The 72,089-nt window shown below is 39.8% G+C and overlaps 5 protein-coding genes and 1 long non-coding RNA gene across 8 annotated transcripts; 3 read left to right on the top strand and 3 right to left on the bottom strand.

Annotated features, from left to right (window-relative positions):
- The first annotated feature begins 4,181 nt into the window (after positions 1–4,181).
- LOC128319864 (sialidase-3-like) lies at positions 4,182–6,798 on the top strand. Its single transcript, XM_053239279.1, has 3 exons — positions 4,182–4,278; positions 5,082–5,321; positions 5,444–6,798. The coding sequence occupies exons 2-3, from the start codon at positions 5,103–5,105 to the stop codon at positions 6,353–6,355; spliced, it is 1,131 nt and encodes a 376-aa protein (XP_053095254.1). The 5' UTR covers positions 4,182–4,278; positions 5,082–5,102; the 3' UTR covers positions 6,356–6,798.
- An 11,509-nt stretch (positions 6,799–18,307) lies between these two features.
- Positions 18,308–20,642, top strand: LOC128319865 (sialidase-3-like). The gene is made up of 3 exons (XM_053239280.1): positions 18,308–18,399; positions 19,203–19,442; positions 19,565–20,642. The coding sequence occupies exons 2-3, from the start codon at positions 19,224–19,226 to the stop codon at positions 20,444–20,446; spliced, it is 1,101 nt and encodes a 366-aa protein (XP_053095255.1). The 5' UTR covers positions 18,308–18,399; positions 19,203–19,223; the 3' UTR covers positions 20,447–20,642.
- Positions 20,643–26,604: 5,962 nt separating this feature from the next.
- On the bottom strand, positions 26,605–38,917 carry bcl2l12 (BCL2 like 12). Of its 3 annotated transcripts, none has more exons than XM_034309743.2 (9): positions 38,561–38,917; positions 32,496–32,602; positions 29,858–30,026; positions 29,461–29,716; positions 29,171–29,363; positions 28,868–28,975; positions 28,641–28,714; positions 27,140–27,400; positions 26,605–26,827 (listed from the first exon to the last, which is right to left on the bottom strand). In XM_034309743.2, exons 2-9 carry the CDS (start codon positions 32,515–32,517, stop codon positions 26,789–26,791), a joined length of 1,122 nt encoding a protein of 373 aa, XP_034165634.1. In that variant the 5' UTR covers positions 32,518–32,602; positions 38,561–38,917; the 3' UTR covers positions 26,605–26,788. The 3 variants fall into 3 exon arrangements, with proteins under 3 accessions (XP_034165634.1, XP_034165633.1, XP_026767232.1); XM_034309742.2 differs by having other exon boundaries at positions 32,496–32,599; XM_026911431.3 differs by lacking the exon at positions 32,496–32,602 and having other exon boundaries at positions 38,561–38,916.
- An 8,354-nt stretch (positions 38,918–47,271) lies between these two features.
- On the top strand, positions 47,272–61,340 carry LOC117598763 (uncharacterized). The gene is made up of 3 exons (XR_004579336.2): positions 47,272–47,485; positions 60,961–61,009; positions 61,218–61,340. It is a non-coding gene; the product is annotated as an uncharacterized LOC117598763 (long non-coding RNA).
- LOC113524995 (perforin-1) lies at positions 49,349–57,445 on the bottom strand. Its single transcript, XM_053239271.1, has 5 exons — positions 57,252–57,445; positions 51,229–51,784; positions 50,977–51,115; positions 50,616–50,833; positions 49,349–50,435 (listed from the first exon to the last, which is right to left on the bottom strand). Exons 2-5 carry the CDS (start codon positions 51,756–51,758, stop codon positions 49,529–49,531), a joined length of 1,794 nt encoding a protein of 597 aa, XP_053095246.1. The 5' UTR covers positions 51,759–51,784; positions 57,252–57,445; the 3' UTR covers positions 49,349–49,528.
- Positions 61,341–63,861: 2,521 nt separating the features above from the next.
- On the bottom strand, positions 63,862–69,316 carry pax10 (paired box 10). The gene is made up of 6 exons (XM_053239277.1): positions 69,147–69,316; positions 67,899–68,078; positions 67,716–67,798; positions 67,381–67,537; positions 66,360–66,430; positions 63,862–64,139 (listed from the first exon to the last, which is right to left on the bottom strand). The coding sequence occupies exons 1-6, from the start codon at positions 69,229–69,231 to the stop codon at positions 63,939–63,941; spliced, it is 777 nt and encodes a 258-aa protein (XP_053095252.1). The 5' UTR covers positions 69,232–69,316; the 3' UTR covers positions 63,862–63,938.
- Positions 69,317–72,089: the final 2,773 nt, after the last annotated feature.

The raw sequence follows: 72,089 nt of genomic DNA, 5'->3' as shown, positions 1-72,089 counted from the left end.
ATTAGCAGTTATCAAGCCCCTGATTAAAAAACCTGACCTCAATCCCTGTCAACTGTCCAACTACAGGCCAATATCAAACCTCCCCTTTATTTCCAAGGTCCTTGAAAAGGTTGTAGCACAGCAGCTATGCTCATACTTACATAGGAATAACATTCATGAAATGTATCAGTCAGGATTTAGGCCTCATCATAGCACAGAGACAGCACTGGTAAAAGTTGTAAATGACTTACTACTGGCCTCTGATCAGGGTTGTGTCTCCTTGCTGGTGCTGCTTGACCTTAGTGCAGCTTTTGATACCATTGATCATGCTATTCTCCTCAATAGACTAGAAAATGTAGTAGGCATTAAGGGAACAGCCCTTTCCTGGCTCAGGTCTTATTTGACTGATCGTTATCAGTTTGTAAACGTAAATGGTGACTTCTCATGCTAAGGTAAAGTTTGGTGTTCCGCAAGGCTCTGTTTTAGGCCCACTGCTCTTTTCTTTATATATGCTACCTCTGGGCAAAATTATTCGTAAGCATGGTATTAGCTTCCACTGTTACGCTGATGACACACAGTTGTATGTTTCAGCAAAGCCAGATGACAGACACCAGCTTAATAAAGTTGAGGAATGTGTAAAAGACATTAGAAACTGGATGCTTATTAACTTTCTCTTACTTAATTCTGACAAGACAGAAGTACTTGTACTAGGACCACATGCAGCTAGAAGTAAGCTTTCTGATTACATAATAACTCTGGATGACCTTTCTGTTTCATCATGTGCAGCAGTAAAAGACCTTGGTGTGATTATCGACTCTAGTCTTTCTTTTGAAGCTCATGTAGATAATATAACTAGGATTGCTTTCTTTCATCTCAGAAATATTGCTAAAATAAGAAATATATTGTCACTACACGATGCAGAAAAATTAGTTCATGCTTTTGTTACCTCTAGGTTGGATTATTGTAATGCCTTACTGTCTGGATGTTCCAGTAGATGCATAAACAAGCTCCAGTTAGTCCAGAATGCAGCAACGAGAATCCTTACTAGAACCAGAAGATATGACCACATCACCCCTATCTTATCCACACTGCATTGGCTCCCAATCAAATTTCGTATTGATTATAAAATACTACTATTGACCTATAAAGCACTAAATGGTCTCGCGCCACAGTACCTGAGCGAACTTTTGGTCTTTTATGATCCGTCACGCCTACTCAGATCAAAAGATGCAGGCTATTTGTTGGTACCTCGAATAATGCGGGCTACAGCTGGGGGTAGAGCTTTCTCATACAAAGCCCCACAGTTATGGAACAGCCTTCCACTTAGTGTTCGGGGCTCAGACACAGTCTCAGTGTTTAAGTCTAGGCTGAAAACATATTTGTTTAGTCAAGCCTTTTGTGAATAGTTTTCTTAGGTACAGGGGCAGGTCTGGAGGGTTTCACAGGCATAGAGTGTTGTGGTGAAATGGGATGTTTGGATGCTGTCGCCCCCCCACTCTCACACGTTCACTCAGGTTTGTCGACGGTGGAGTGGCTGGCTGCCTTATGTCCCAGGGTGCCCTCATGTCTGTGTTAGCTTCTGGCTCTCCCTTTCAGTTATGCTGTCATAGCTAGTCTTGCCGGAGTCCCTGCTTGCACTCTGCATGCAAAGTACATCATGCTTAACCATTAGAGGACAAAAGCTCACCTAACAATCTCTTCCTTTCTCTCCATCTCTCTCTCTCCCTCACTCTCTGTCGAGCTACACATGCTACTTCTGAGATGCCAGTGATGCCAGTGATCCTGACCCCTTCTGCTCCTCCTCGCTGCCTGACCCATCCTGATGCCCTACTTCTGGTTGGAGTTCTCATCGGTTGAGTTCGCTCGCTGCTGCTGGGGGTGGCCCCATATGGACTGCCTGAAGAACTGTTTGGATTGCTGGGGATTGTGCCACCTGGGGGCTGTGGAGATGGCTTGGGGATCACATATGGGGAGCTGTACTGTAATGGCTTGGGACTGCGATTGCTGTAGTGGCTTTGGGGCTGCAGTTGCCACGAGCAGCTTCGTACTCAGGACTCCATCAGTGGACAGTGGATAGATTTTAACCAGCCGGACCTCTTGCAAATACTGTGATGAATTTATTGGTTGCACAATTGCACTATTTGTCCATATAGTACACAATAGAAGGGATTTATTTATAATTGCACTATCCGTTGCACCCAGATGAGGATGGGTTCCCTTTTGAGCCTGGTTCCTCTCAAGGTTTCTTCCTCATATCATCTCGGGGAGTTTTTCCTTGCCACCGTCGCCACTGGCTCGCTCATTAGGGATAAATTCACAGTGATAAATTTAAATATTTACAATATATTTTTGTGAATCCATTTATTTCTGTAAAGCTGCTTTGTGACAGTGTCCATTGTTAAAAGCGCTATACAAATAAAATTGAATTGAATTGAATTGAATATCCTCTATACCCTCTCTCACTGAGGTCATATCCTCTATACCCTCAGTCTCTCACTGAGGTCATATCCTCTATACCCTCTCTCTCACTGAGGTCATATCCTCTATACCCTCTCTCTCACTGAGGTCATATCCTCTATACCCTCTCTCTCACTGAGGTCATATCCTCTATACCCGCTCTCTCACTGAGGTCATATCCTCTATACCCTCTCTCTCACTGAGGTCATATCCTCTATACCCTCTCTCTCACTGAGGTCATATCCTCTATACCCTCTCTCACTGAGGTCATATCCTCTATACCCTCTCTCACTGAGGTCATATCCTCTATACCCTCTCTCACTGAGATCATATCCTCTATACTCTCTCTCTCACTGAGGTCATATCCTCTATACCCTCTCTCACTGAGGTCATATCCTCTATACCCTCAGTCTCTCACTGAGGTCATATCCTCTATACCCTCTCTCTCACTGAGGTCATATCCTCTATACTCTCTCTCTCACTGAGGTCATATCCTCTATACTCTCTCTCACTGAGGTCATATCCTCTATACCCTCTCTCTCACTGAGGTCATATCCTCTTTACTCTCTCTCTCACTGAGGTCATATCCTCTATACCCTCTCTCTCACTGAGGTCATATCCTCTATACCCTCTCTCTCACCGAGGTCATATCCTCTATACCCTCTCTCTCACCGAGGTCATATCCTCTATACCCTCTCTCTCACCGAGGTCATATCCTCTATACCCTCTCTCTCACCGAGGTCATATCCTCTATACCCTCTCTCTCACTGAGGTCATATCCTCTATACCCTCTCTCACTGAGGTCATATCCTCTATACCCTCTCTCTCACTGAGGTCATATCCTCTATACCCTCTCTCTAACTGACGTTATATCCTCTATACCCTCTCTCTCACTGAGGTCATATCCTCTATATCCTCTCTCTCACTGAGGTCATATCCTCTATACTTGCTCTCTCACTGAGGTCATATCCTCTATACCCTCTCTCTCAGTGAGGTCATATCCTCTATACCCTCTCTCTCAATGAGGTCATATCCTCTATACCCTCTCTCTTTCACTGAGGTCATATCCTCTATACCCTCTCTCTCACTGAGGTCATATCCTCTATACCCTCTCTCTCACTGAGGTCATATCCTCTATACCCTCTCTCTCACTGAGGTCATATCCTCTATACCCTCTCTCTCTCACTGAGGTCATATCCTCTATACCCTCTCTCTGACTGAGGTCATATCCTCTATACCCTCTCTCTCACTGAGGTCATATCCTCTATACCCTCTTTCTCATATCCTCTATACCCTCTATCTCACTGAGGTCATATCCTCTATACCGGCACTCTCTGATTGTGGTCATATCCTCTATCCAGGATGGTGGTGAAGAAAAATTCCCTGAGATGATATGAGGAAGAAACCTTGAGAGGAATCATGCTCAAAAGGAACCCATCCTCATCTGGGTGACACCGGATAGTGAGATTATAAATAATTCCCGTCTATAAATGTGTACTACATGGACAAATAGTGCAATTGTGTAATCAGGAAATTTATCACAGTTTTCACAGAAGTTTGGTTTGTGCAAGACTGCTGAACACCCCTTTTTTCTGGTGACAGTAATGAATATGTATATTTACAGATTTTGTTATCCAATTAACTGGGTTCTTTGTTTGGTTCCTTATGAGTATTCAATATTATGCAAATAGACAACACCCATTTTTGAGTATATATTTTCCCTGAAAAGATCTTTCCCGAGTACAGATTGGACCCTGACTGTTCATCCATGCACCAGATCTGGGGCTATTCAAGATCATCAACAGACCAAAACACTGGTGCAGAGAGAACATAGAATAAGAGGTGAGTAAAATCTACCTTTTATTCTCTAGCGGACGATGATTTGGACTGTAGGAAAATCCTGGCCAGGTTTAAGGGAATTTCGCAACATAAATACGTCGAGTACATGAAAACTCAGCGCAGACAGTAACGCCAGCTCAGGATTAAACCGGGACGCCTCTAGCTGTGAGGAAGCAACGCTACTCGCTGCATCACTGTAGTATATTTATTAGGAAGAAAATGGTCTGTACAACCAAAATCAAGCAAAAGTGTATTTATTATTGATCCAAATGCAAAAGAAATGTTCAGACAGCCAGTTTTTCATCTAAAAGAAGCATTTCAAACAGCGAGGTCAAGCCCATCATGGAGTGTGTGTATATACAGGGTTTTACTGTAACCACCAGGCCTTTTGGGAAAAACTTCCACTTGTCTGATTTAGTTAAGATGTTGGCAAAAGAAAGGTTTACATGCACACGTTCTTATTAATTCTTGTACGTAGAATAGGAAGAATGAAATTAAACATTTCTACTCCATGGAAAATTCTCTCTGTCTTAACTAAAACAGATGAGTAGCAGCTTCATCCTCTCCTCCTCCGCCTGGTGGTTAAACCCTGCATATACACATAGTCCAGCTTCTAACTTAGACAAGTGATTTGTGAAAGGACTCGATGGAAAATGCCCTGATCCCCTCCTAACCCCCTGCACCTAAGGGCTGTGTAATTATTAGATTTATCATTTTAGCAGAATGTGTTTTTCTGAATATAAAAATGAGATGCATCTGCAGTACAGAAGTCACTACGTCTGATTCTGTTTCTTTTCTATTTCCAGATAAAGAAAAAGTTTGGAGAAATGGGAAACCGCACATCGTCAGACTCCTCCTACACACTCAATCCAGCATCACCAAAAACACCTTTGTTCACAAATACAATATACAGAATCCCATCTCTACTCTACATTAAAGATGACCAAACCTTTCTTGCTTTTGCTGAGAAACGAACCTCACCAGCTGATGTTGACGCCACTGTGCTGGTCATGAGGAGGGGAACAAAGCAGAATGGGGCCATTCAGGTGAAAATGCTAATACAGTCACGGCTTCTTTTAATTTAAAAATGTTAAAATCTAAATTTTACTTTCATTTGGCAAAATGGTCACAGATGTGCTAATTTTTCTTTTCAGTGGTTCCTGTTGAGGAGCTTACAACAGCAAGTTTGGAGGGATATCGCACCATGAACCCGTGTCCAGTCTATGAGAAAAACTCTAAGACTGTCTTTCTGTTCTTTAACTGTGTGTTTGATAAGGTCACTGAGCAAGAGCAGATTCACAACCGTAAGAACAGGGCTCGGTTATGTTACGTTACTAGCCAGGACAGCGGGAAGAGTTGGAGCATCACAACAGACTTGACGGAAAGCGTGATTGGAAAGGAGATTAAAAAGTGGGCCACATTCAGTGTCGGACCTGGGCACGGCATTCAAATGTGTAATGGCAGACTTATCATTCCTGCGTATGTTTATTATATTGTTAGTTGTTGTACTTGTTGTTGTATTTGTTCTAGTTGTTGTTGCTCTGTAAAACCCTACGCTTTTGCGTTCTACAGTGACGATCAGGGGGTAACGTGGCACTTTGGACAAAGAGTAAGTGTTGAGTCTGCCGAGTGTGAGATGGCAGAGATCACTGACAGCAATGGCAAAAGTTACTTATACTGCAATGCCAGAAGCTCTAAGAAATCTAGAGTTGAGGCTAGGAGTCAGAACGGTGGAGAGGATTTTAGTGTAAACAGTACAGGGAAACTGGTAGAAACCCCTGGTGGCTGTCAGGGTAGTGTGGTGAGCTTTGCACATGACGAGAAGACTTGGCTCCTTTTTTCCCATATAACTGACAAAAACGAGAGAAAGGATCTTGGGGTTTATTTGAATAAGTCTCCTTTTAGTGCCAATGGTTGGAATAAACCGAGCATCATCAATCCTGGCGTCAGCGGATACTCAGATATGACTCAGTGCGACAGCAATGATCGCTTTGCTTGCCTTATGGAACGTGGGACAAACAAACTTGAAGAAATAGCATTTACGGAGTTTTCTCTCAATGATATCATGAAAGATCAGTAGATATATTTACGTGCATGATAATAACCTGAATAAAAAAATTCAAATATTCACCTAATACAGAATAGAAATGACTTGCTTTTCGTTTCTCCTGCCTGGATTTTGAAACCGCAGTCCAATAAACTTTCATGTTTTATAATTTCGAATTTCTGTTTCTGACACGAAAATAGAACGAATAAAAAGCATCGTAAAGTGGAGATTTAAACATTCTGCATTTAAACATCTTACCTGACTTATCTTAGTTTCATTTTCTTTTACATCACAAAAACCTGCAATTTTAACAGGAGTGTGTGGACTTTTTACATCCACTGTATATCTCAGTGTTCGCTTTATATATCTGTGTTCACTTTATATCTCAGTGTTCGCTTTATATCTCAGTGTTCACTTTATATATCTGTGTTCACTTTATATATCTCAGTGTTCATTTTATATATCTCTGTGTTCACTTTATATATCTCAGTGTTCACTTTATATATCTCAGTGTTCACTTTATATATCTCAGTGTTCGCTTTATATATCTCTGTGTTCACTTTATATATCTCAGTGTTCACTTTATATATCTCAGTGTTCACTTTATATATCTCTGTGTTCACTTTATATATCTCAGTGTTCACTTTATATATCTCAGTGTTCACTTTATATATCTGTGTTCACTTTATATCTCAGTGTTCGCTTTATATCTCAGTGTTCACTTTATATATCTGTGTTCACTTTATATATCTCAGTGTTCATTTTATATATCTCAGTGTTCACTTTATATATCTCAGTGTTCACTTTATATATCTCAGTGTTCACTTTATATATCTGTGTTCACTTTATATATCTCAGTGTTCGCTTTATATATCTGTGTTCACTTTATATATCTGTGTTCACTTTATATCTCAGTGTTCACTTTATATATCTGTGTTCACTTTATATATCTCAGTGTTCATTTTATATATCTCTGTGTTCACTTTATATATCTCAGTGTTCACTTTATATATCTCAGTGTTCACTTTATATATCTCTGTGTTCACTTTATATCTCAGTGTTCATTTTATATCTCAGTGTTCATTTTATATCTCAGTGTTCGCTTTATATCTCAGTGTTCACTTTATATATTTCAGTGTTCATTTTATATATCTCTGTGTTCACTTTATATATCTCAGTGTTCACTTTATATATCTCAGTGTTCATTTTATATATCTCTGTGTTCACTTTATATATCTCAGTGTTCACTTTATATATCTCAGTGTTCGCTTTATATATCTCAGTGTTCATTTTATATATCTCTGTGTTCACTTTATATATCTCAGTGTTCACTTTATATATATCTCAGTGTTCATTTTATATATCTCTGTGTTCACTTTATATATCTCAGTGTTCGCTTTATATATCTCAGTGTTCATTTTATATATATCTGTGTTCACTTTATATATCTCAGTGTTCATTTTATATATATCTGTGTTCACTTTATATATCTCAGTGTTCATTTTATATATCTCAGTGTTCGCTTTATATATCTCAGTGTTCATTTTATATATATCTGTGTTCACTTTATATATCTCAGTGTTCATTTTATATATATCTGTGTTCACTTTATATATCTGTGTTCACTTTATATATCTCAGTGTTCATTTTATATCTCAGTGTTCAATACATATTTCCTGTTTCATATGTAATTCTAAACAATTTACATAAAATTCTTCTTTTTAAATGACTTTTTAGTCCTTGTTCTGGTTTAAGTTTTATGTTTAGTGAAAGTCAGAGCCATTTACTGAACTACTGACTATGTAAAATATTTAACAACAATTAAAAATCTCTATTACATAAATATAAATAAATGATCATATAATGAACTTAATCATGATGCACTGACAGAGATCAACTGCACTAAAAGTTCTCTTAGAAAATATCTGAATATCTATTTATATCTGAATTTTTTATATCTGTGTGTGAGTATAAATATACAGTCAGGTCCATAAATATTGGGACATCGACACAATTCTAACATTTTTGGCTCTATACACCACCACAATGGATTTCAAATGAAACGAACAAGATGTGCTTTAACTGCAGACTGTCAGCTTTAATTTCAGGCTATTTACATCCAAATCAGGTGAACGGTGTAGGAATTACAACAGTTTGCATATGTGCCTCCCACTTGTTAAGGGACCAAAAGTAATGGGACAGAATAATAATCATAAATCAAACTTTCACTTTTTAATACTTGGTTGCAAATCCTTTGCAGTCAATTACAGCCCGAAGTCTGGAACGCATAGACATCACCAGATGCTGGGTTTCATCCCTGGTGACGCTCTGCCAGGCCTCTACTGCAACTGTCTTCAGTTCCTGCTTGTTCTTGGGGCATTTTCCCTTCAGTTTTGTCTTCAGCAAGTGAAATGCATGCTCAATCGGATTCAGGTCAGGTGATTGACTTGGCCATTGCATAACAGTCCACTTCTTTCCCTTCAAAAACTCTTTGGTTGCTTTTGCGGTATGCTTTGGGTCATTGTCCATCTGCACTGTGAAGCGCCGTCCAATGAGTTCTGAAGCATTTGGCTGAATATGAGCAGATAATATTGCCCGAAACACTTCAGAATTCATCCTGCTGCTTTTGTCAGCAGTCACATCATCAATAAATACAAGAGAACCAGTTCCATTGGCAGCCATACACGCCCACGCCATGACACTACCACCACCATGCTTCACTGATGAGGTGGTATGCTTAGGATCATGAGCAGTTCCGTTCCTTCTCCATACTCTTCTCTTCCCATCACTCTAGTACAAGTTGCTCTTGGTCTCATCTGTCCATAGGATGTTGTTCCAGAACTGTGAAGGCTTTTTTAGATGTCGTTTGGCAAACTCTAATCTGGCCTTCCTGTTTTTGAGGCTCACCAATGGTTTACATCTTGTGGTGAACCCTCTGTATTCACTCTGGTGAAGTCTTCTCTTGATTGTTGACCCCGAGGATGGGGTCCCTTTTGAGCCTGGTTCCTCTCAAGGTTTCTTCCTCATATTGTCTCAGGGAGTTTTTCCTCACCACCGTCACCTCTGGCTCGCTCATTAGGGATAAATTCACATATTTACAATATATTTTTTGTGAATCCATTTATTTCTGTAAAGCTGCTTTGTGACAATGTCCATTGTTAAAAGTGCTATACAAATAAAATTGAATTGAATTGAAAAGGGGGACCAACACAATATTAGGCAGGTGGTCATAATGTTATGGCTGATCGGTGTGTATATATATATATATATATATATATATATATATATATAATCATATTTTGGTATAAAAAGGTACATTTTAAAAATCCCAGCCCATTTAAAAAAAAACATCACATTTTAAAAAACATAAATAGATATATGTATACAAGAGAGGTGCGTGATAAATAGTGCAGCTCGGTGTGTGTTCACAGCTCACACACACACACACACACAAACTTAGGTTATATCCTCTATACTCTCTCTCTCAATGAGGTCATATCCTCTATACCCTCTCTCTCACTGAGGTCATATCCTCTATACCCTCTCTCTGACTGAGGTCATATCCTCTATACCCTCAGTCTCTCACTGAGGTCATATCCTCTATACCCTCTCTCTCTCACTGAGGTCATATCCTCTATACCCTCAGTCTCTCACTGAGGTCATATCCTCTATACCCTCTCTCTCACTGAGGTCATATCCTCTATACCCTCTCTCTCACTGAGGTCATATCCTCTATACCCTCTCTCACTGAGGTCATATCCTCTATACTCTCTCTCTCACTGAGGTCATATCCTCTATACCCTCTCTCACTGAGGTCATATCCTCTATACCCTCAGTCTCTCACTGAGGTCATATCCTCTATACCCTCTCTCTCACTGAGGTCATATCCTCTATACCCTCTCTCTCACTGAGGTCATATCCTCTATACCCTCTCTCTCACTGAGGTCATATCCTCTATACCCGCTCTCTCACTGAGGTCATATTCTCTATACCCTCTCTCTCACTGAGGTCATATCCTCTATACCCACTCTCTCTCACCGAGGTCATATCCTCTATACTCTCTCTCTCTCACTGAGGTCATATCCTCTATACCCTCTCTCTCACCGAGGTCATATCCTCTATACTCGATCTCTCACTGAGGTCATATCCTCTATACCCTCTCTCTCACTAAGGTCATATCCTCTATACCCTCTCTCTCACCGAGGTCATATCCTCTATACCCTCTCTCTCACTGAGGTCATATCCTCTATACCCTCTCTCTCACTGAGGTCATATCCTCTATACCCTCTCTCACTGAGGTCATATCCTCTATACCCTCTCTCTCACTGAGGTCATATCCTCTATACCCTCTCTCACTGAGGTCATATCCTCTATACCCTCTCTCACTGAGGTCATATCCTCTATACCCTCTCTCACTGAGGTCATATCCTCTATACTCTCTCTCTCACTGAGGTCATATCCTCTATACCCTCTCTCACTGAGGTCATATCCTCTATACTCTCTCTCTCACTGAGGTCATATCCTCTATACCCTCTCTCACTGAGGTCATATCCTCTATACCCTCTCTCACTGAGGTCATACCCTCTATACCCTCTCTCTCAGTGAGGTCATATCCTCTATACTCTCTCTCTCACTGAGGTCATATCCTCTATACCCTCTCTCTCACTGAGGTCATATCCTCTATACCCGCTCTCTCACTGAGGTCATATTCTCTATACCCTCTCTCTCACTGAGGTCATATCCTCTATACCCACTCTCTCTCACCGAGGTCATATCCTCTATACTCTCTCTCTCTCACTGAGGTCATATCCTCTATACCCTCTCTCTCACCGAGGTCATATCCTCTATACTCGATCTCTCACTGAGGTCATATCCTCTATACCCTCTCTCTCACTAAGGTCATATCCTCTATACCCTCTCTCTCACCGAGGTCATATCCTCTATACCCTCTCTCTCACTGAGGTCATATCCTCTATACCCTCTCTCTCACTGAGGTCATATCCTCTATACCCTCTCTCACTGAGGTCATATCCTCTATACCCTCTCTCTCACTGAGGTCATATCCTCTATACCCTCTCTCACTGAGGTCATATCCTCTATACCCTCTCTCACTGAGATCATATCCTCTATACCCTCTCTCACTGAGGTCATATCCTCTATACTCTCTCTCTCACTGAGGTCATATCTTCGACTAAGGTGCGTTAAACAACATGTCTAACATTCAGCTTGTTCAGTGTGTTGAGTGCAGGATGTTTAGTCACTCTTCCTCCGTCGTTAGTATTAACTTTATTTGTGATAAATGCATGTTAGTTAGCTCTCTGACGGAGAAGATTGCTGCATTAGAGGTGCGCATCCAGTCTCTAGAGAGGGTTAGTGAGAGTGAGAGCAGCGTAGTTTCTGTAGGGGAAAGTCTGGATGCCTTAGGCGGAGTTAGCAATCCCCCAACTCCGGCATTAGAGCCTTCACAGCGGGGCGAATGGGTGACGACTCGGCGGCATAATCGCAAAGCCAAAGCTAACGCTAAGGCTCGCCCACAGGAGCACCACTCCTCTCCGCTTCACGTGTCCAACAGGTTTGCTCTCCTCAGTGAAGCACCCGCTGAGAAACCTGAAAGAGCTCTGGTTATAGGTGACTCTATCTTGCGGCACGTGAAATTAGCTAGGCCTTTAGGGGCACCAGCAGCTTTAGTTAGGTGTATACCGGGAGCCAGGGCGCCGGACATAGCAGGTAATCTTAGGGTCTTAGGCAAGCACAGGTTCTCAAAGATAGTTATTCATGTAGGAGCTAATGATATACGCCTTCATCAGTCTGAGGTTACTAAGATTAACTTGGTAGAGGTGTGTAAATTAGCGAAGGCGATGTCCGATGCTGTAGTATGCTCTGGCCCCATCCCAATGCGGCATGGCGATGTAGCTTACAGCAGGTTATGGTCGCTGAACTGCTGGATGTCCAGGTGGTGCTCCGAAAACAATGTGGGCTTTATAGATAATTGGACTAACTTTGAGGGCAAGGCTGGCCTGTTAGGGCGGGACGGTGTCCATCCCACTCGGGAAGGTGCTGCTCTCATTTCTTGCAGCATAGCACATAGTCTCAGAACAGGCCTAGTTAATCGGTGACAATCCAGGGCCAAGGCCAGGGAGCAGACAAGCAGGCTAAACCGACCGTCTGCTAGCTGCACTGAGTCGTCACTTAGGTTCCACCGTATTGAGACTGTGTCTGTTCCCCGAGCTAAACAAAATTATAGACATACTCAGACAGTTTGTTTTAGTAATCTAATTAACATAAAATTAAACCATACCGAATGCATAGCCAGCACCGTTGATCTGAAGCTAGGACTGTTGAATATTAGATCTCTTACGTCTAAAGCGCTTATTGTTAATGAAACCATTACTGATCAGGAGTTTGATGTACTGTGTTTAACAGAAACGTGGATTAAACCAAACGAGTTTGTAGCATTAAATGAAGCTAGTCCTCCCGGGTACAGTTACATACATCAGCCCCGTCTAACTGGCAAAGGAGGAGGCGTCGCAGTCATTTATAATGATAATCTAGCCGTCACACAAAAACCTAGTCATAAATTCAACGCATTTGAAGTTCTTTATTCTAACATAACATACGTAGCCACTAAAAATAAGTCTACCCAGGTGATTCCAGTAATTATTATTTACAGACCCCCAGGGCCATATTCTGAATTCCTGTGTGAATTTGCGGATTTCATCTCTAACCTGGTTGTTTCTTTAGACAAGGCATTAATTGTTGGAGACTTTAATATTCATTTTGATAATCCAGATGACCCTCTGAGAACAGCAGTTGTGTCCATTCTAGATTCTGTAGGGGTTAATCAGAATGTAATAGGACCCACCCATAGTGGTGGTCACACTCTTGATTTAATACTAACATTCGGATTAAATATAGAAAATATAGTCTCATGTCCACAGTCTGAAGCTATCTCAGATCATTACCTCATCTCATTTAAAATGTGTATTAATCATAGTATATGCACCTTGTCACGTCACCGTGTCAAACGTACGTTCACGTCAACAACTGCACAGAGTTTTATCAGTAATCTCCCAGATTTATCAACCATGATTGGATCACCGTCTGATCCCGAAGAACTTGACCAGGCAACTGAATGTTTAGAATCAACGTTCTGCAACTCACTAGATAAGGTAGCTCCACTTAAAAGAAAAATAATTAGGGAGAAAAAGCTAGCACCCTGGTATAGCGATCACACACGAACTTTAAAACAGACCACTCGAAAACTAGAACGTAAATGGCGTCAAACTAACTTGGTAGTATTTCGAATAGCATGGAAGGAGAGCCTATTGAGCTATAAGAAAGCTCTTAGTGCTGCTAGATCAATGTATCTCTCCACCCTAATTGAAGATAACAGAAATAATCCTAGATTCTTATTTAATACTGTAGCAAAATTAACTAGGAATAAGACCACAATAGAAACACGCACACAATCATTATATAGCAGCGATGACTTCATGAATTTTTTCAATGGTAAAATTGAAAATATCAGGCTAGAAATTCAGACTATTAATTTAAAACCGGACAGTTCTATAACTAACCCTGTAGATGATAATATGATAATATTAGATAAACAACTACAACGCTTTAGTCCCCTTGAAGAGACTGAACTAATTTCACTAATTTCATCATCAAAATCATCAACCTGTATGCTAGATCCTTTACCTACTTGTTTCCTCAAACAGATAATTCCTGAAACAATCAAACCTCTTTTAAAGATAATCAATTCTTCCCTTAGCATTGGCTATGTACCTAAATCTTTTAAATTAGCAGTTATCAAGCCCCTGATTAAAAAACCTGACCTCAATCCCTGTCAACTGTCCAACTACAGGCCAATATCAAACCTCCCCTTTATTTCCAAGGTCCTTGAAAAGGTTGTAGCACAGCAGCTATGCTCATACTTACATAGGAATAACATTCATGAAATGTATCAGTCAGGATTTAGGCCTCATCATAGCACAGAGACAGCACTGGTAAAAGTTGTAAATGACTTACTACTGGCCTCTGATCAGGGTTGTGTCTCCTTGCTGGTGCTGCTTGACCTTAGTGCAGCTTTTGATACCATTGATCATGCTATTCTCCTCAATAGACTAGAAAATGTAGTAGGCATTAAGGGAACAGCCCTTTCCTGGCTCAGGTCTTATTTGACTGATCGTTATCAGTTTGTAAACGTAAATGGTGACTTCTCATGCTAAGGTAAAGTTTGGTGTTCCGCAAGGCTCTGTTTTAGGCCCACTGCTCTTTTCTTTATATATGCTACCTCTGGGCAAAATTATTCGTAAGCATGGTATTAGCTTCCACTGTTACGCTGATGACACACAGTTGTATGTTTCAGCAAAGCCAGATGACAGACACCAGCTTAATAAAGTTGAGGAATGTGTAAAAGACATTAGAAACTGGATGCTTATTAACTTTCTCTTACTTAATTCTGACAAGACAGAAGTACTTGTACTAGGACCACATGCAGCTAGAAGTAAGCTTTCTGATTACATAATAACTCTGGATGACCTTTCTGTTTCATCATGTGCAGCAGTAAAAGACCTTGGTGTGATTATCGACTCTAGTCTTTCTTTTGAAGCTCATGTAGATAATATAACTAGGATTGCTTTCTTTCATCTCAGAAATATTGCTAAAATAAGAAATATATTGTCACTACACGATGCAGAAAAATTAGTTCATGCTTTTGTTACCTCTAGGTTGGATTATTGTAATGCCTTACTGTCTGGATGTTCCAGTAGATGCATAAACAAGCTCCAGTTAGTCCAGAATGCAGCAACGAGAATCCTTACTAGAACCAGAAGATATGACCACATCACCCCTATCTTATCCACACTGCATTGGCTCCCAATCAAATTTCGTATTGATTATAAAATACTACTATTGACCTATAAAGCACTAAATGGTCTCGCGCCACAGTACCTGAGCGAACTTTTGGTCTTTTATGATCCGTCACGCCTACTCAGATCAAAAGATGCAGGCTATTTGTTGGTACCTCGAATAATGCGGGCTACAGCTGGGGGTAGAGCTTTCTCATACAAAGCCCCACAGTTATGGAACAGCCTTCCACTTAGTGTTCGGGGCTCAGACACAGTCTCAGTGTTTAAGTCTAGGCTGAAAACATATTTGTTTAGTCAAGCCTTTTGTGAATAGTTTTCTTAGGTACAGGGGCAGGTCTGGAGGGTTTCACAGGCATAGAGTGTTGTGGTGAAATGGGATGTTTGGATGCTGTCGCCCCCCCACTCTCACACGTTCACTCAGGTTTGTCGACGGTGGAGTGGCTGGCTGCCTTATGTCCCAGGGTGCCCTCATGTCTGTGTTAGCTTCTGGCTCTCCCTTTCAGTTATGCTGTCATAGCTAGTCTTGCCGGAGTCCCTGCTTGCACTCTGCATGCAAAGTACATCATGCTTAACCATTAGAGGACAAAAGCTCACCTAACAATCTCTTCCTTTCTCTCCATCTCTCTCTCTCCCTCACTCTCTGTCGAGCTACACATGCTACTTCTGAGATGCCAGTGATGCCAGTGATCCTGACCCCTTCTGCTCCTCCTCGCTGCCTGACCCATCCTGATGCCCTACTTCTGGTTGGAGTTCTCATCGGTTGAGTTCGCTCGCTGCTGCTGGGGGTGGCCCCATATGGACTGCCTGAAGAACTGTTTGGATTGCTGGGGATTGTGCCACCTGGGGGCTGTGGAGATGGCTTGGGGATCACATATGGGGAGCTGTACTGTAATGGCTTGGGACTGCGATTGCTGTAGTGGCTTTGGGGCTGCAGTTGCCACGAGCAGCTTCGTACTCAGGACTCCATCAGTGGACAGTGGATAGATTTTAACCAGCCGGACCTCTTGCAAATACTGTGATGAATTTATTGGTTGCACAATTGCACTATTTGTCCATATAGTACACAATAGAAGGGATTTATTTATAATTGCACTATCCGTTGCACCCAGATGAGGATGGGTTCCCTTTTGAGCCTGGTTCCTCTCAAGGTTTCTTCCTCATATCATCTCGGGGAGTTTTTCCTTGCCACCGTCGCCACTGGCTCGCTCATTAGGGATAAATTCACAGTGATAAATTTAAATATTTACAATATATTTTTGTGAATCCATTTATTTCTGTAAAGCTGCTTTGTGACAGTGTCCATTGTTAAAAGCGCTATACAAATAAAATTGAATTGAATTGAATTGAATATCCTCTATACCCTCTCTCACTGAGGTCATATCCTCTATACCCTCAGTCTCTCACTGAGGTCATATCCTCTATACCCTCTCTCTCACTGAGGTCATATCCTCTATACCCTCTCTCTCACTGAGGTCATATCCTCTATACCCTCTCTCTCACTGAGGTCATATCCTCTATACCCGCTCTCTCACTGAGGTCATATCCTCTATACCCTCTCTCACTGAGGTCATATCCTCTATACCCTCTCTCTCACTGAGGTCATATCCTCTATACCCTCTCTCACTGAGGTCATATCCTCTATACCCTCTCTCACTGAGGTCATATCCTCTATACCCTCTCTCACTGAGATCATATCCTCTATACTCTCTCTCTCACTGAGGTCATATCCTCTATACCCTCTCTCACTGAGGTCATATCCTCTATACCCTCAGTCTCTCACTGAGGTCATATCCTCTATACCCTCTCTCTCACTGAGGTCATATCCTCTATACTCTCTCTCTCACTGAGGTCATATCCTCTATACTCTCTCTCACTGAGGTCATATCCTCTATACCCTCTCTCTCACTGAGGTCATATCCTCTTTACTCTCTCTCTCACTGAGGTCATATCCTCTATACCCTCTCTCTCACTGAGGTCATATCCTCTATACCCTCTCTCTCACCGAGGTCATATCCTCTATACCCTCTCTCTCACCGAGGTCATATCCTCTATACCCTCTCTCTCACCGAGGTCATATCCTCTATACCCTCTCTCTCACCGAGGTCATATCCTCTATACCCTCTCTCTCACTGAGGTCATATCCTCTATACCCTCTCTCACTGAGGTCATATCCTCTATACCCTCTCTCTCACTGAGGTCATATCCTCTATACCCTCTCTCTAACTGACGTTATATCCTCTATACCCTCTCTCTCACTGAGGTCATATCCTCTATATCCTCTCTCTCACTGAGGTCATATCCTCTATACTTGCTCTCTCACTGAGGTCATATCCTCTATACCCTCTCTCTCAGTGAGGTCATATCCTCTATACCCTCTCTCTCAATGAGGTCATATCCTCTATACCCTCTCTCTTTCACTGAGGTCATATCCTCTATACCCTCTCTCTCACTGAGGTCATATCCTCTATACCCTCTCTCTCACTGAGGTCATATCCTCTATACCCTCTCTCTCACTGAGGTCATATCCTCTATACCCTCTCTCTCTCACTGAGGTCATATCCTCTATACCCTCTCTCTGACTGAGGTCATATCCTCTATACCCTCTCTCTCACTGAGGTCATATCCTCTATACCCTCTTTCTCATATCCTCTATACCCTCTATCTCACTGAGGTCATATCCTCTATACCGGCACTCTCTGATTGTGGTCATATCCTCTATCCAGGATGGTGGTGAAGAAAAATTCCCTGAGATGATATGAGGAAGAAACCTTGAGAGGAATCATGCTCAAAAGGAACCCATCCTCATCTGGGTGACACCGGATAGTGAGATTATAAATAATTCCCGTCTATAAATGTGTACTACATGGACAAATAGTGCAATTGTGTAATCAGGAAATTTATCACAGTTTTCACAGAAGTTTGGTTTGTGCAAGACTGCTGAACACCCCTTTTTTCTGGTGACAGTAATGAATATGTATATTTACAGATTTTGTTATCCAATTAACTGGGTTCTTTGTTTGGTTCCTTATGAGTATTCAATATTATGCAAATAGACAACACCCATTTTTGAGTATATATTTTCCCTGAAAAGATCTTTCCCGAGTACAGATTGGACCCTGACTGTTCATCCATGCACCAGATCTGGGGCTATTCAAGATCATCAACAGACCAAAACACTGGTGCAGAGAGAACATAGAATAAGAGGTGAGTAAAATCTACCTTTTATTCTCTAGCGGACGATGATTTGGACTGTAGGAAAATCCTGGCCAGGTTTAAGGGAATTTCGCAACATAAATACGTCGAGTACATGAAAACTCAGCGCAGACAGTAACGCCAGCTCAGGATTAAACCGGGACGCCTCTAGCTGTGAGGAAGCAACGCTACTCGCTGCATCACTGTAGTATATTTATTAGGAAGAAAATGGTCTGTACAACCAAAATCAAGCAAAAGTGTATTTATTATTGATCCAAATGCAAAAGAAATGTTCAGACAGCCAGTTTTTCATCTAAAAGAAGCATTTCAAACAGCGAGGTCAAGCCCATCATGGAGTGTGTGTATATACAGGGTTTTACTGTAACCACCAGGCCTTTTGGGAAAAACTTCCACTTGTCTGATTTAGTTAAGATGTTGGCAAAAGAAAGGTTTACATGCACACGTTCTTATTAATTCTTGTACGTAGAATAGGAAGAATGAAATTAAACATTTCTACTCCATGGAAAATTCTCTCTGTCTTAACTAAAACAGATGAGTAGCAGCTTCATCCTCTCCTCCTCCGCCTGGTGGTTAAACCCTGCATATACACATAGTCCAGCTTCTAACTTAGACAAGTGATTTGTGAAAGGACTCGATGGAAAATGCCCTGATCCCCTCCTAACCCCCTGCACCTAAGGGCTGTGTAATTATTAGATTTATCATTTTAGCAGAATGTGTTTTTCTGAATATAAAAATGAGATGCATCTGCAGTACAGAAGTCACTACGTCTGATTCTGTTTCTTTTCTATTTCCAGATAAAGAAAAAGTTTGGAGAAATGGGAAACCGCACATCGTCAGACTCCTCCTACACACTCAATCCAGCATCACCAAAAACACCTTTGTTCACAAATACAATATACAGAATCCCATCTCTACTCTACATTAAAGATGACCAAACCTTTCTTGCTTTTGCTGAGAAACGAACCTCACCAGCTGATGTTGACGCCACTGTGCTGGTCATGAGGAGGGGAACAAAGCAGAATGGGGCCATTCAGGTGAAAATGCTAATACAGTCACGGCTTCTTTTAATTTAAAAATGTTAAAATCTAAATTTTACTTTCATTTGGCAAAATGGTCACAGATGTGCTAATTTTTCTTTTCAGTGGTTCCTGTTGAGGAGCTTACAACAGCAAGTTTGGAGGGATATCGCACCATGAACCCGTGTCCAGTCTATGAGAAAAACTCTAAGACTGTCTTTCTGTTCTTTAACTGTGTGTTTGATAAGGTCACTGAGCAAGAGCAGATTCACAACCGTAAGAACAGGGCTCGGTTATGTTACGTTACTAGCCAGGACAGCGGGAAGAGTTGGAGCATCACAACAGACTTGACGGAAAGCGTGATTGGAAAGGAGATTAAAAAGTGGGCCACATTCAGTGTCGGACCTGGGCACGGCATTCAAATGTGTAATGGCAGACTTATCATTCCTGCGTATGTTTATTATATTGTTAGTTGTTGTACTTGTTGTTGTATTTGTTCTAGTTGTTGTTGCTCTGTAAAACCCTACGCTTTTGCGTTCTACAGTGACGATCAGGGGGTAACGTGGCACTTTGGACAAAGAGTAAGTGTTGAGTCTGCCGAGTGTGAGATGGCAGAGATCACTGACAGCAATGGCAAAAGTTACTTATACTGCAATGCCAGAAGCTCTAAGAAATCTAGAGTTGAGGCTAGGAGTCAGAACGGTGGAGGGGTAGAAACCCCTGATGGCTGTCAGGGTAGTGTGGTGAGCTTTGCACATGACGAGAAGACTTGGCTCCTTTTTTCCCATATAACTGACAAAAACGAGAGAAAGGATCTTGGGGTTTATTTGAATAAGTCTCCTTTTAGTGCCAATGGTTGGAATAAACCGAGCATCATCAATCCTGGCGTCAGCGGATACTCAGATATGACTCAGTGCGACAGCAATGATCGCTTTGCTTGCCTTATGGAACGTGGGACAAACAAACTTGAAGAAATAGCATTTACGGAGTTTTCTCTCAATGATATCATGAAAGATCAGTAGATATATTTACGTGCATGATAATAACCTGAATAAAAAAATTCAAATATTCACCTAATACAGAACAGAATTCAGAATAGAGAACATGAACTGATTCACGCTGAACCACCCGGCCAGTCTCCCGGTGACAGACACAGGTTTCAGAAAAACACACCCCCTTTTCAGTTTTAGTTCGTTTACGATTTCATTTTTTTATTTACAAAGAAGCAAAAGAAACACAAGTTAAAGTGTTCACTTTATATATCTCAGTGTTCACTTTATATATCTGTGTTCACTTTATATATCTCAGTGTTCACTTTATATATCTCTGTGTTCACTTTATATCTCAGTGTTCACTTTATATATCTGTGTTCACTTTATATCTCAGTGTTCACTTTATATATCTCAGTGTTCACTTTATATATCTGTGTTCACTTTATATATCTCAGTGTTCACTTTATATATCTCAGTGTTCACTTTATATATCTCAGTGTTCACTTTATATATCTGTGTTCACTTTATATATCTGTGTTCACTTTATATCTCAGTGTTCACTTTATATATCTGTGTTCACTTTATATCTCAGTGTTCACTTTATATCTGTGTTCACTTTATATATCTGTGTTCACTTTATATCTCAGTGTTCACTTTATATCTCAGTGTTCACTTTATATATCTGTGTTCACTTTATATCTCTGTGTTCACTTTATATCTCAGTGTTCACTTTATATATCTGTGTTCACTTTATATCTCAGTGTTCACTTTATATCTCAGTGTTCATTTTATATATCTCAGTGTTCACTTTATATATCAGTGTTCACTTTATATCTCTGTGTTCACTTTATATCTCTGTGTTCACTTTATATATCTGTGTTCACTTTATATCTCAGTGTTCACTTTATATATCTGTGTTCACTTTATATCTCTGTGTTCACTTTATATCTCTGTGTTCACTTTATATCTCAGTGTTCACTTTATATATCTGTGTTCACTTTATATCGCTGTGTTCACTTTATATCTCAGTGTTCACTTTATATATCAGTGTTCATTTTATATCTCAGTGTTCACTTTATATATCTCAGTGTTCACTTTATATCTCAGTGTTCACTTTATATATCTCTGTGTTCACTTTATATCTCTGTGTTCACTTTATATATCTCAGTGTTCATTTTATATATCTCAGTGTTCACTTTATATCTCTGTGTTCACTTTATATCTCAGTGTTCACTTTATATCTCAGTGTTCACTTTATATATCAGTGTTCATTTTATATATCTGTGTTCACTTTATATATCAGTGTTCACTTTATATCTCTGTGTTCACTTTATATATCTGTGTTCACTTTATATCTCAGTGTTCACTTTATATCTCTGTGTTCACTTTATATATCTCAGTGTTCACTTTATATATCAGTGTTCACTTTATATCTCAGTGTTCATTTTATATCTCAGTGTTCACTTTATATATCAGTGTTCATTTTATATATCTGTGTTCACTTTATATATCAGTGTTCACTTTATATCTCTGTGTTCACTTTATATCTCTGTGTTCACTTTATATCTCAGTGTTCACTTTATATATCTGTGTTCACTTTATATCTCTGTGTTCACTTTATATCTCAGTGTTCATTTTATATATCTCAGTGTTCACTTTATATCTCAGTGTTCATTTTATATCTCAGTGTTCATTTTATATATCTGTGTTCACTTTATATATCAGTGTTCACTTTATATATATGTGTTCACTTTATATATCAGTGTTCACTTTATATCTCTGTGTTCACTTTATATATCTGTGTTCACTTTATATCTCAGTGTTCACTTTATATCTGTGTTCACTTTATATATCTGTGTTCACTTTATATCTCAGTGTTCACTTTATATCTCTGTGTTCACTTTATATATCTGTGTTCACTTTATATCTCAGTGTTCACTTTATATATCTGTGTTCACTTTATATCTCAGTGTTCACTTTATATATCTGTGTTCACTTTATATCTCAGTGTTCACTTTATATATCTGTGTTCACTTTATATCTCAGTGTTCACTTTATATCTCAGTGTTCATTTTATATATCTCAGTGTTCACTTTATATATCAGTGTTCACTTTATATCTCTGTGTTCACTTTATATCTCTGTGTTCACTTTATATATCTGTGTTCACTTTATATCTCAGTGTTCACTTTATATCTCAGTGTTCATTTTATATATCTCAGTGTTCACTTTATATATCAGTGTTCACTTTATATCTCTGTGTTCACTTTATATCTCTGTGTTCACTTTATATATCTGTGTTCACTTTATATCTCAGTGTTCACTTTATATATCTGTGTTCACTTTATATCTCTGTGTTCACTTTATATCTCTGTGTTCACTTTATATATCAGTGTTCACTTTATATCTCTGTGTTCACTTTATATATCTGTGTTCACTTTATATCTCAGTGTTCACTTTATATCTGTGTTCACTTTATATATCTGTGTTCACTTTATATCTCAGTGTTCACTTTATATCTCAGTGTTCACTTTATATATCTGTGTTCACTTTATATCTCAGTGTTCACTTTATATATCTGTGTTCACTTTATATCTCAGTGTTCACTTTATATCTCAGTGTTCATTTTATATATCTCAGTGTTCACTTTATATATCAGTGTTCACTTTATATCTCTGTGTTCACTTTATATCTCTGTGTTCACTTTATATATCTGTGTTCACTTTATATCTCAGTGTTCACTTTATATATCTGTGTTCACTTTATATCTCTGTGTTCACTTTATATCTCTGTGTTCACTTTATATCTCAGTGTTCACTTTATATATCTGTGTTCACTTTATATCGCTGTGTTCACTTTATATCTCAGTGTTCACTTTATATATCAGTGTTCATTTTATATCTCAGTGTTCACTTTATATATCTCAGTGTTCACTTTATATCTCAGTGTTCACTTTATATATCTCTGTGTTCACTTTATATCTCTGTGTTCACTTTATATATCTCAGTGTTCATTTTATATATCTCAGTGTTCACTTTATATCTCTGTGTTCACTTTATATCTCAGTGTTCATTTTATATCTCAGTGTTCACTTTATATATCAGTGTTCATTTTATATATCTGTGTTCACTTTATATATCAGTGTTCACTTTATATCTCTGTGTTCACTTTATATATCTGTGTTCACTTTATATCTCAGTGTTCACTTTATATCTCAGTGTTCACTTTATATCTCTGTGTTCACTTTATATATCTCAGTGTTCACTTTATATCTCTGTGTTCACTTTATATCTCAGTGTTCATTTTATATCTCAGTGTTCACTTTATATATCAGTGTTCATTTTATATATCTGTGTTCACTTTATATATCAGTGTTCACTTTATATCTCTGTGTTCACTTTATATCTCTGTGTTCACTTTATATCTCAGTGTTCACTTTATATATCTGTGTTCACTTTATATCTCTGTGTTCACTTTATATCTCAGTGTTCATTTTATATATCTCAGTGTTCACTTTATATCTCAGTGTTCATTTTATATCTCAGTGTTCATTTTATATATCAGTGTTCACTTTATATCTGTGTTCACTTTATATCTCAGTGTTCACTTTATATCTCTGTGTTCACTTTATATATCTCAGTGTTCACTTTATATCTCTGTGTTCACTTTATATCTCAGTGTTCACTTTATATATCAGTGTTCATTTTATATATCTGTGTTCACTTTATATATCAGTGTTCACTTTATATCTCTGTGTTCACTTTATATCTCTGTGTTCACTTTATATCTCAGTGTTCACTTTATATATCTGTGTTCATTTTATATCTCAGTGTTCACTTTATATATCAGTGTTCATTTTATATATCTGTGTTCACTTTATATATCAGTGTTCACTTTATATCTCTGTGTTCACTTTATATATCTGTGTTCACTTTATATCTCAGTGTTCACTTTATATCTCAGTGTTCACTTTATATCTCTGTGTTCACTTTATATATCTCAGTGTTCACTTTATATCTCTGTGTTCACTTTATATCTCAGTGTTCACTTTATATATCAGTGTTCATTTTATATATCTGTGTTCACTTTATATATCAGTGTTCACTTTATATCTCTGTGTTCACTTTATATCTCTGTGTTCACTTTATATCTCAGTGTTCACTTTATATATCTGTGTTCACTTTATATCTCTGTGTTCACTTTATATCTCAGTGTTCACTTTATATCTCAGTGTTCATTTTATATCTCAGTGTTCATTTTATATATCTGTGTTCACTTTATATATCAGTGTTCACTTTATATATATGTGTTCACTTTATATATCAGTGTTCACTTTATATCTCTGTGTTCACTTTATATATCTGTGTTCACTTTATATATCTGTGTTCACTTTATATATCTCAGTGTTCACTTTATATATCTCTGTGTTCACTTTATATATCTGTGTTCACTTTATATATATCTGTGTTCACTTTATATCTCAGTGTTCACTTTATATATCAGTGTTCACTTTATATCTCTGTGTTCACTTTATATATCTGTGTTCACTTTATATATCTCAGTGTTCACTTTATATATCTCAGTGTTCACTTTATATCTCTGTGTTCACTTTATATATATCTGTGTTCACTTTATATCTCAGTGTTCACTTTATATATCAGTGTTCACTTTATATCTCTGTGTTCACTTTATATATCTGTGTTCACTTTATATATCAGTGTTCACTTTATATATCTCAGTGTTCACTTTATATCTCAGTGTTCACTTTATATATCTCAGTGTTCACTTTATATATCTCAGTGTTCACTTTATATATCAGTGTTCACTTTATATCTCAGTGTTCACTTTATATATCTGTGTTCACTTTATATATCTCAGTGTTCACTTTATATCTCAGTGTTCACTTTATATCTCTGTGTTCACTTTATATCTCAGTGTTCACTTTATATATCTGTGTTCACTTTATATCTCAGTGTTCACTTTATATATCTGTGTTCACTTTATATATCTGTGTTCACTTTATATCTCTGTGTTCACTTTATATATCAGTGTTCACTTTATATATCTCAGTGTTCACTTTATATCTCTGTGTTCACTTTATATCTGTGTTCACTTTATATATCTCAGTGTTCACTTTATATCTCAGTGTTCACTTTATATATCTCAGTGTTCACTTTATATCTCTGTGTTCACTTTATATATCTGTGTTCACTTTATATCTGTGTTCACTTTATATATCTCAGTGTTCACTTTATATCTCTGTGTTCACTTTATATCTCAGTGTTCACTTTATATCTCTGTGTTCACTTTATATCTCAGTGTTCACTTTATATATCTGTGTTCACTTTATATCTGTGTTCACTTTATATATCTCAGTGTTCACTTTATATCTCAGTGTTCACTTTATATCTCAGTGTTCACTTTATATCTCAGTGTTCACTTTATATCTCTGTGTTCACTTTATATATCTGTGTTCACTTTATATCTGTGTTCACTTTATATATCTCAGTGTTCACTTTATATCTCAGTGTTCACTTTATATCTCAGTGTTCACTTTATATATCTGTGTTCACTTTATATATCTCAGTGTTCACTTTATATATCTCAGTGTTCACTTTATATATCTCAGTGTTCACTTTATATATCTCAGTGTTCACTTTATATCTCAGTGTTCACTTTATATCTCAGTGTTCACTTTATATCTCAGTGTTCACTTTATATCTCAGTGTTCACTTTATATCTCTGTGTTCACTTTATATCTCAGTGTTCACTTTATATCTCTGTGTTCACTTTATATATCTCAGTGTTCAATACATATTTCCTGTTTGACATGTAATTATATACAATATATTTACAAAATTCTTTTTTTTAAATGAATTTTTAGTCCTTGTTCTGGTTTATATTTTACATTTAGTGAAAGTCAGAGCCATTTACTGAACTACTGATGGTGTAAAATAATTTACAACAATTAAAACTATATTATATAAATATAAATAAATGATCATATAATGAACTTAATCATGATGCACTGACAGAGATCCACTGCACTAAAAGTTCTTTTGGAAAAAAATAAAACACAGACAGAATATTTTTTTTTGTATATATACATACATACATTTTATATATATATATATATATATATATATATATATATATATATATATATATATATATATATATATATATATATATATATATATATGGTATAAAAGATACATTTTAAAAACCCCAGCCCACTTAAAAAAATCATCACATTTTAAAAAACATAAATAGATATGTGTATATAAGAGGTGTGTGATCAGTAGTGTTGATGTGCAGCTCGGTGTGTGTTCACAGCTCACACACACACACACACACAAACTTCACTGCACAATTAGTCGAACTCCTGCACCTCCATCTGCACAATGCTTTCCTGTAAATACACACACACACACACACACACAAAATAATTACACGTGATTTACTTCACACTGCCACCTGCTGGTGAGACAAGCAGCTACACACTGAACTGATTATTACACAGAGAAATAACTAAAGATCTAAAGTGTGAAAAAAAACACCTCCTTCTGCTTTGGGTGGTGTAGTTTTTTCTTCACAATTTACATCTTTAGTTAGAAATAAAGTGCAAAAATGAAAAGGGGACAAAAAACTCAAATGGGAGACAGAAGGAGATAGGCAGAAGAAAAGAGAGAGAGAGAAATGGAGAAAAGTCTCTGCTCCTTACCCATCCTCCCTGACTCTTCACCCAGGGAGCGAAGTTCTCCATGTAGCGCTCAGCAAATCCCTCCACACGGTGCGTCACCCCCGTCGCCGTGACGACCCGCCGGGTCATCTCCATGGTGATGGCCACACGTCGCAGGGTGGGGCTCTTGGCCACAGGAAGGGGCGGGTCTACAGCTTCATTGGCGCAGGAGTCGAGCAGTCTGGCGAAGGACGTGTAGGACATTCGGTTCAGCGACTTACGCAGCTGAGGATTAGCCTGAATCTGTAAAATAAATATCCAGCACATCCTTTACTCACTTACACTAATTAATCATCTAAATATGAACAATCTAATATTAATTCATCATCCTAATTAATACTAATACATACTAATTCATCATCGAAATTATTTACTAATTAATCACCAATGCCATGGCATAAATATACAGAGAACATTCTTGCTCCTGCTGAGTGAGTGAGTGAATCAGTGAGTGAGTGAATCAATGTGTGAGTGAGTGAATCAGTGAGTGAATCAGTGTGTGATTGAGTGAATCAGTGAGTGAGTGATTGAGTGAGTGAGTGAATCAGTGTGTGAGTGAGTGAATCAGTGAGTGAGTGAATCAGTGAGTGAGTGAATCAGTGTGTGAGTGAGTGAATCGGTGAGTGATTGAGTGAATCAGTGACTGAATGAATCGGTGAGTGAGTGAGTGAATCAGTAATTGACTGAATCAGTGTTTGAGTGAGTGAGTGAGTGAATCAGTGAGTGATTGAATGAATCAGTGTGTGAGTGAATCAGTGTTTGAGTGAATCAGTGACTGAATCAGTGAGTAAGTGAATCGGCGAGTGTGTAATTGAGTGAGTGAATCAGTGTGTGTGAGTGAGTGAGTGAGTGAGTGAATCAGTGTGTGAGTGAGTGGGTAAATCAGTGTGTGAGTGAGTGAGTGAATCAGTGTGTGAGTGAGTGAATCAGTGTGTGAGTGAGTGAGTGAATCAGTGTGTGCGCGAGTGAGTGAGTCAGTGAATCAGTGTGTGAGTGAGTGAGTGAATCAGTGTGTGAGTGAGTGAGTGAATCAGTGTGAGTGAGTGAATCAGTGTGTGAGTGAGTGAGTGAGTGAATCAGTGTGTGAGTGAGTGAATCAGTGTGTGAGTGAGTGAGTGAATCAGTGTGTGAGTGAGTGAGTGAGTGAATCAGTGTGTGAGTGAGTGAGTGAGTGAGTGAATCAGTGTGTGAGTGAGTGAGTGAATCAGTGTGTGAGTGAGTGAGTGAATCAGTGTGTGAGTGAGTGAGTGAGTGAGTGAGTGAGTGAATCAGTGTGTGAGTGAGTGAATCAGTGTGTGAGTGAGTGAGTGAATCAGTGTGTGAGTGAGTGAGTGAGTGAATCAGTGTGTGAGTGAGTGAGTGAATCAGTGTGTGAGTGAATCAGTGTGTGCGCGAGTGAATCCGTGATCCATACGAGTAGATGAGTGAATGAGTGAAGGTGTAATTTCACGTGACAGGTAAAGGGTCACCCTGTCCTGCTCACCTTCTCGTTAATGGCGTCTCCCTGCGCCGTCAGTAAGTGGACGAGCTGCTGTATGATGGCTTCTTTATTGTCTCCTGCGTACAAACAATCAGCATCAAACCGGAGTTATGACTTTGAAAAGTGAGGAAATAAAGCTTGTGGTGTGGAAATGCAGCAGGACTCATCTAACAGGACTGATAGAGAATGAAGAGGATGAAGAGGATGAACAGAACATGTGTCTTCGTTACCTTTGGGCTGGACGGGTTCGGGTTTACTCTGTGGTTTCCTCTTCACAGTTTGCTGAGCGATTCGGCCCAACGTCTTGGCCACGCCATCGTAGAACTCAGGAGGGTGCGCTGGAGAGAGAGCGCAGATTTCCACACACGCATATGAGACACACCACCTCATATATATACACCACATTAAACATTTAATAAAAGTCTAAAAATCTCACAGGTTTCCATTCGACTCACCCTCATAGTAACACGTGGACAAATAAAAACCATCACGCAGATGTAATAAGGATTATTTAACATTAAACGTTAACTCACTCGGTGACAGCGCGGGTTTTGCTGGCTCCGCCTCCTCTTTCACACGAAGTGACGTCGGCCTCGGAGGTCGCACGTCCTCTTTCTTTAGGCTTTTTTTCTTAAAAAGCTCCACCAGCTTCAGTTTGTTCTTCTTTTTCTTTTTTTCGCCTGTTTTCCGCTCGCCCTCCTCGTCCGACGCTGAGGATTTTTCATCCTGTCAGAAAACAGACGGAGATTCAAGCAATGAATCAAAGAATCAATGAATCAAAGTATCAATGAATCAGTGAATCAGTGAATCGATCCCTGTTCACCTCTGCACAGCCCTGTGAAACCGAAGCTCCACGTCTCAGCGGAGTAGGCGCTTCTCCCTGGCCGGACACAGAGCCGTTCTGTGATTGGTCAGGGCTGGTGAACTTCTGGGCGTGTCGTGCAGGGGAGGGGCGTGGCCTCAGACGTCTCTTTATCAGGTTTTTGATGCCGTGTTTCTTCTCCTCTGCAGCACTGATCTTCTCATCCAGAGAGTCCCATCCGCTTTCATCTTTTCTCTGCTTCTCTTTCGGCAGCACACTGCGTACACGTGTGTGTGTATGAGAGAGAGAGAGAGAGAGAGAGAGAGAGGTTTAAAATTGTGGAAAAAATGAGAATACAAGTTTTTAGAGGGCATTGAGGCGGCCGACCCAAAGTGTGTGTGTGTGTGTGTGTGTATACCTGTACTTGTTGGGGTCGTGATATTCGCCCCCGATTCTCCCCGGTCGATCTCCAGGAGCGATGGAGAGAGCATGACGGAGAAAACTCTTTAACACCAAAAGCGTCTCTTCTTTTACCTCGATGAGGGACGGACTGGGAGAGGGTGGACCAGCCACCTCCACTGACATCCCTGAGGGACAGACAGAGAGACAGATGGGGGAGAGAGAGAGAGCGAGAGAGAGAGAGAGAGAGATGTAGAGAAAGACAAAGACAGACAGGAAGGAGAGTGAGAGAGAGATGCAAGAGACAGACAGAGACAGAGAGACAGGGAATGAGAGCAGGAGACAGATGGAGAGAGTGAAAGTGAGAAAGAGATAGAGAAGGAGAGTGAGGCACAGATGGGGAGATGAAGGAGAAGGACAGAGAGAGAGAGAGAGAGAGAGAGAGAGAGAGAGAGAGAGAGAGAGAGAAATATTAAATAAACTGACTATAACAAGAACTTAGTGGAAAAGACAGAATTGCTCTTTTGATCAGGGACATCACGTTCCTGTTTATCACCTGTATGTGTGCGTGTGTGTGTGTGTGTGTGTGTGTGTGTGTGTGTGTGTGTGTGTGTGTGTGTGTGTGAGTCCTGGTCCAAGTACACACTTGTTAATGTGGATTAATGTGAACCGAGAGAGTTCTGATAGTTCAGAGTTGAGAGAACAAACTCCAGCTGAATACAGCGAAGCCCAAATACTCTGACAATCTGAGACATTTTAATTTTATTTAAAAGTTTGAGAAAAAAAACAGAAATGAAATCTAAAGTAAGGAAATGTTCCATGTTGAGGTTTTGGCACTGTTTCTAGGTCGCTGTTTAAACTTGAGTAAATGTGTGATATGGATCATGTTTTAAATCATTTGTGCAGAAGATCAGAATTTCTTTGACTTCTATCTGTTCCACTGAAGAGCGTGCTCAGACGAAACTCAGACGAAACTCAGACGGATCTGATCAAACGCGGCTCGTCAGGAGTTACGCAAACCCGTGGAGTCCGTGCCAGCTCGAGTGCACGCTGTCATTACAGCACTCTCTCACTCAGTCCACTTTTCTCTCGGGTTTGGAGTTAATGTTTCACAAGCGCAGATCATCATCACGTCTTTAACGTAAAAAATGTTTAAAGCAAACTTTTTAATCCTCACTGCTCACAGATTTGCAGTAAAGAAGCTAAAATACATAAAACCATGTTGCAGCTTTGTCCAAGTGATTTACAGCCCAGATTATAACGAGTAGAGAATATAATCATCTGCACGTCACATTTACTTCCATTATTTTCAGCTGGAATTTTACATGTGCACAGCGTTCCGTAAATAAACACATTTTTAACCAAAACAAAACACACCTTCACTTTGACTATCACTTTAAGTAAGTTTAAAAACGTCTACATTGCATATGAAGTGGACACCGTTTTAATATTTATCACCTACACTTTTGGCTAAAAGAAGTATAAAAGTATGAATAGCGAATAAAAATGCCCGTGTGAGGATTTAACAGATTTGTCCTGGAGGATGCGCAGTAGAGCAATGTGACAAAATCATATCATATCATATCATATATCATATCATATATCATATCATATATCATATCATATATCACGGTACTTGCAGACATTGGTACGATACGCATCACGATATACAATTTAGCTAACGAACTGCGAACGATCAAACAGTCGCACTAAACCTGTGATTGATTGTATTTCAGGTTCTTGCCATATCAGCTTCAATAGCTATTTCACAGCAAATACAGATATTAATCAAACATTCAATAAAATTCATCTTAGAAAAAAATAAAACAACCAAAACAAACAATTCTGTGCAACGTGACACCTCTACAGAACATTCTTTCTGAACTTTCCTTGCGATAAAAGTTTCCTTGCGATAAAAGTTCTTACAAAACGAGTCTTTTTTTTTTTTTTGAGTTTGTCCTGATAAACGGCGCTGTGTCGTGACATTAAAAACAGACCAGAAGAATACGCTTTACAGTCGAGGGAGAGAAAATGAAGAGGTGTTACACTGAGTCTGATGACACGCTGAATATCTGTCGACAGTTTTAAAGATTTATTTATTTTTTTTTGCATCAGCTGCTTCCATTCAATAGTTTGTAATCATTAAGAAAACCATAAAGTTTAAAAAATAACCAGGATATCTCAGAAAAGAGTATCATGACATCATTGATCAGGAAATCGATATTATATCGTCACATCAATATAATCGTCCAGGATCAATAAATAAACAAATCTAGAACATAAACCGGCGGACGAATCGATGATCTGATGGCGTCTTTACTGCGTTAATTACGCTGACAGACCTGAACGCAGTGCGAGTATCAGAAACCCGGGTCAGTGTAGCGACGTTTAAACCCAGTTCCACACTTTAACCCTTTACCTCCATGATCTTTACTCTTTTTTTACACAGCAGCCGGGTTTTTGTCCTCATCTGACCTACGCTTCTGTCTTTATTCTCAAGAATTATTCCCGTCGTCCCTCTAACACCTCTCTCTCACACACACACACACACACACACACACACACACACACACACACACACACACAAAACGCTCGGTCACGCCGCATAACACCCAAAAGCTAAACCTAAGCTACAGACGACTAAACGTTAAACTTACGCAAGCTGTTGGTCGGCGGCATTCCTCCGGACTCTCTCTCACCTCCACACCATGCGAGACGTTCTCTCGCTCGAACGCCGGAGGAGTGGAAACCTGCAGCAGTTCTGCTTCCTCGCAGAAACAGTCAGTTCGATGTTCCCCACACACACACACACACACACACACACACACACGCTGCTCATCTCATTATGCAACGCTGGAGTAAATCATCGCGTGACTAATCCTGCTCTCGGAGTGTCCTGGTAAAACCAGCGTAATCACGAGGATTAATAAAACTCTGGCTTTTTTTTTTTTCTCTTCCCTTCACTGCTTCCTCTCTCTTTTTTAGTTCTGCATAAGCACTCTATTGTGTTTTTTTTTTGTTCTTCTCATTTTTTTGTGTTTTAGAGAGGAACTGAAGAATTACACGTTGCATTAATCAGTGTGAAAACCGGATGCTTCCGAGCTTTAAATCTCTTCCTAAGCTCTCTACTGACATTTAATGACAGTATTAATGACTTTATGACTCGTGATTAATGAGCATTAATTGACAGGTGGTGTGTGAGAGGAGACGATGGAACCTCAGTAAATAGGAAGTAATTGCAGGTTGGAGAAGTGATGAAATGTCAGACTTAGCGCTGGGAGATGAGAAGATATAATATCGATAAAGTGATCATTTAAGATAAGATAAGATCAGATAAGATCAGATAAGATCAGATAGAACTTTATTCATCCCGAGGGAAATTCTTGAAATTTACATCACAATACATATTTTACTTTTTACATAACAAACAGCAGATCTGATAAAGTTTTCTACGGCACCGATCCAGGACCAGAACTGGGCCGATACCAGAAAAGAAAAAAAAAGAAAACGGTGGATAAGATAAGATCAGAGACTAAAAAAAAAAAAAAAAAAAAGAATGAATTTGATCCAAACGAATGGAAAAGACTGGAAATAGATTTGGAAAATATTTACATATAAAAAGACATATTGTATATTTCTGCTCATATTGATTTATGATTATAATTATACTTTATTAATTTAATTTAATAATTTATTAATTTATATGTGTGTTATATTTGCAGTGATTTACGTATGAAAGCTGCAGTTTTGTGTACGTCATGATTTAGCACTGTGTTTTTTTTTTTTTTTTTTTAAGTTCTTCTGTTAAAAAAAAAGTTTTAAAGCTTAGTAAATTTTAAAGAAAAACAAAATATCAGCTGATGCTCGGAAAAGAAAAAGTGGCATCGTACCATTTATTTTTAATGTTTTATTTTCACTTTTTTGCATTTCATTTTCAGGATTTATATCATTTATTTTCATAGGCAATAAATAGAAAGTATTTTAAAACATTATATTAATATTTTGTTATTTTATTTTATTTATTTATCTATTTATTACATTTTTTATTTCTTAAACACTTGAACATTTAAATAAAACACAACTGTTTTGCTGTAAGTTTGGTGAGAAACCTGTATATCGTGACACATTTCGTGTGAGTTGTAGAAATATCTCGACATATTGTGATACGATATTTTCGGTCGTATCGCTCAGCTGTAGTCGGAACTCACGCATCACAGGATTGTTCGAGCCAATGACATCACAGCGTCACATCTGATCTGCATAAAAGTGAGAAAAACACGACTGAAAGCTGCTTTTGGACCATTACAGACACAGGTCCTTTTGGGTAAAAAAATAAATTTATTTGCATTATGCATTTTGTTCATTTTGCTGCGATTGTAAGTGTATCACCTCACACTGATGAACCTCAGAGAGTGAGAGAGTGAGAGAGAGAGAGAGAGAGAGCGAGAAAGAGAGAGAGTGACAGAGTGAGAGCGAGAGTGAGAGAGCAAGAGAGAGAGCAAGAGAGAGAGAGCAAGAGAGAGAGAGAGTGACAGAGTGAGAGCGAGAGTGAGAGAGAGAGAGTGAGAGAGAGTGAGAGAATGAGAGAGAGAGAGTGAGAGAGAGAGAGAGAGAGAGAGAGAGAGAAAGAGAGTGTGTGAGAGAAAGTGAGTGAGAGAGAGAGAGAGAGAGAGAGAGTGAGAGAGAGAGAGAAAGAGAGAGAGAGAGAGAGAAAGAGAGTGTGTGAGAGAAAGTGAGTGAGAGAGAGAGAGAGTGAGAGAGAGTGAGAGAGAGAAAGAGAGTGTGTGTGAGAGAGAGAGAGAGACAGAACAAGAAAAACCTACAAACTCCTAAAGCTCAATCAGCGCTATAAATGGACCCCTAACAGTGAGTCGGAACTTTCCAATACAATGAGTTCTGCTGAAGTTACTAATCTCATTAACAAATTTCTAACAACTGAGTTCCAGCCAAACCAAACGAATGTAAACCTCACAGTGAAACAAATAAATGAAATATACCACATATCTGCAACCAAAGCTAACCTGTGTAACACAAACAAAAACCATGAACAAAGATCCAGAACTGAACAATGGTTTGATAAAGAATGTGAATCTGTAAGAAAGCAGCTCAGACAGCTATCTAACCAAAAACACACACTACCACAACACACTGAAATCAGACTAAAGTACTGTGAAACACTCAAGAACTATAAACAGATGATTCATAAGAAAAAACAACAGCACTACCATCAGACATTACAGGAAATCAAAGAATCAAAATCAGTTCTGGGGGAAATGGAACAATCTAAACACAAAACACACCCAGGACACATCCATAAAAGACCCAACAATCTCCCCATATAATCTAACTAAAGATAAAAAATGAACCCAAACTAGAAACAGTCATAAAAGATAATCAGAAGCCACTTGACTACCAGATTACACAGGAAGAACTGGCTGAGGTCCTGAGGAACCTGAAAGGCAGGAAAGCATGTGGTTCTGACAGCATCAGGACAGAAATGCTAAAGTACAGCACTGCTGAAACGCAGAGAGCGTTATTAAAACTGTTCAACCTGCTTCTCCACGCTGGCTGTTTTCCTGACGTCTGGAACCGGGGGCTGATATCCTTCCAAGCCTTCCTCACCGAACACAGTGTCCTGAGTAACAGTCAGATCGGCTTTTTACCAAATCATCGCACGACTGACCCCATTTACACCCTACACACTCTAATCAAACCGCACGCTCAGCAGAAAAACAAAGCCAAAATATCTGCATGTTTTATAGACTTTAGAAAAGCATTTGACTCGATTTGGCACACGGGATTATTTTATCAAGTTTTAAAAAGTGGTGTAGGGGGTAAAGTCTACGACATTATCAAGTCCGTCTACCTGAACAATAAATGCAGCATAAAACTCGGCAACAAAAGGACAGAATACGTCACTCAGGGGCGCGGGGTGAGACGGGCCGCAGCTCGAGTCCAACTCTGTTCAGTATTTATATCAGTGAGTTAGCGGTGTTACTGGAACAATCTGCAGCCCCTGGACTCACGCTAAACAATACCGAAGTCACCTGCTGCTGCTGTCTCCTACTGAACAAGGCTTACAGCAGCACCTGGACCTGCTGGAGCAGTACTGTCAGAACCGGGCCCTGACACTCACCCGGGCCAAAACCCAAACTGTCATCTTCCATCTTCACTGCAGGAAACACGGCCCTGGAGCTCTCGCTACACTACCACTACCTCGGGCTGAAACTCAGAGCCTCAGGAAGCTTTGATCTGGGAGTGAAGGCACTAAGAGAAAAAGCACGAAGAGCTCTTTATGCAATCAAGAATAAATTCTACAAAATAAACATCCCAATTAGAATCTGGTGTAAAATCTCTGACAGTGTCGTTGCTCCTATTGCGCTGTACGGATGTGAGGTTTGGGCTCCACTCAGTACACACGACTACACGAGCTGGGAGAAACATCCCACAGAGTCCCTGCATGCACAATTCTGTAGAAATCTCCTAAAAGTTCAAAGAAAAACACCAACCAATGCAGCAGGGCAGAATTAGGCCGATTCCCGCTGATTATACCTGTACAACACAGAGCTCTGAAATTCTGCAAACATCTTAAAGCAAGTAACCAAAACACGCTACAGTATGAAGCTCTGAGAACCCAAGAGCTAAAAGCAGTCGCCTGTCAGCTGGTCCTGAGACTCACTAACACACTAACCGCTAACACACAGCAGTCTCAGACCAGCTCTGCTCACCAAAGTCCAATCAGAGTCAACCAAGTTACTGAGCAGATGAGGAGAGCGTATCTGGAGCACTGGGACAGTCAGAACCAAACCCAGTCCAGATCACACTGCTATCAGCTCTAAACACAGAGTAGGAACTGGCAGAGTGTCTCTTCACCGTCAGAGATATAAAGCAGAGACACGTCCTGACCAGGTACAGGCTGAATGAGCACAGTCTCGCCGTGGAGAAGGGCCCACACGGGAGAACCTGGAGCACGGGAGAACCTGGAGCACGGGAGAACCTGGAGCATGGGAGAACCAGGAGCATGGGAGAACCAGGAGCTCAGGAGAACCTGGAGCACGGGAGAACCTGGTACACAGGAGAACCTGGAGCACGGGAGAACCAGGAGCACGGGAGAACCAGGAGCACGGGAGAACCTGGAGCACAGGAGAACCAGGAGCACGGGAGAACCTGGAGCACAGGAGAACCTGGCTGCCCAGAGAACAGAGACCGTGTGCTCACTGTGCGAGCGGTGAGGTCGAGACAGAGCTACACTTCCTTCTCCACTGTGAAAAATATCAACACCAGAGAGAGAGAAACACCTTCACCAACAACATCTCACACAAAATTCCACATTTCTGCAGTTTAACAGAAGAGGGAGAAGGAAACACTGCAGCCTTCGCTGCGAAGTATGTGACAGCGAGACACCGAGTGTCCTGCACACACCCTGAATTCCATACATACACCATGTTCACACACTCACCTGTCAGGTTTTTGTTGTTGTTGTTGTTTGCTTTATGTATATATATATTTATTATTCCTGTTTATAAAGATTGTAATGTTTAAATACATATATATGTGTTATTTGTATAAATTTTGGTTTAATCTACCTGCAATATTTGCTTTGGCAACAAAGTGATTTATAACATTCATGCCAATAAAGCACTGATGAACTGAACTGAGAGAGAGAGATAGAGTGAAAGAGAGAGAGTGAAAGAGTGAGAGAGAGAGAGAGAGAGACAGAGAGAGAGACAGAGAGAGAGAGAGAGAGAGAGAGAAAGAATGACGTGGAAGTGAAAGTAAAAGCACTGATTTTCACACTCTACTCACGTCACAGAACTGAGTCAGACGTGGGAATTCCACATTGTTCACATTTCAGCTTTTCTACATGCGTGTAAACTCAGCACGCAAACATCCCATAATATCACACCTCTGTAATAAACTCCGCCTCCTTCTTCTCTGTATAGACTGATACCCAACAACTTCCATTTATTTACCACTAAAGCCACAGCAATGTTGGATTCTGGATTCTGATTGGTCAGAAGCTGTTGATTAGTTTTCTATAAATTATAAATAATTTATTTATAATGAATGCGCTCATTCTATCGTTATCTCATTATCGTTTCTATAGTAACAGCTCATTCACAGGGACGTGTACGGCGGACGCTCCACTGATAATAAACAGATTAAAAGACGTGTCTAATCTGCAATCTGTTCAGGAGGCATTTATTTAACATTTATGGAAGGAGTCTCCAGTTTTAGCGCTTTGTAACAGTCAGAGCTGTAAAACGAAAAGACAAGACCAGGGTTTATTTTCCCACTTTCTTTAATATACATCATTAAAACTGATTTAAATGTTAAGTGTAAAGAAAGGTGTGAACCTACAGTAGATTACGCCAAAGTACACACACACACACACACACACACCCACACACACACACACCCACACACACACCCACCCACACACACACACACACACACACACACAGGCTGAGTAAAGATCTATTTATAGTGTGTTGTGTAGCTGTGTGGTTTCTGTGTTGTCATTTCGCCAGTTTCTCGCCAGGGGGCGCTCCTGACACCTCACAAACTTTACCAGCACAAACCCGCGCCTTAACACTTTTATCGAGTCTCTTGTGGCATTTCCGTAAATATTTGCGATCACACACACAGCAGAAGATGTCTATATCTAAAAAATAAATGTGTTAAAACTAGAGAAATGTTGTTTTTCCCGTCCCTTCCATACCTGTGGTAGTGATTCCAGCGTCAGCGCGACGGCGTGGCGGCCATTCGACGCGCTAAGTCCCGGGGGATTCACAGAAGACAGATACGCAGGTTTCGGTGCGTAAGTGCTGAACACTGTACCGTAGGCTACGGATGTCACGCAGAACCGAGCTAAACTTTACCGGCTAATCACCACACTCTGAGGTAAATCGTTTATTTTTAAGTAACGACTTAAAAACTCACTCTCGCTGTCGGTTTTACGACCACAGTGTTATATCTGTAATAGTGATATTAGTTCGTGTTACTTGTAAATAAATCTCTCGTGCCTCTGTCACTCTCGCCTGCGTGGTGGAGTCCTGACTGAAGCTCCGCCCCTGCAGCGTTATCATTGGTTGCCGAGTGACTCGCATACTAGCGTGCTAACAAGTATTTCAAACTAGCACGCTACGCCGGTTGCTACGCAACGCCGCCCAGTTACGAAGGCGAGGCTACGTCACGACATGCATACTACAGTACTAAACAGTATGGAAGCTACAAGTGTAAAGCTATCTCTGCTAAACATCTACCGCTAACGCTGAGGAGATGAGGCTGGAAAAATGGCGGGTTTTTAGGAATGTTTGCTAAATCTTGTTCTTACCCTTGATAAAGTTTACTATAAAATGTAAAGTAACCTTTTTTTTTTTTAAATGAGGTGCTCATATTTGTGCCTTCAGAGTTACTGTAGAAATTAATCTACAATCACCACGAATTTGCGGATTTACCGTAAATACGAGTTTATAAGCGCATCTGACATTCCTTCAAATCTATAAATAGCAACAGGAAACTCCAGCTGGATTATTGTTTCTGATCCCAGAGTGGCTGAGATGTGACCATCTCAATACTTGTATATAAATTACTCATCGGTTGTGACGCATCCAAAGTCAGAAGGCATAAAACGCTTGGGGATGTGCTGTTAGAGAAAAATAATCAACAGCATGGTGGTGTGATGAAGCGGAGTTACTGTTACCACTCTGTACGTTGATTATTTTCCTATAACAGCACGTCCCCAAGTGTTTTATTCCTCTTATCCCACAGCAATTGGCCTTTTACTGTTTATGAATGACGGAATGACACGTCATACTTTTTATCCATTTCTAATTACATTTAGTGCTTGTGAAACGAATTAGTTCCTGTTCTCACTTACGTTATAATCAGTCGTTCCATCACCAGCCTCTCTTGAAGTTAATAAGATGTTACAGAGAACGTGCAAAGCGTAACTGAATTTACTGAGGTGATGATGCTGTGTTGCCATGGCGACCTGTTCTGCACACTATTCTGACATACCGTGTGGTGCAGTAGTGTCATGAGTGTGATCTTTGTGATGATGGCGAATGTCCATGAGTCCAAAAACCAGATGACCAATGAAGACTTATAAATATAACTATATAAAAAGTATGTGAATAATTTTTATTTGAATAATAATAGTTTATTCACACAGTACACACAGTGTAGATTACAAAGCTTTTTTCACAACCATCGCATTGAAGAATGTTGAGGTTGACCGTCTCTGTAAACGATGCACGCGTGTCCTCGCCCGTCCCCCCCCAAACCCCGTCCAGCGTCACAACCAGACTAGACACTGGTACAAGGATTGGGAGAGGACGAGGAGACGAGACGAGAGGAGAGACGCAGGACAGAAAGCGCTGATGGAAGGCTGTGAATGAGAGAAACGCAACATCAGTAACAACAATGAGGAAATAAATCATCAGTTCAACTTTCATGAGACAAAAAAAACAAAATTAATACATCATACGTAATAAAACGCAGTACAATAATGCAGAAATTCAGCTATTCCTGTTCCTGCAGCTCCTCACCAAGCCTTAAATCACGTTACATAACATTCAAATAAAACTTTCTGTGATATTAGCTTGAGGACGATAGAGGGAGGAAGAGAGGAGAGAAGAAAACATCTGATCACCATCGTGAGAAAATACTGAGAGGCAGAGAAGAGAGAAGTGAGACGCATCGAGCAAACATCCGGAGTGATCCTCCATCAGCACCCACAATCACTCTGAAAACTCAGAAAAGAAAAAGTCATGCACAAGTCAAGTACAGGCATGTTCCTGAAAGTTTTACTAACCAGATAAAGTGAATCTCTCTCTCTATCTCTCTCTCTCTCTCTCTCTCTCTCTCTCTCTCTCTCTCTCTCTCTGTCTCTGTCTCTTTCTTTCTCTTCCTCACACACACATGCACACACACTCACACACTTACAGAGTTTCATCTTGACTTTATCGTCTCCGCTGGTCCTCAGTCTCTCTGTCCCGTGTCATCCTGAGCGTGTTCGTCTCCGCACTGCACCTCCGTCCCCTCGCCCTCTTCATCCCCACTTGCTTTATTTAGCTGCTGCACTTCCTGTGTGCAAGCCCCGCCCTCTGTCCCCACCCCGTCCCCGTCCCAGAGCGCTTCTCCTTCACCCGTCCCGCGCTCCCTCTATCTGTCCCTCGGACTCCCTATCGCTCCCCAAATCACTGTTTCCCCCGACACACCAACCAACAGGGACCGACACGGACGGGTGGGGCACTTCCCCTCTGACAGGAAGCCAGCACAAAACATACACACACACACACACACACACACAAACCCAAAAAACACAAAAGAAAAACTGAAAGAGAGAGACAGAGAACACCAAATAGAGATACAGAGAGAGAGAGAGAGACAGAGACAAGAGAAAAGAGGGACAGAAAGCGAGACAACCTGAGTGGGACAAACAGAGACAACAGAGACAGAAATGAAATGAGAAGAGAAACAGAATGAAAGAAAGACAAAAAACAGAAAGACAGGCAAAAAACTAGAGATAGATAGAGAAAGAATGTCAAAGAGGGAAGACAGAGGCAGAAAAGATACACAATGAGAGAGACAGAAAGAAAGAGAGACAGTGAGACAGACAGACAAAAGGACAAAGACAGACAGAGACACAGACAGTGTGATAGACTGATAGAGACAATAGGAAGGAAGAAAGACAAAAGTTTAAGGTTAGACAGAAAGATAGACAAATGCATGGGGACTAATAGAGACAAGAGAGAAAGAGAGACACGAATAAGGAGAGAGAGAAGGAGTCAGACAGAAAGAGAGACAAACAGGAAGAGAGAGAGAAAGACAGAAAGAAAAAGACACATGGATAAAGAGAGACAGACAGAGAGACACCACTCTGAATGACATGCATAGCAAAACTAACATTATAATCTTCAATTGTGCAAAAGATTTATTTTATGATTAAATACTGACTTGAATTTTTTGGTGTAAACTTCTTTCATCAACATGTTGGGCTTTTATTTAAGGGTGAGTTTCCTACATTACCCACAATGCCATTTGACTACCTGCTGATAGTGGGAATTAGCCTTCATGCTAATATTGCCACCTTGTAGCAAGCTGTTAGCATCTCTTCTGTTACTCAGTGGAACTGCATTGTATAGCTGCCTAGCATTCTGCAACTTTCATCTGCGTTGGATATGTCTCCTCTACGTCTGCGTTGGATATGTCTCCTCTACGTCTGCGTTGGATATGTCTCCTCAACGACTGCGTTGGATATGTCTCCTCTACGTCTGCGTTGGATATGTCTCCTCTACGACTGCGTTGGATATGTCTCCTCTACGTCTGCGTTGGATATGTCTCCTCTACGTCTGCGTTGGATATGTCTCCTCTACGTCTGCGTTGGATATGTCTCCTCTACGTCTGCGTTGGATATGTCTCCTCAACGACTGCGTTGGATATGTCTCCTCTACGTCTGCGTTGGATATGTCTCCTCTACGTCTGCGTTGGATATGTCTCCTCAACGACTGCGTTGGATATGTCTCCTCTACGACTGCGTTGGATATGTCTCCTCTACGACTGCGTTGGATATGTCTCCTCTACGTCTGCGTTGGATATGTCTCCTCTACGTCTGCGTTGGATATGTCTCCTCTACGTCTGCGTTGGATATGTCTCCTCTACGTCTGCGTTAGATATGTCTCCTCTACGACTGCGTTGGATATGTCTCCTCTACGTCTGCGTTAGATTTCTCATTTTTTGCTTTTTAGGATATTTTTTCTTCTCATCAGCATGGCAGAATCCTGCAAACAGAAATAAAGAAACAAATTAGCAGCAGAATTGCTAAGTATCTCACAAAAAATTTCAATACAAAACATATTTAACATTTAAGAATGGAGTTTTCCTGAGTTTTACATGAACACACACACACACACACACACACACACACCAGTCATGGCCCATAGACAGTACTTTTTTGTTTTGTCTTGTTTTTTCTTCAGTTGTTAATCTTATCTTATCGTTTGTTCTCTGTTCAGGTTTTATTCCTTGCCAATATAAATGCTTTGGCAGTAAACTGTGCTATTTGTCAAGCCAATAAAGCTCATGTGAATTGAATTGAATTGAACAGAGAGACAAACAGAGTGACAGGCAGACAGTGACAATGGGAAGAAAGACAAAAATGAAAAGTGAGACAGAAAGACAAACAGAGACGAAAGAAAGAAATAAAAAGAGAAGAGATACAGATTGTGAGAAAGAGAGTAATAAAGATAAAGACAGATAGACATACAGACTTATATAAAGACTTGCAGAGAGACAGACAGGCAGAGAGAGAGAGAGAGAGAAAGAGACATGTAGAGAGACATGTAGAGAGACAGACAGAGAGACAGACAGAGAGACAGATGTTGTAAATAGCTGTAATAAAGTTGATGATGTGGCATTAAGTATTAGTGAACATGACTTTAGTGCACTTCACATCTAGTGTGTGTAATATATGGATTTGGGGCGGATTTGATTGAACAGGAAGTCAGTAGTGGATCACAGCATAGTCCTGAGAAAAACAGTGTGTGTGTGTGTGTGTGTGTGTGTGTGTGTGTGTGTGTGTGAGTAAGAGATGAACAGATAGTGGGCGTGACCGAGATGTCTGAGATGAGGTGAGCTGTAGATAAGTGAGCTGTGTGTCTGTGGGGGATTGTGGGAGACGTGAGGGCGTGTGTGCAGCTCGTTAACAGCAGCTTTAATAGGCGTCATTAAACCTTCATCAGCGGAAATGTCTGACCGACATGGACAGGACACCACCGCGTCCTCCTGAGACACACACACACACACACACACACACACACACTCTACATTACACACACACTACATTGCACAAACTAAATTACACACACACTACATTATACACACACTACATTGCACAAACTAAATTACACACACACATACACACACATACACACACACTACATTATACACACACTACATTACACAAACTACATTACACACACACATACACACACACTACATTATACACACACTACATTACACAAACTACATTACACACACACACACTGTACATTACACACACACTACATTGCACAAACTAAATTACACACACACATACACACACACTACATTATACACACACTACATTACACAAACTACATTACACACACACACACTGTACATTACACACACACTACATTGCACAAACTAAATTACACACACACACACACACACACACACACTCTACATTACACACACACTACATTGCACAAACTAAATTACACACACACATACACACACTACATTATACACACACTACATTACACAAACTACATTACACACACACACACTGTACATTACACACACACTACATTGCACAAACTAAATTACACACACACACACACACACACACACTCTACATTACACACACACTACATTGCACAAACTACATTACACACACACACACACTCTACATTACACACACACTACATTGCACACACACTACATTACACACACTATTCACACACTGTATTACACAAACTACATTATACACACTATACACAGACACTACACTACAGACACTCGTACACCACACACACACTCACACTACAATACACAAACTACACTACACACACACACACACACACTACATTACACACACTACATTACTCACACTACAATACACACACTACATTACACAAACTACACTACACACACATTACACACATTCACAGTACATTACACACACACTACATTACACATAACTTGATGCTCCATTGATAATAAACGGATTAAAAAATCAGTGTGTTATTGTTAAATGATATGATGAGGAGATGTTTATGTAACATTTATGGAAGGAGTCTCCAGTGTCAGCACTTTGTAACAGTCGGAGGTAAAGCTGTAACTGTAAGTTTTCCCACGTCTTCAGGACAGAGGAGTTTACGCTTCTTTGCGGTTTCTGGGTGACGTGGTGTAACATGCTGAATAGTTTAACTTATTAATTTCAAGAGAGAGAAAAGAGAGAGAGAATAAAGAGAGGCTGGTGAGGGAACGACTGTTTATAGCTGCTATAACGTAAGCGACAACAGGAACTAACTTCACATTCCACAACATTAAATGCAACTACAAATGGATAAATCTAAAGCTGTGGTGTAAGAGGAATAAAACTCTTGGGGCGGTGCTGTTACAGGAAAATAATCAGCTTCAGGGTGGGAACAGTAACTGTGGTATAATGCTGAACCTGACAAAAACACGACACTAAAACGCTGATGTGCTCCTCAGTTGTTCTCCTCCGCTTCTCTGTGCAGCGCTGCATTATATTCAGGGTGGGGTGTGGGTGTGTGTGTGTGTGTGTGAGAGAGAGAGAGAGAGAGAGTGTGTGTGTGTGAGAGAGAGAGAGAGTGTGTGTGTTGGCAATGCAAGTTAACAAAAACAGGAAATCCACAGTCACACAGGCAGGAAATGCTACTGTTCACTGACAGCAAGAAATAAACAGCAGACGCCCGAGCAGCGCCAAGGAGCTTCACTACACACACACACACACACGCTATACACTCACTCACACACACACACACACACACATGCTATACACTCACTCACACACACATACACGCTATACACACACATTCACGCTATACACTCACACATACACGCTATACACACACTCACACACACACATGCTATACACTCACTCACACACAGACATACACGCTATACACTGACTCACACACACACACATACATGCTATACACACGCATTCACGCTATACACTCACTCACACACTCACACACACACTATACACTCACTCACACACAAACACGCTATACACTCACACACTCACTCACGCACACAAACACACTACACATGCTACACACATACACACACACACACACACACACACTACACATGCTATACACACATACACATACGCTATACACTCACTCACACACACACACGCTATACACTCACACACACTATACACACACACAAGCTATACACTCACACACACTCTACACAGACACACACATGCTATACGCTTACACACACACGCTATACACTCACTCACACACACAAACACACACTACACACGCTATACAGTCACACACACACACACACTACATTACACATACACACACACACACACACGAAGTTCACAGCTGTGTTCTCATGTCACTGTTTGATAATTTTCACAAAAAAGGTAATATAATTTCACTAAAAAACATTCGCTGTTCTAGTGACAAACACCTTCACACGCTCCATGTGAAGTTCACTTTCATTTTTGCAAGTAGTCAGTCTTATCCCAACACACACACACACAATCACAGGCAGGTTTAATATATAGTGAGACACTTTTAAATAAATCATAAAGAAAAGGTATAAATAAAAACATATTAAAGATCTTTATCTGTTATTTCAGTAATTCATCAGTAATTTATAGGAGCATTACAGCCACTATTTGAATATTATCTAATCTAATCTAATCTAATGTCCACCACACTGTCACTTTACTCCACATGTAGTCAAAGGTTTACTTTTTTACTTTTTATTTTTGCATGTAACTGTCTGTGGATGTGCAACTGATGATTTTAATTTTATACAAATATTTTTATTTATTTCAATACAGTCGGTACAAAACACTCAGAGGAAACAGTTTAGGACTGATCTCACCTTGTGGTTCAAAATCACACGTAGTCAAACTAAGCCGAGCGTCAACAGACTGCATCAAAGTAGAACACTGTGTGACTTAACATAGCGAGTGTGAATGAGGTAGGCCCGCTGGCTGCACTCAGAGATTCCAAATTGTAGACCAAAGGACAATGAATTGTGTAGAAGTAGATGGCTGTGCGATGCACTGGTTAGATTACGCTAATAGATCGTAGCCAATTTCATATCTAACACACAAGGAGAGGATTTGCGAGATTTTAAACTCGTGAAGGTGATTTTGTTTTCAGGTAAACCTCGCTTTAACACCGTCTCCGCATTAATGTACAGCGAGGATTCAACACACAAAATGCTGCCAGAGTACACCTAAAAAACAGGCACAAACTGTTATACAGATGTCACCCTTGAAATAAACAAATAAATAAATGTGACGTGTAGTTTTTGGTGTTGGGGTTTTGGATGTTCACGTGTAGTGGTCAGGTTCTGGAGTTTCGCTTGAAGGCGCTAGCTCGTGTCCATGCGTGATTGTCAGTGACAGTTTGAGAAAGATTATAACTTTGATGTTCACACTTCACTCACACTCCAACATGATATTTAATGAACACAGATCTTCACCGTGGCTTTCTTCTGCTGATTGTCTGATGAACTTTGCTTTAATTCAGGTCTGGGTTAACAGCTGTAAAAAGCCGCTTCAGTTTCCCTGAAAGGAAATGTTCTTTACTAAATAACTACCGAGTATCGGTGGTGAAAGTCCCAGTGATAAATTCTCACAGTGATCCTCTTTCCTCTTTCTCGTGGTGCAGAGAACTTCCTCCGTGTGAAATATGGCTCTGTAGCTCGTAGCTTCTTCCCTGATCGAGGTCACTGGTGATGTGTTTCATTTTGATGGTCTGGTTTTGGTCGTTGTTCTGAGTCTCACTGAAGTCTGGTCCAGTACTGACCCAAGCTCGGGTCCTGATCTCCAGCCTGAACCCCGACCGGCCCTGAGAGCGACACGCTGGTAAGAAATCCTGCACATACCATACAATAAACACATCATAGTTACATTTGTGAGTTAAATATTCAGAATAAACAAATACCATTACACCATTTTCATGTTAATATCAAAGTCTGTGGGAGATGTCCAGTGTGTGTGTGTGTGTGTGTGTGTATATATATATGTATATATATATATATACACACACACACTGATCAGCCATAACATTAAAACCACCTGCCTAATACTGTGTAGTTCCCCCTTCTGAAGAACATCAGCTTTTACATTTATGATATACATACTATATACATTAATACTAAATACATTAAATAACTAGTGTACTTTAGTACAGATTGTGGATGTAGTAAAGGTAAAGCAAAGTACCCAAAGTTTCCAGTGAAACTGGATGTTTAGGACAAATGTCCTTAATCAGCGGTGCAAGCAAAGTGCTTCTGAGGCTGTAGGAGGTGAAACCAGTAGATATACACGATACATATATGAAATAGTTGTATAGAGATGTGTCTCATCACGCTTAACTCCAGACTGGCACTTTTTTCTCTCAGCTCCACAACCCTGCATGTGTTTTATTAGTGACTTTTGTGCTGATTGTTGCATTGTAAATCCAAGACAAATGCACAAAACCTAATTAATTATAAGCCTGTAATTAAACTGGGTGTGTAATACAAGAGAAATAGATCTTTGTTCTGAGGATCCCTGGGACTAAAAGAAGAGAACATTGATGTGTCACATTTTACTTTTTTTTTTTAAACATTGTCTCAGTATTGCTCTTACTATTATGTCCTTTCCGTATAAAATTTGTGGATCAATATCATCATTGTTTAGCTTAGATTTGTCCCCACAAACCATTAATAAGTCTGTGCCAATAGTTCTAGAAATATATTTACCATTCATTAGATTTGCTAAAATAGAGTAATCTATATATAAAAATTATGAAAATGCCCATTAAAAGTGGACGTAATTCAACCTTATGAGTTGTTGCACTTACCATTGATGTTTGTGTGAGCAGATATAATCTGTGCACACTACATAGGTCTTCTAAATGAAGAAGTACACTACATGGTCTACATGGGTTATCTATACCTGTGCAGGACATGGGGCAGGATTTACAGGTCTAAGTTTGTGGGTGTGTGGACAGAATGGTGTGAAAGAGTGGGGTGTATGAATGTCTGAGGTGTATTAGGGTGTTAGTGGAGGTGATGTTTTCAATACTCAGTGGTTTACAATAACCTGACTTAGCTGATGTGGTTATACAAAGCAGCTTGCAATTGGATACAACTAAGCAGTTGAGGGTTAAAGTCCTCAGATCCAGCTCCTGGAATACTTTGTGGAGGGCTTCTAATTTCCTGTTTGTACCATATATAAACCATGCACTCACTACAAAGCCGTACAGTTTGCCTCCATACATTCTAGTAAGATCTGAGCCTATATTGGCTTGTTGTGGATTTACTGTGTACCTACCTCTGCCTGTGTCTTGACATTAAACTTTGGAATTGTTTTGGCCCCCGAGTACCTCTGACCCATCACGTATGACCTGGTTCTGTTTTTGTATTATGGCTTTGACTATTGTGTGTGTACTTGCAATAAATTCCTTGCACATGGATCCAAACCCCCTCTTGAGTCTACCTTTTTACAGCAGTGCTGTTGAAATCTAGATTTTCAAACCTTACATATTGGTATGTTTTGCTTAATTATTCATCAGTGCTATCAGATTATCTACTGGAAGTTTGGTGTAAAATGCTTTGTCTCACCTCACCTTTTCTTGAAAACCTCCTCAAGGAAAAGGTGCAGATGTAACCCATAAGTTTATTGAACATGCCACTCATTACCTGTTTTTATTTTCAAGAAAACTTCAGCAATATTTCAGAATATTTTGCTTCATGATACTTTTATTAGGCTTTGAAAAAAAGACAGTTGCAGCACAAATGAGCGCTAAAAGTAGATAGTAATAATACACCAATACTAAATGCAGATATTCTACGTTAAACATTATAGTAGCTGCCATGAATATGCAATTTACAAACTACATAACTGTAGCAAGACTTTGCTTCATGATACTTTTAGTAAGCTTCCAAAAAGGCAAAAGGCAGTACAAATGAGCAACTCAAGACCTGTAGCTTTGCAAATGTTGCTCTGGTTGTGAAGGCTTGCATCGAGGAGCACTCCCATCTGCAGCAGCATGCTTTTGGGAATCGGGCGAGCATTCCGGGAGACGTATGTTTTCTCCAGCTGTGCCTCCATGGCAAAGGGCTTGTACACAGTGCACAAAGAACCAGCCAATCCGTCAATACACTTTACTTCCACATTATAATACAGCCTTCCATGATTGAGCGAACAGTCCAGATTTTTTCCAGATTTCAGTAGAACTTTACATACCCCAAGAAGGTCATATTTTAAATTACCATCCTCGTCCCACACCTCCAGCTTCACACTGCTGACCTGAGTAAGGTCCACAGTTCCAAGAGGGAACTTGTGGTTCCATTTGGGCGAGTTGTTTTCTTTGATCACGGACGTCTGGCCATGGACGGTTCCATCTTCCCACAGAAGCTTCACGAATGCATCTGTCTTATGGAAGTAATCTCCATATAAACCCGTGGCTCCAACCACAGTTACGGTGATCTCTGCATATCCTTTCTTAGTGGGGCAGCAGTTGGGGGCCACACCCGGTTTGTTGTGGCAGCTGCACGGTTCCTCGGAGTATGCACTGTTCTTACATGGGTTTGTATCGCTTTTCAACAGAGCCCTCTGTAGGATGTAGTCCTTGATAGCATTGAGCAAATGCTCTCGGATTGGGTTTTTCTCTGGCAGCAACTCGTGAAGGGGCTCAAGCGAGTAGGAAAGCACATCAGGGTGAGCGGGCAGAGATGAGACCCACTCCTTATAGGCCTCTGGGTCATTATTTGATGAGAAAAGGAGGTCGACACTCCGAGTGTAGCCACCCATCACATATGTTTCCCTTTTGGAGATGATAGAAACACATGTTTTTGGAATAATCCAATATTTTATATAAACTTGAAGTCATTTAAAAAAGCTGAACCAAGTGTTCATCCAGGCACCTTATTTACTGACAGTTATTTGCAACAATATCAACCATAAGTTAGATACAGAGGCAGCAAGAGTGATGAGCAGTACAAACCTGTCTCTGAAGCTGCTAGCAAAGCTCTTTTTGCTCAGAGTCCTGTCCGTGGCCTGCTGGCACTGTTGAGCCTTGGGATTCAGGCTTGCAGCTATTCCTATACTGACAGAAGCCTCCACGTCCAGACATGTCTTCACCTCATCCACACTCAGACCCTGCAGGGACGCCTGGCATTCCCTGATGCTGGTCACAGAGCGAACCTCTCCACCTAGAGTCACCTGCGCACAGCCACAGTGTTTCCAGTCAACAAAAGCACAGGTGTATTCATTCTGAAACTGTGAAGTTCTTTTTTCAGTACTTTAAAACTGAGGTGGATGAGTCTGCTCCATACTCTACTGTGGAAAACTATTATCTCCTTTACCTTTGTGATATAATGAGTTCCAAACTTGTCAATCATCTTGAAATAGTGGTACTTTGTAGACTCATTATATATCTCAGGGAGACTTCCGAATTCATTAATTAGTTCTGGGTGCAAGGGTGGACGGCTCGAAACCCTGTAACTAGAAAACAAACCATAAAGTACAACTCAAAAAAAAAGATAAATGATGATGTATTTGTATAATTATATATAAATCAACATGGCTTTGCCAAAACACATTTTTTCACATCCTACCTGTAATATCCACATGAGACAGCATGGCTGGTGAAGCTGAACCTGTCTTTTTTGGTTTTCTCCATTGAATATTCAGCCAGCTTGGAGTTACTGCCTGCCAGCATCAGTGATCCCTGGACTTTTGGAGTCATTATGTGCAAGCCTACTTTCCAGTTGTTCTCAATAGAAGAGGTGCTGGCAGTGACCAGGTCCTCGCTGGACTGGTAGACGGAGCTGGACAATTTCATTCTGCACCTCTGACTCGGTCTCCAGTCCACCACAGAAACCGGGAGCTTCTGCATTTGACCTCCCATGTAGGGGTTTTTACACAGAGTACAGGACTTGTCCTTCTGGAGCCAGGAGCTCATGTCGAGGGCGAAGGCCCCTTTCCGTTGCATGGTGGTGATGTCAAAGCCTTCTCCTGCCAGGTTGGATCCGGGAGCAAAGTCCACATTGTGACATTGAGACTCACTCACATTGAAACAACCCTGGCTGGTTGGGGAAGGGAGATTTGCAGCAAATACAGCCCAAATCAGAAGTGCCTGCAACATGGTTGGATTTGTTGTATGTCCAGTTCCTATAATCAAAGAATTGTAAGTAAGTGAAGTTAGTTAAAGCTACTTCACTGCATAGCTGTAAAGTATACGTACTATACGAAAGGGTTGCCACCTTTTCAACATGCCAAAACTTAACACCCCTGTGCCCCAACACACATTTAAGGTCAGGATTCTACTATAGTTACCCCTACCGTTTCTTCCAGGTATTCATTAGTCGGAGTCAAAGACAGATGTATGTGCAATTGAATTTTATTTAAAAACTGGCAAAATCCAAAATACAATAAACCAGGAAGCAAAGCAAGATCAAAAAACCAGAACAGCGAACATAGAATCAAAAGGCTTGGTAAGTCAGGTAAACAAACACCAAACGTTACTTTGCAAAAAGTCATTGTGAGAATTTGTGTATGTATAGGGTGAGAGTATGATTGAGAACAGGTGTGCTGTTAATATTCAGGTGAATGGGTATGTGCTGGTGAAGAGAGGTGTTGGCGATTGTAGTCTGCGGCAGCCATATTTGTAGGCTGCGGTGTGTTCTGGGAAGTGGAGTTCCTGGTGGGTTCCAGCATTGGCGAGACAGAAGCCCCTCTCTCCCTCTGTACCTCTCTGTCTCTGTCACTGTAGAGCTACACATGCTACTCCTGAGATACCAGTGATCCTGACCCCTTCTGCTCTCAGGACCTGCCTGATCCATCCTGATGCCCTACTTCTGGTTGGAGATCTCATCGGTTGAGATCACTTTCTGCTGCTGGGGGTGGACTGCAGGTCATATAGGGAGTTGTACTGTGATGGCTTGGGACTGCGATTGCTGTGGTGGCTTTGTGGCTGCGAATGCTGGGAGTAGTTTTGCACTCAGGTCTCCTTCAGTGGACAGCGGATATGTTCAACAAACCAGACTTCATGTGAAAACTCTGATGAATTTCCTGGTTACACAGTTGCACTATTTGACCATGTAATACACAGTTATAGAAGGGAATGATTTATAATTGCACTATCCTCTCAAGGTTTCTTCCTCATATTGCTCTCATATTCTCATATATTCTCAGGGAGGTTTTCCTTGCCACCATTGCCTCTGGCTTGCTCATTAGAGATAAATTCATACATTTACAATTTATATCCTGAACGTATTCATCTCTGTAAAGATGCTTTGTGACAACGTCCATTGTCAAAAGTGCTGTACAAATAAAACTGAATTCAATTTAATCTTGTAGGGTCCGATGTATTGGGCACTGAGCTTCTTATATCCCTAACTATTATTCAGATCTCAGATGGACAGTCACACATGGTCGCCTGGCTGAAGGGCGTTAGTTGCGTGGCTGAGGGAGTTCTGCGCATACTCAGCCCATGAGAGAAACTGAGCCCAATTGTCATGGTCCTCTGAGCAGAATGTTCACAGAAACCACCCAATCTCTTGATTAGCTCATTCTACTTGTCCACTGGATTGTAGGTGGTAACCTGATGTGAGGCTTACCGAGACTCCCAGCTTTTACATAAAGCTAGACCAGACTCTGGAGATGAACTGGTTGCCTCGATCACAATGTCCTCTGGTATCCCAGAGTAGCACAACACATGGTTATATATTAGTTCACCAGTCTTGAAAGAGATTGGCAGGCTAGGCAGGCTAATCACTATGTTGCCTTCTGACTCGGGGGGTCAGTTATGAAGTCTATGGCGATGTGGGACCAAGGACATTGAGGTGTGGCTGTGTGTAAGGCACCTTTGCCTGATTGCAAGCGGTACTTGAGGAGATAAACTTGTGGATGTCTGTGATCATGGTGGGCCACCAGTACCTTACCTTCAACAGGTGGTAAGCTCTCTGTGTCCCAGGGTGCCCGGTAGCTGTTGTTGTGTGTGCGCAGGTTATGAGTTTGCTCTTCAAACTAGATTGCACACACCTGTGCCCCGGTGGGCATGTGGTGGGGACTTGAACCGGTGAGCACGCAATCTCATCATCAATATCACAATGGATAATTCTTACGAAACAGAAGGGGGTTAAGAACAAAAAGTTGATATTGGCCTTGGTATGTTTGGAGCTGGGTCAGTACGAGAGCCTGAAATTAAATTGGGCAAAGAACAAGGCCCATTGGGCTTGGTGTGAGTTCAGGCGATTGGTGGTTTTCAGGTACTTGAGATTCTTGTGGTCAGTGAAGATAGTGAATGGATGGGCTACCCCATCCAGACAGTGATGCCATTCCTCTAGTGTGAGCTTCACAGCAATTCCCTATGTCATAGTTCATTTCTGCTGGGGAAAGTTTCTTGGAGCGGAAGGCCACTGGGCAGAGCTTGTGTTTGTCTCCAAACTTTTGAAAGAGCAGTGCTCCAACTCCAGACTCTGAGGTCTGGGTGTTTAAGGATGGGAGCAGTGCTGCATGCGGTCTTGTGCTTCCTGAAGGCCTCATCTGCTGCTGTGTTCCATGCCAACTGCTTGGGTCCCTTCTTCAATAGGGACATGAGGGGAGTGGCGATGGAACTAAAGCCCATCATGAACCTTACAACTAAACAGTTGAAGGTTAAAGGTTAAAAACATTAGATCAAAAGACTGAATCATATCACTGGGTTTCAGGGATCTGTGTTGAAGGGGTTTGCCTCTTACCTTAAGAGAACCTTTTCGGTTAATATAGGGAATTGTTTTTCACCTCACAGATGTACAAATATCTTATGGTGTTCCTCAGGATTCCATTTTGGGACCTCTTCTGTTTGCTCAATATATGCTTCCCCTTGGCTACATTATCCAGAAACATAACTTATTGTATCATTGTTATGCTGACGATACACAGCCTTATTTTCCTGCTAGTACAAGTGGCAGCTGTTCGGTGCCAAATCTATTTGAATGTCTTAATGACATTAAATGCTAGATGGACATTAATTTTTTGCAGCTAAATAGTAGTAAAACTGAAATAATCATCTTTGGTCCACCAGTCTCATCTGCTGGTATTGATAATCAGTTAGGTACGCTGTCTTCCAATGTGTGTGATTGTGTCAAAAACTTTGGTGTTATTCTAGATCCTTAATTGTGCTTTGATAAGCAGATTAGTGCTGTTGTCAAAAGCAGCTTCTTTCAGTTGAGATCTATTGCTAAAATCAAGAAGATGCTATCTAAGCAGGAGCTGGAAACTGTTATTCATGCATTTATAACATCAAGGTTGGATTACTGTAATTCTCTTTATTTGGGGTTGCCTAAGACCGCTCTAGACTTTTGATTGGCATCAGGAAGCGTGAGCACATTACTCCTGTGCTTGCCTCTTTACACTGGCTGCCAGTCAATTTCCGCACTGAGTATAAAATGTTATTATTTGTTTTTAAAGCTTTGCATGGGCTTGCTCCACAGTACATATGCGATCTCCTTACTCCAAATACTGCCTCAAGATCTCTTCCATCATCAAGTCAATTACTTCTCTCAGTCCCATGTTCACGTTCCAAAACCAAAAGTGACCGGGCTTTCTCAGTTGGAATAGTCTCCCTTTTTATATAAGATAATCCTCCTCTATTGCTATGTTCAAATCCTCTTTGAAGACTTACTTTTATTCTTTATCTTTTAATTTGTTCTGAGGCTGTAAAATTTCCATTTGTCTTCTGGTATTTTATGTTTTTATGTTAAATGCCTTGTGTATAGATTTGGTTTCAACTTCAGTTGTTTTTGAGTGTGCTTTATAAATAACTAAACTCAACTACACTAAACTAAAGGCCTTGGTGATGCAGGGATTTAAACCTTTCAATCAGTAGCCTAATGCCTTAAACAAATAATTGGGAAGGTTTAGAAGGTTTGAGAATGGCAAAAGATTAAAAAGAGAGGTGTTCATACAATCAACAGCTTATAGCCTGTAGAACAAAACCTAGACTTATTGTTTAACATCAGGGCCGTGCACAGACATTTTGGGATTTTTTGGGATTGCATTTTGAATATAGAAATATGAAATATGAAATGTTGGAAAAAATGAAATGATGCTTTTATAGATGAAACTAAAACCGCCAGTAGGTGGCAGCAAATCACTCTTATTAAGTGAGTCATTGACTCATTCATTCAACCGATTCGTTCAAAACGCTGATTGATATGTAAAGTATCATTTCATTTTTTCCCAACATTTTATATTTCTATATTCAAAATGTTATATTTAAAACATTAATCTATGCAATTGTAACTGCAGTGTAAATGCACTCATGCCACCTCTGAGCTGCATTAAACAGTCTGTGTAAATACATCTGAAAGCTTCTGTGCACCTCTGCAGTGCAAAGATGTACAGTGCAAAGGGTAACAGCCCTATAGTGTCTTATTATTCTAAATTTATTTGAATTTATTGATTAAATTTAAGAATTTGACATCAAAGATGACACATTTAATATGGTTTGAGAAAAAAAAGCAACTGGAAATAAATGTAAGGGTCAAATATCACCCCTTAATGGAAAAGTTCATTTCTGTCACTGATGCACAACACTGATTTTGACTCATTTAACAATTCCAGCATAATAATGAGAGGGGTGCCCTTTTTCACTTCAGCCCCCCAAATGTCTGTGCACAGCCCTGTTTATATTAATTCTTAAATCTCATTCTAATACATTATCGTTTCTATAGTAACAGCTCATTCACAGGAACTTTACAGCAGATGCTCCACATAAACGGATTAAAAACGTGTGTAATCGTTGATCTGTAAGGAGACGTTTATGTAATATTTATGGAAGGAGTCTCCAGTGTCAGCGCTTGTAACAGTCAGAGGTAAAGCTGTAACTTTACATTTTCTGACATCTTCAGGACAGAGGAGTTTACGCTTTGCTTTTAAGTTACTTTATTTTTTTTTGGCTTATTAACTTCAAGAGAGAAAAAAAAGAGAGAGGCTGGTGAGGGAACGACTGTTTATAGCTGCTATAAAGTAAGTGACAACAGGAACTGACTCGTTTCACTGGCGTTCCATAGCATTAAATGTAACTATAAATAGATTTTAAAAAAGTGCAATGTATCATTCTGTAATAAATTTTTTAAAAATGATAAATTGCTGTGGTATAAGAGGAATACAACCAGGGTCTGAAAATTTTTTTGTCCACCTGCCACAGTGGCATTTTTTTTTTTTTTTTTTTATACCAGCCACTCAGAATTTCCAGCAGCCACAAAAACAGAAACGAACAACAATGTTTTAAATGATATAATTGAAATAAAAATTATTTTTTAATTTTAAAGTAATCATAAAATTCAAATAAGTTTAAAACACTTAATTATTCAGTCATGTATAAGAACACATCAGTCCTTTCCCTTTACATGCAACATGACAAACAATCTTACAGAGAGGGAATGAGGTTTTTCAGGTAAAACTGCATAGTTGCTTATAATAGATCTTCATTATTATAATAAGTAATAAAATTAAGTTTCAGTTTAAAAAAAAAATTTCTTAATTTTAGTTAGTTGAGTACATTTAAAAATAACAACTTTTTTTTTTTTTATTAACTTTCAGTTCAGTCCATTTTTTGCTGAATATTTGAGTAAACTTTTTTTACACATACCCCCGTATCCACACTTTCTTTCCTGTTGGAGGCTGGACACCAGGAAAATGTCTAAACGTTTTCAAAAAGAAAATTAACGATTTTTTTTTAAACTTCCAGTAAAAAAACGAACCTGATGCAAATAACACACACCGTTAGTCACTGCGGTTCAGCAGCTGCTCTTGCTGAAAGCACGGTTAATCCAGACGCACGGAAATTTCAGCGGCGCGGCTTTTACACACATAGCGGTAATACAAACGAAAGCAAAAGCTCCTACACACCCAAAGCAAATTAACTTTTATACAAAATGATCATTTTAAATAAATAAGTAACAAAACGACACAGCAATCGACAGCATTTCGGAGTATCCCGGATAAAAGTTATAATCCTTTACATTAAAAAAAAAAAGGCAAAATTGTTCAAGTTTAAATAAACGGCATAAAGCATTAAGCCAAATAAAAATATGTTTACTAAAAACATCTTTTAAGAAACTACTACTATTATTATTATTATTATTGTTGTTGTTGTTGTTATAAATCTAACCATAAATACATTTTTAAAACGTGTAGATGGTTCATTTGACAGAGGAAGTCTGACACCAAAATATTAATATTTTACTTCATCTTAGTGCTGAAGTAAAAGCACATTTCAAATCTAAAACCCACTAATATTTGTTCACAGTGACCTGCTCTATGCTCACAGTAAAGATCAATTAATTTTACTGCAGAATTTTAAAGTAATTGCAATTCAAAGTCAATGGATCTGTAAATATAACTCAGCCAGAATGCACTTTTTAATCCATTATAAAATGGAGATTTCAAATTGGTAGCTGATCAGACCCACTCACATCAGTTCACAGGGACATACTTTATGTTCACAATAAAGATTAATTAATTTTACTGCAGAATTTTACAGCAAATGCTCTTCAAATTCACTGGATCTGTCAATATCTTTGTGCCAGGAGGCTATTTTGATTCATTATAAAAGGGACATTTCAAATTGGTAGACAATCAAACCCTCTCTTATTTGTACACAGTGACCTACTCTATACTCACAATAAAGATCACAGACATGCTGTCAAGCTGATCTTATATATGAAACTAAAACCGCCAGTACGTGGAGGCAAGTCACTGTCTTAATAAGTGAGTCATTGAACTGAGCTGGGAGACGCAACTGTTCTTCTATATTTGGAAATATTTTTGTTGGCGAAACAGAGCAAAAAACGTCAAAATTGTCAGTACTGTGTCTAAAAATTGTCACTTAATATGAACTTGTTGTTTATTGAACTCTTCTATTAAATGAAAACAGTTTCATGTATAAAAGTATCATTTCATTTTTCCCAACATTTCATATTTCTATATTCAAAATGTTATATTTAAAACATTAATCTCATGATGTTATTTATGCAATTGTAATTGCAGTGTTGTTTTCCGGTCTGTACCTACTTCCTTCATTTTGGAGCAGTACACTTCCTGTGAAGGTTCACCAGTGTCTCCCGGAGGTTCATGCGAGGCTTCAGCAGCACCAACCTGACCACTCTGTTGAAGAAAGGGACTCATAAGCTGCAGTGGAACCCGATGGCCAAACAAGCCTTTGAATGATTAAAGGATGCCCTCACCACAGTGTCCATCTTGAAGCACCCTGAACCCACAGAACGTTTCACAGTAGAGGCTGACGCATCTGAAACAGGGGTGGGGGCCGTACTCTCAGAAAGGACAGGAGAGAAACCCAAGCTACATCTAGTGGCTTTCTTCTCATAGAAGCTGTCACCGGCTGAGAATAATTATGACATTGGTAATCGGGAACTTCTTGCTGTCAGATTCACGCTGGAAGAATGGTGTCACTGGCTGGAGGGAGGCCTACACCCGTTCACCATATGGACGAACCACAAAAACCTGGAATACATCAAATCTGCCAAATGACTCAACTCACAATAGGCATGCTGGGCACTGTTTTTCTCCAGGTTCAACTTCACTACTTCACTACCTACTGCCCCGGCACAAAAAACACCAAGGCTGACTGCCGATCTCGCTTATACCTGGCAATCCTACATGAGATGACTGAAGAGAACATCCTACCCAAATCATGCCTTGTTGGGACACTCATCTGGGACATAGACCGTGAAATCAGGGAGATTCAGGGAATGAAAGTCTCCACCCAGTGCACAGAGGAGAAGATGTTTGTGCCAGTATCAATACAATCAAACTTATTATAGGCCCCACACATTCTCTGCCAGAGTAAATACTGGTGACCATGCACGACGAGGGATATCCACGGGTTCATATCCTCATGCTCTATCTGTGCCAGAGCCAAGGTACCACGAACACTACCCACAGGCAAACTCCTTCCTCTGCCCACAACCCACAGACCCTGGTCTCACATCATCATTGACTCCATCACCGATCTTCCCAGAGCAACACTATCATCATGGTAGTGGTAGATCAGTTTTCTAAAGTCCTAAGGCTTATTCCCCTGCCAGGCCTGCCATCAGCTTTGAAATGGCTGAACTAGTGTTCAAACAAGTGTTCCGGTACTATGGCATACCTGAGGATATAATAAGTGACCGGGGTGTCCAGTTCACATCCCGGGTTTGGAGAAACTTTATGGAGAAGTTGTGGATCTCAGTGAGCTTGACATCAGGCTACCGTACTCAAGCCAATGGTCAGGTGGAAAGAGCCAACCAAAACATCGGACATTTTTGTTAAGAACCTTCTGTGCTGACAATCAAGAGGACTGGGCACGATTCCTCCCTTGGGCCGAATATGCCCAAAACTCACTCAAGTCCTCCTCTACAGACCTCACTCCATTTCAATGTGTCCTGAGGTACCAACCGCCCCTATTCCCATGGAACGATAACCCCAAGGACTCCCCCGCTGTTGACAGTTTCGGCGGAGTGAACAAGCGTGGGAACAAGCCCACCAATGCCTGGAACAGACAGCCCAAAGTAACAAAAGGTTTGCTGATAAGAGGTGGGGAGAGACGCCCAGATTCGAGCCAGGCAACAGATTATGGCTATCTACAATAGACTTATGGATCATTGATTACTGAGGGAGGTTGTAAGCTATCTCTCCGCTACACTGGCCCATACAAAGTCCTCCAAAGAATCAACACTGTTACCTACAAACTAGAATTACCATGCCACAGCCAATGCGACACCCCAATCATCCTGGTCCATGCCTCAGGGGGAGGCCTAAGAAAAGAAGTGCTCATGGAGATAGCACCTCGGAGGGGGGTTCTGTCATGTCAGCACTGGGAATGGTGTTCAACTGTAATTCCCAACACAAGGCATGGTCTACGCTAAGGACTTCAATGTGCGATTATGCGCTCCATGTCTTTGTTGATGTCAATACAATGTCAAACATTTGTTTATTGTATGCTCTTCTGGTTTCAATCCTATTCTGTTTACAGTTCTTGATCTTGCCTATCCCTGTTTACTCTGTTTGTACATCGCCTGGCCTGTGCCTGTTTTTGACCATGTCATTGGATTACGTTTTGGTTTTGTTTTTGCAACGGCTCTTAATAAACATTGTACCTGCACTTGCGTCCAAGCCCATTCCCTTACAGTGTGTGTGTACCGTTGTACTGCCCTTTTAAGTAGTGTTGCCAGTAGTAGAAACATATTATGGTATTCCTAATGGGAAGTAATGAGTCAACATTACAAAAAATTGTCATAGAGCCATCAGTCTTACCTGTAATTTTCTACATTAGTAACTAACTCCTTCCACTGCAGGGAAGAAGACTCCAGCCCAGGAAGAAGAATCCAGTTCAGGAACAATAAAGTCAGTCTTAGACATTTTATTGTTTAAAATTCTACAGTTTTGGTTCATAAATTTGTGTTTTTATACATTTCCACTTTTAACAGAACATATAAATTGCTTCCATTGTTTAGATTTTACTGTTTTGTTTGTAAAAAAAAATCTTGCGTGACAGAGTTTTCTACAAAGTGATGTTTTTGTGTGTTTTTTCACATTGAATCAATGTTTCTAGGATACATGTGACTCTCAGAGTCTCAGCGAGCAAATTTATGGAAGGAGTCTCCAGTGTCAGCACTTTGTAACAGTCAGAGTAAAGTTGTAACTTTAAGTTTTCCCACATCTTCGGGACAGACGCTTCTTTGTGGTTTCTCGGTAACGCGATTTAACTTTGCGTTATTTAACTTATTAACTTGAAGAGAGAGAAAAGAGAGAGAGAGGCTGGTGAGGGAACGACTGTTTATAGCCGCTATAATGTAAGCGACAACAGGAACTAACTTTACATTCCACAACATTAAATACAACTACAAATGGATAAATCTAAAGCTGTGGTGTAAGAGGAATAAAACACTTGGGGCGGTGCTGTTACAGGAAAATAATCAGCTTCAGGGTGGGAACAGTAACTGTGGTATAATGCTGAAGTCAGATGTGATAAAAACAGGACACTAAAACACTGACATGCTCTTCAGTTGTTCTCCTCCGCTTCTCTGTGCAGCGTGTGGAGTGTGTGTGTGTGTGTGTGTGTGTGTGTGAGAGAGAGAGAGAGAGAGTGGGTGTGTTGGCAATGCAAGTTAACAAAAACAGGAAATCCACAGTCACACATGCAGGAGATGGTACTGTTCACTGACAGCAAGAAATAAACAGCAGACGCTCGAGCAGCGCCAAGGAGCTGATTTCACTAAAAACAATTACTGTTCTAGTGACAAACACCACAAACACCACTCCATCTGAAGTTCACTTTCATTTTTGCAAGTAGTCAGTCTTATCCCACACACACACAGGTTTAATGTGAAGCGAGAAACAAACATTTTTAAATAAATTATAAAGAAAAAGTATAAATAAAAACATATTCAAGATTTTTATCAATTATTTCAGTAATTAAATTAAAGTAATTTATAGGAGCATTACAGCCACTAATCAAATTTTATCTAATTCTAATCTAATTTAATCTAATGTCCACCACACTGTCACTTTACTCCACATGTAGTCAAAGGTTTACTTTTTTACTTTTTATTTTTGCATGTAAACAGGCTTTTTTTGTAGTTAGAAATTCCACTTTAACTTGTAACTACAGACTATTGCCGCTATTATTAATCAGTATTTTTTAAATGACATTACAGAGCTGATCGGATGTTTTTAAGCATGTTCATGAGGAAATGGATGTGCAACTGATGATTTTAATTTTATACAAATATTTTTATTTATTTCAAATAAATACAGTCGGTACAAAACACTCAGAGGAAACAGTTTAGGACTGATCACACCTTGTGGTTCAAAATCACACGTAGTCAAGCTAAGCCGAGCGTCAACAGACTGCATCAAAGGTAGAACATTGTGTGACTTAACATAGCGAGTGTGAATGAGGTAGGCCCGCTGGCTGCACTCAGAGATTCCAAATTGTAGACCAAAGGACAATGAATTGTGTAGAAGTAGATGGCTGTGTGATGCACTGGTTAGATTACGCTAATACAAGTGCAGGGCTTTCATTAGCCTCGTAGCTCCAGTGCACAACTAAAGAAGCAAACTTCACACATAAATTGAATCCATTTGGAGTAAAGAGACATCGTGGACATTTTATTTTTCAACATGATTGTGGCCAAGTTTGTATCTAACACACAAGGCCTCAGTGTTCCTCCTGTGGAGATGATGTTCGACTGACTTCCACGAGCCATATGATGCAACTGCAGAGCAAACAGATATCACGTGGAAGCTTCGCTCGATGAACACGCTACGCAACTGAGCCTGTGATTGATCATTATGAACAAGGTGTGTCTAAGTAGATTCATTCCAAGATGGAAGGCAGTCTTCTTCCAGTAGGCATGGAAATTGTTGTGGAATTTTAACAGCGCCATCTGCAGTACAGGAGCACACGTACATGAAGACCAACATGAAACCTCAGTGAGGATTTGCGAGATTTTAAACTCGTGAAGGTGATTTCGTCTTCAGGCAACCATTGCTTTAACACCGTCTCCGCATTAATGTACAGCAGGGATTCAACACACAAAAAGCTGACAAATTACACCTAAAAAACAGGCACAAACTGTTATACAGATGTCACCCTTGAAATAAATAAATAAATAAATAAATAAATAAATAAATAAATGTGACGTGTAGTTTTTGGTGTTGGGGTTTTGGATGTTCACGTGTAGTGGTCAGGTTCTGGAGTTTCGCTTGAAGGCGCTAGCTCGTGTGCATGCGTGATTGTCAGTGACAGTTTGAGAAAGATTATAACTTGTTCACACTTCACTCACACTCCAACATGATATTTAATGAACACAGATCTTCACCGTGGCTTTCTTCTGCTGATTGTCTGATGAACTTTGCTTTAATTCAGGTCTGGGTTAACAGCTGTAAAAAAGCTGCTTCAGTTTCCCTGAAAGGAAATGTTCTTTACTAAATAACTACCGGGTATCGGTGGTGAAAGTCCCAGTGATAAATTCTCACAGTGATCCTCTTTCCTCTTTCTTGTGGTGCAGAGAACTTCCTCCGTATGAAATATGGCTCTGTAGCTTCTTCCCTGATCGAGGTCACTGGTGATGTGTTTCATTTTGATGGTCTGGTTTTGGTCGTTGTTCTGAGTCTCACTGAAGTCTGGTCCAGTACTGACCCAAGCTCGGGTCCTGATCTCCAGCCTGAACCCCGACCGGCCCTGAGAGCGACACGCTGGTAAGAAATCCTGCACATACCAACGAGGAAGATTCAAAGATTCATTTGGACAGTGCGTATACAAATGTTTTTACGTGTGGAATAATGCAGGAAAAGAAAACTCACCTGTGTTGGTGGCAACTGTAGGAGGAGGCAGGTGGGGGGCGGAGTAAGAGGCGGGGTCAAATTTATGAGGTAGATGAGGAGGAGCAGAAGGGGGCGGAGACAACATGGTGGAGTAAGAGGAGGTTGACTGAGAGGAGGGAAAAAACAAGAGAGAGAATGTGAAAATCTAATCAACGAGCAACAGGATTTACACTACTTTCACAGTTCGCTTGTATTTTGTTTCTTCGCTTCTAAATCTAAAACACAAATTAAAATTAAAATAACGCATTAATCAGTGTGAAAATAAATGATTATATGATTTTTCTCACATATAGTGGTTTATTAAAGGAGTAGTTCATCAAAAAATAAAATGTCCCTATAGGTGGTGTGAAGGGAAAACTCTGGACGTTTAATTTATTCACTAAAATGACATTTAAAAATTTTTTTGCTCGTATAAACACTGCATGGAGATATTTAGCCTGTTTAAGCACGTTCACAGAGAGCAGAGAGCAGGGTCAGTTGTAACTTTTTTGTGTATAAATATTATGAGTAAAAACGTTCAAACGTTTAAATTTTTCTAACACATCATAGTTACATTTGTGTGTTAAATATTCAGAATAAACAAAATCCATTTTCATGTTAATATTAAAGTCTGAGGGAGATATGGAGTGTATATATATATATATATATATATATATATATATATATATATATATATATATATATATATATGTGTGTGTGTGTGTGTGTGTGTGTGTGTGTGTGTGTGTGTTACAAATGATTTAATCATCCAGTAAAGAACTCTTATGTAATTGTACAAGTTAAAATGTTTGCACTAGAAGTTATTTCTTTGCTAAAATGTGATCTTAAGCGGGTGTGTACTGCATCACAGACAAATACTTTAACTACATGAATACACTCGAGATCTTTGAGCTTCATCATTATGCCAGGAAGGAAGCCATTTTCCAAGAATGTGTTTTGTTAAATATCTTAAATAGACTTATTGGTAACTCAGTTACAGCTCCCCACAATCCTCTACTTCCTCTGTTTAATGAGAATACAGCAGGTACAAACTCTGTGAATTTAGAACATTTTAAAAACTGTGATACTGTAAAACAACATGGCTAATATTACATTATTAAAGAAGCAGCTCTTAATGTTTATTATGTAGAGGATTTCAGTGTCAGGACTGTAACCAGGCCTTTATGTCTAATTCTGTTTTCACAGCAGTTTAATAGGATTAAACGTGTAAAAGCCACAACAGCAGCTGTGAAGGTGAAGCCGCTTGCTGAGCCGTTAATGTGTTTTTAGATGCAAAATTTCAGCCTCCACCTTTCAGGTGTGTTTCTGAGGCTGAAATCCCGGTGAGTCATTGCTCCGTGTCATGGGATCATAAACGTAATGACAGGGCATGTCTAGAACCGCAGAGAGAAACACAACACACACACACACACACTGCTGATACACTTTGCACTTACTCAAACCCTGAAGCTGTGTATCAAACACGTCAAAGAATTTTGAAAACACTTCCTTCACTCGCTGCAGTAACGCAGTTCCTCCAACAGCACGCACTTTAACTCTCAGATTTTATTTTCAATTCCCTTTAGATCCTGATGCTGTATGTAAATAATAATGATATTTTATAATCATCACCATTTACATTGTTCCTTCCCTTTTTTTCATAAACATCTGTTAATGCCACAATGTACCCTCAGCTCCAAAACTATTGGCACCCTCCATGGAAATGAGTAAACATTAAACACAATAATTACTTTTTCTAAGAAATCAATCTTTTTACAATACAAAGTTTATGCTTCTGTTTGAAACACACACATATAAACCTCAAACCAAATTTATCACAGATACCATGAAATGTAAGTTTATAAGAAATTCTCCTAAAATTTTAGGAAAAGTTGTTAAGTGTAAATTTGATAAAAAGAAAGCTAATGGAAATGGTTAATTTTAGGACATTTTTCTCTCAACACTACAGGTTAAATCACTGATGATGATGATGATGAAGATGATGATGAAGATGTTTGCTATCTGCAACTCTGTTTTGAGACTATCTGTGATGTGCTCTACAATTATATTTAGTAAACAAATACAAATTTAACTGAATTATTCAGCCTATAAGAACTCCATTATAAAATGAGACCGTGTGTGTGTGTGTGTGTGTGTGTGTGTGTGTGTGTAAGGAAACAGTGGATCAGTTCCCTCATGGCCCACAAGGTGTAGATAATAGGTCACGTCTCAGGCCCACAACACAACAATGCAATCCCATGTTCGGTCTGTGTATTTAACAAAGTACACTCTTTCAGTCTGAGTTTCTGGTTTATTTATAATAAAATAAATAGAGTTTCTGATTTTTAAAAAAATATTTATTCCTAATAAAGTAAGAGTATGATACCTGCAGAGTGGAGAAGGCAGACAGTGAGCTGTACGCAGACAGAGACGAGTCACTGTGAGAGTGTGTGGAACCTGAGAATAAAACAGCAAAGCGTTCATTTCTCACACAGCTGAAGTGTTAACACAATAAAACACTACACAACTTATATTCTGTAAATATTTATTTATTAATATTTATTTTTATAAACAGTTTAATTGTATAACAAAATTAGCTTGTAGGTCAATGTGTAGATTTTTATATATGTCTATATGGACACAGATAGGGTTCCAATCCAGAACCTTTTTTAGAAGTTAAGAACCTTTAAAGCACACTTTTTTCCATTTGATACTAATAATAATTATTATAATAATATTACTAATAATTACTACTACTACTACTACTACTAATAATAATAATAATAATAATACAAGGTGAACTTCTGAATAATAAAAAGATCATCTTTATAAATAAATAAATAAATAAAAGAGCAAATTTATAAAAAGAGCATTTGATAATTTAAAATTTATCAATTTTAGAACTTATCAATTTTATCAAATTTGATTGATAAAATCAATATTCAATATCAATTGATTTTATCAATCAATTGATAAAATCAATAAAATCAATAAAATTGATAAGTTCTTATCAACTTTTCTAAAATAATAATTTTAGAAAAGAACCCTTAATTATCCAATAAACTGCTATTAAACTATTATTAAATTAAATTATTAATTATTAACATTAATTAAAAATTAAATTATTAAATTAAAATTTATCAAATAATATTTAGTAAATAGAATTTAACAGATAATCTTTGAATAATTTTTTATTAGTAGTAGTAGTAGTATTATTGATGTTGTTGTTTTTGTAGCTTTATTATTATTATTATTATTATTATTATTATTATTATTATTATTACTACTACTACAACAACAGCAACAACAACACTAATAATAATAATAATAATAATAATAATAAGTCAGAACTGCTATTTTACAGTAAAATGGTATGTACTGTATGAATAAATCTCTGAGCTGCTGACCGGAGCCGTTGCCATGGTGAGGATGATAGACAGTCGGGTTGAAGGATGTGCTCAGCGGTGTATGAGTTTGAGAACAGGAAGTCCCGCCCCCCAGCCTCTTCTGGTTGCGCAGCTTCTCCTCCCTCCTCCACTTAGCTCTCCGATTGGAGAACCACACCTGTCAATCATCCATTACAGCATGGGTCAGTGGGCGGAGCCAGTCTGATTCTACTGATGAATTATTTATTAACTCACAGAACCAAAGAACTGGAAAGAAAAGAGCTTCAGATCCACTTTATCATCTGTTTATACAAGGCCCACGTGAGGTCCCTAAGAGATCAGAGACGGGTTCTAACCTGGATACGAGCTTCAGGAAGGTCGATTTTGGAGGCCAGTCTCTCTCGGGCGAAGACATCAGGGTAATGAGTCCTCTCAAACTCTGAGAGAAAGAAACAGGAAGTACATATTTAACATGAAGAGGAGAGCAGAGGACTGTGAGGAATGTTCTCTCTGTGGGCTCTAAATGAAGGAGTGAGAACCTTTCTCCAGAGCATCGATCTGCTCCTGGCTGAAGCTCGTGCGGTTCCTCTGCAGTTTCCTCTTCAGCTGGAGGTGAAGCTGAGCCTCGTCCATGTCGTCCCTCTCTCCCTGCTTCCCCCTGTCTCCTCCTCGTCCTCCTCGTCCCGCCGTCCTCCAGTTCACGTCCTCCACACAGCCTTCTGATGCAGACAGACAGAAACAGGGTCTTCTAGGTTCTACAGAAGTTTTATAAATGTTCTATTTATCCTGACTGAAGAACACGGCGGTGATTAGGATAAAGAATTTAACAAACATTAGCTCACACAGAACCTTAAAATATGTCCAAAGTTTTTTGTATTCAGTCTGAAAGGGAACCAACATGAATTTGACAAAAATTTAAATAACAAAAAAAAAAACTCCTGCATGAGAACCACCATGAACAATTTCACAAAACAGCAGAATTCTCTCTTTAAAATGTGAAAGCTTTACCGTTTCCTCGTTTGTGGCTCTGACGGAACCCTTAAAGTTTGTATGTAAATCTCTACAACAAAGTGTTTCCCTGTTAAAGAGATTTCCAAGTAGTTAAGAGCTTGTTTCAAGTTGAAAGTTAAGAACTCTTAATTATCCAATAACCTGTTGAAGAACCCTTTGTTCTAAGAGCGTGTGGATTAACCGGGTAAGTGTACGGTACAAACTCCACATTATTGTTCATTATTTTCTCCTTAATATCTAGAACCTGTCAGGAGTTTAACATTTAGAACTGTCTCGGTACATAGTACACTTTTAGAAAAGGGTTCTTTAATGTTTCTTTAAGGATTCATTGGATAATTAAGAGTTCTCCACCTCCTACTTGGAACTATTTCTGATTAAAAGACGTTCTATTGCAGGGTTCTACATAAGACCTTAAAAATGTTCCCCAGACGGACAACAGAAGAACCGTTAAAGCTTCTAAATGTTCCAAGAGTATAGATATCTGTATTTAAAAAAAAATCTAAATACAAATCAGTACAATTTTTAATGTATAATTCTGTCTTTATATGACTTTAAATGTCTCTCTCTTTCTCTCTATCTCTCTCTCTCTCTCTCTCTCTTCTCTCGCTCTGTCTCTCCGCATCTCTCTCCCTCTCTCTCTCTCTCTCTCTCTCTCTCTCTCTCTCTGTCTCTCACGCTATCTGAGTCTGTCAGTGTGTGTCTCTCTCTGTCTGTGAGTGCTTCTCTCTTTCTCTCTGTTTGTCTCTCCCTCTCTCTTTCTCTCTGTCTTTCCGTACCTGTCCCATGCTGTGTGATGGTGTTGTTCGGATGGTACCAGGTATCGGGACTCGTCCAGTCAGAGGCGTGTTGGAGATTCAGCATGTTTCGCTTGTCGTTCACGACACTTCACCTGTCTCACCTCCTGTCTCACCTCCTGTCTCGCTTCCTGTCTCACCTCCTGTCTCGCTTCCTGTCTCTGTTTAAAATGCCAGAGAGGGGAAATATTAACATTAAGGTGTGTGTGGATTTTTTTATTTTTATTTTTTAGCTTTTATCTGATGTATCAGTGAAAAACTTTTATTTATTTTGTTTTATTCTAAATCTTGTGATCACTAACATCATCACCAACACCATCACCATCTCCAATGTCACCAACATCACCAACACCATCACTAACACCGTCACCATCACTAACACCGTCACCATCACTAACACCACCACCAACATCACCAACACCATCACTAACACCGTCACCATCACCAACACCACCACCAACACCACCACCAACATCACCAACACCATCACCAACTCCAACACCATCACCAACACCATCACCAACACCATCACCAACACTAACACCACCACCAACATCACCAACACCATCACCAACACCATCACTAACACCATCACCATCACTAACACCACCACCAACATCACCAACACCATCACCAACACCATCACTAACACCACCACCACCATCACCAACACCATCACCAACACTAACACCAACACCATCACCAACACCGTCACCATCACTAACACCGTCACCATCACCAACACCACCACCAACATCACCAACACCATCACCAACTCCAACACCATCACCAACACCGTCACCATCACTAACACCAACACCATCACCATCACTAACACCACCAACATCACCAACACCATCACCAACTCCAACACCATCACCAACACCGTCACCATCACTAACACCAACACCATCACCATCACTAACACCACCAACATCACCAACACCATTACCAACTCCAACACCATCACCAACACCATCACCAACACTAACACCGTCACTATCACTAACACCACCACCAACATCACCAACATCACCAACACCATTACCAACTCCAACACCATCAGCATCACTAACACCATCACCAACACCATCACTAACACTTACACCATCACCATCACCAATATCACCAACGCCATCACCATCTCCAATGTCACCAACATCACCACCAACATCACCAACTCCAAAACCATCACCATCACTAACACCAACATCAACACCATCACTAACATCACCAACATCACCAAACACCTTCACCATCACCAACACCTACACCGGCATCACCTTCACCAACATCATCACGAACATCACCAAAGCCATTACCAACATCACCTACACCAACAAGATCACCAACACCAACACCAACACTGAACTTGAGAACAACAGCATTTTATTTTTATTTTAAACAGAGTGACGTTAAACCTTCTCACTTTAACATGAGATAAAACAGATTTGAACTTAAATGTGCTGTAACTGAAATCTGAGTTTTTACTGAATTCATTCCCAGAACATTTTCATCTGTTCATCTGTTCTTTCGTACATTTGTACATAAATACTGAGCTGAGATGAAAGGATGAAGACTCACCTGGTGGATGAACGAATGCTGGATGTGAGAAAGCCACTGTGCACTTGTCCCTCTGTCTCTCTATCGCTGTGCACTCATTCCTCTGTCTCTCTATCGCTGTGCACTCATTCCTCTGTCTCTCTATCGCTGTGCACTCATTCCTCTGTCTCTCTATCACTCTACTTTGTTGATGTACTGAGAGATGGAGAAAGAGTTAGACAGAATGAAAGAGAGTAACGAGAGAAGGCGTGGTTAAGAAACTTATCTGCAGGCACTCAGAGAGAGAGAGAAAGAGAGAGAGAGAGAGAGAGAGAGAGGGAGAGAGAGGGGGGATGGAGGGATGGAGGGAGGGAGATTGGGATGACACACAGAGTCAGTGTCAGTGTCAGATCTGCACTTAATGCCAGTAAAAGGGGGAGCGACGTATTTGATGAGAGAGAAAAATAAAATGGCTGAAAGAGACGGAGCCGAGGCCAAAGATCACCTACAGCTATTTACACACGCGGCCCGCTGAAGAGACGAGTGTGTGCCACAGCTGGACATCAGCAACGCCTCACAATTACACAGCTGGTCATCATACGGCCTCCAACACACACACACACACACACACGCACACACACACACACACTGAGTGCAAAACCTCTGAAGCAGAACGTCCCTTCTTGTGTCTCTCCTCTGCTGCTCTCTGTCACAATTGTGACGTTTCATTTACATATTTTATTGGATTAACTCAGAAAACCAAAGAGCTCATCATACAGAAAAATACCAGGGTACAAACCTGAAATCCACAGACACAGAACAAGAGAGAGAGAGAGAGAGAGAGAGAGAGAGACACACACACACACACGAGGAGACAGATAATAAGGACAGAACTGAAGTTTCAGCAGTTTAATTAGTGCCAAAACCACGAGGACTGTTTGTGTTTGAAGGTCTCAGAGAGATTTTTTACAGACGCGTGTTTTATTTACTCAAACGTTTTAGAGTAATAAAATGAAAATGAAAGCATGACAGTAACTTTATTTCATCAGTTAAAAACTTTTACTTTGTACTTTTTAATACTTGGATGCATTTAAAAGTAACTTTTTTAAAATTTCACTTGAGCACATTTTGGCACGATACTTTATTCGTGGAATAAAATTTTGACATTATCTATACTTTCATTTAGTATCATTTTTCAGAACTTTGTTCACTCCTGTTAAATTCCAAACCCAGATGCCTGACACCTGATGTGTAAACCCTAAACCCAAACGTCTAATCCCAAGCACTTCCCGAAACCCAAACACCTAATCTGTAACTGCAATCTCCGTTAAAAACAGACTCACTGATGGAAAAAACCCAATAATAAATACTGCTGTTATTGGA

This window comes from Pangasianodon hypophthalmus, chromosome 13, assembly GCF_027358585.1.
Source record: "Pangasianodon hypophthalmus isolate fPanHyp1 chromosome 13, fPanHyp1.pri, whole genome shotgun sequence".
NCBI lineage: Eukaryota > Metazoa > Chordata > Actinopteri > Siluriformes > Pangasiidae > Pangasianodon > Pangasianodon hypophthalmus.
The sequence above is the reverse complement of the archived record's forward strand: the minus strand, read 5'-3'. Positions and strand labels throughout refer to the sequence as shown.

Coding starts and splice junctions, on each gene's coding strand:
- LOC128319864 (XM_053239279.1), top strand. CDS start 5,103: ATGGGAAACCGCACATCGTCAGACTCCTCCTACACACTCAATCCAGCA. Junction 5,322..5,443: donor AGCAGAATGGGGCCATTCAG/GTGAAAATGCTA, acceptor GTTCCTGTTGAG/GAGCTTACAACAGCAAGTTT.
- LOC128319865 (XM_053239280.1), top strand. CDS start 19,224: ATGGGAAACCGCACATCGTCAGACTCCTCCTACACACTCAATCCAGCA. Junction 19,443..19,564: donor AGCAGAATGGGGCCATTCAG/GTGAAAATGCTA, acceptor GTTCCTGTTGAG/GAGCTTACAACAGCAAGTTT.
- bcl2l12 (XM_034309743.2), bottom strand. CDS start 32,517: ATGCCGCCGACCAACAGCTTGC. Junction 29,717..29,857: donor CACGACCCCAACAAGTACAG/GTATACACACAC, acceptor ACGTGTACGCAG/TGTGCTGCCGAAAGAGAAGC. Junction 27,401..28,640: donor GAGACGCCATTAACGAGAAG/GTGAGCAGGACA, acceptor TTTATTTTACAG/ATTCAGGCTAATCCTCAGCT.
- LOC113524995 (XM_053239271.1), bottom strand. CDS start 51,758: ATGTTGCAGGCACTTCTGATTTGGGCTGTATTTGCTGCAAATCTCCCT. Junction 51,116..51,228: donor GTCTCATGTGGATATTACAG/GTAGGATGTGAA, acceptor TTTGTTTTCTAG/TTACAGGGTTTCGAGCCGTC. Junction 50,834..50,976: donor GAACTCATTATATCACAAAG/GTAAAGGAGATA, acceptor GGCTGTGCGCAG/GTGACTCTAGGTGGAGAGGT.
- pax10 (XM_053239277.1), bottom strand. CDS start 69,231: ATGCTGAATCTCCAACACGCCTCTGACTGGACGAGTCCCGATACCTGG. Junction 68,079..69,146: donor CATCACACAGCATGGGACAG/GTACGGAAAGAC, acceptor TGTCTGCATCAG/AAGGCTGTGTGGAGGACGTG. Junction 64,140..66,359: donor CTGCCTTCTCCACTCTGCAG/GTATCATACTCT, acceptor CTCGTTGATTAG/ATTTTCACATTCTCTCTCTT.